This window comes from Varroa jacobsoni, unplaced genomic scaffold (genome assembly GCF_002532875.2).
Source record: "Varroa jacobsoni isolate VJ856 unplaced genomic scaffold, vjacob_1.0 scaffold_1428, whole genome shotgun sequence".
In the NCBI taxonomy this organism is placed as follows: domain Eukaryota; kingdom Metazoa; phylum Arthropoda; class Arachnida; order Mesostigmata; family Varroidae; genus Varroa; species Varroa jacobsoni.
In genome coordinates this window covers 480,691-552,779 of record NW_019214330.1, presented here as the reverse complement: position 1 = coordinate 552,779, position 72,089 = coordinate 480,691, and the positions used below count along the sequence as shown (strand labels likewise).

Sequence of the window (72,089 nt, the reverse complement as noted above, 5' to 3'; positions counted from 1 at the left end):
CTGCTCTGCTTGAACGTTCGAAAGCAATCACTATCCGTTTTCCTGAGGGAGTATATTACATTGTCGCTCGGTCCGAACCCCCGCTACTTTTTGCTTTAGGAGCCGCTCACTATTGCTGTTAGTTCTATGACTACCTCGATTGTCGCTCTGCTTCTATTACCAACGGCAGCACTTGCCTTCCGCACTCGTCTACTTTTGGCTGTTCGCGCTCTAAGCGAAAATCGCGACTGCTCACTCGCTATAGCAAGTTAGTGGCCGAGTCGGTAGAATCCTGTTTTTGCCCCCTTGCGCACCGTTGCTGACCCTCTTAGTTCTCGTATGAGCAATATAGGTCCCTTTCTCACAAAGTTTTTAAGTTCTCAAGCTAAACCGAGCTGGCCAGTGGTATCTAACAAAATCATTCAATCTAATGGAAACGTCGTCGGGCCTTTGGCAGACAACTGGTCAAAAGAGATGGTCGGTGGCCGTGAAGGCCGCTAGAGTAGTGGCTGAGGGTCACCTATCGGCGAAAAACGGACAGCAATTGAGCATTGAGCCAGCTAGCAACTGCCGGCTAAGCAAGCACTCGTCGTTTCAATAGTATACATCGGTAGTGTGCTACGCAGACGAACAGCTCAGCGCTACCAGTTATTGGGTCAATGCAGCCCATAGACGAGCCGCGATCTAACAGTCTAGCTGATTTATCGACGTCACTCACTGAGGTTTTCCACCTGCGTCTTCTGAGTCATAATGCTAAAAACTGGTATTGTTTATCTTATATTTGACATACGAGGAGAAATAGAGGAACGCTTGCTCGATAGACCATTGGTTAACGGTAAACAGTAGGGGCAAGAAAAGAAGGCAAAAGGAAGTAGATAGGGGCGGCAAGGACTACGGGTTAAAACTTAGCGCACGTCACACCTCATCGCGCTGTTGCTACTGCTGAGTGCGTGGTCTAAGAAGGCAAGCAAATCGCTAAGATTGTGTCCAACCCCGACAAAGCCTTCTAAAGCCGACTACATACGAAGAATTGAGCCTTCGCCGGTAAACGCGGAATGGTTAGTTCTTTCTCGCCGTTCCCGTACTTGGTTTTTCCAGCTATTCGCGACCATTGGTCTGTACTCGAGTCATTTAGCTCATGCTGTTAGATCGTGTCACGTAGCTGGTAGTAGCTACACTTATTTTCGTAGTTACCGTCGGAGATATTCCGATAGATGGTTTGTTTTAGGTGCTTGTGTCGCACGCCCAGAACTGATTGGCGATACAGCTCGAGACCCGCTGACAGACAGATACACAGATGTACGTTTTAAGTAATAAAAACGACTACAGTGGGTCCTTGCCCGCCGAGGACATCAACAGTATTTGCAAGTGGATCGGGCAGGCAAACATAGCAACATCGCTGATTGGTCATAAGAAGACGGAGGTCGAGGGCCTGATAACGACTGCCAGGGCCAAACAGCTGTGGAACTCAAACAAGAAGAAATTTCTAGTAGAAAAATTACGTGGGTCGACGTTCATTACAGTGAAGATTTGTGGTAGCTAATGGCTATCTAATAATAGATTATTTTGCAGGTTGATCTGCTAATGTTTTGTGGGTATACGTAAAGACGCTCTAACAACATGTAGGAAAGATGCTACAATTTGTTTTTCCGGTTTCAATTTTACTTTGCGATCTAATGGATTCATATCTGTTACAGAGGCTAGAAAACACCACTAACGTTTGCCATTGCCTGGCTTAAACCTTGAAAGGCAAGGCAACATCCACGGCACTATAGTCGAGCTACGTAACTTGTATAGAAGACCGTAAACCGGTTCGTTAATATCCTAGTTCCAGAACGATGTATCTCTGACTTCTTGATGTTTAAATGAGTTACTTATTTTGATAATGTGTGGTAGTTAAAAAAAAAAAAGGAGTCCAAGACAAATTCTCACTTTTCGGTGGCCGCCGACTATCGTGTGCTACTTTAACCTACTTTAACATAAACATGAGCTGCTTCAGTTATTTACTCTTTTAGGTATCTATTTAAAAGTGACAAACAGAGTAACCCCGTATCCAAACAACCACTCTAAAAACTTGTGTAAGTTCGAATCAGGAGAAAATTAAGTTCGCTGTACCATAACGATTCCTCTAAATAATTACGTCCTTCTATACATTATACTTTTTTATACTGTAAATTAGAGATAAATAGCAAATATATACATTACTGAATCACGCACATTCGTTCTTGACTCTATATAGCCAAGATTGCATTTCTAGGAAAGCCGTTATTTTTTCTAAATTTTGGATAACTAGCGGAATAATGATGGCCCTAGTCAGTGTAACGTAAACATGACGTTATGCGTTATTTATTAAGTGAATTGTATGAAAGAATTATACGTGGTCTTCGTAAATCTCTATTGTTGGCCCATTTTACATAGATACATTTTAAACACTAAGAAAACTGCTGAAAACCGGCAAGGAATAAGGAGCAACTAGAATGATGAGATTTTTTTTGCAGGTTTTCCGAGCAGTTGTGGATGCAACTGTCGAGACGTTAATAGTCATTAGTATTATTTTTAGGTTATGCATAAATATTGTCCATATTTTTCAAATATTGCCTTTTTCTTTGCATCTCTGTAGTTCAGTTGTTTCTATGCGCTATTCAAAACCGCTTTCTTCGATCTTTAAATTTTAGTATAGTTTGAATATCTTTTAATAGTTTGAAATCGTTGCGTGCTACACGGAACTTTATCTCGAGCTCAGCCTCTAACGAGGTACGTGAAAAAAAAAAGTGTCTTTTTGACGCCTACTTTAATTCGACTTTTGCAGAAAAAAAAACACCTCTTCAAGTGCCTGGGTATATTTGTGTATTGTACGACGAAGGCGCTGTAACTCTGTAGGCTCTGAAGGACGTTAAAAAATGGTTTGCAAAGTTTAAGAGAGTCTAAAGTTAGTACCTGGAAAATGCACCCCTTTGTTGGTCATTCAATGTCGATAAGAGGGCATATTTTATTAAAACTTTACCGGAAAAATTGACAAAAGAAATTATCTGCAGGTACTCGACTATTTGTCAGACGTTTTGAGTGCAGCATTTTATAAAAAAAAAATAGAAGCTTGACCACCCCAAAAATTGAGCATTGTCTTTCGACATCTTTACCGATATCAAGGAGCACGCAGCCAGAACGACACACTCCTACATGAAACTGCTATGCATGAAAGGAAGTGTGTTTCTAGGTGGATCGACGTCAGACTAGAAGCGTCCTATCAATTGGTAGAGGCTAAGAAAGCTCAATGACCGATGAGTATCTGTATATGTTGCAGTAGTATCGCGTACACCAGGTTACCATACCGAATAGCCCCGACTGACAGCATAAAGTCACCCTTCTTTAGCACAATCACAAGCTAGGCATGGCAAAGATTGTTAGAGCCACCCTTCAAAAGACTGAGTGGAAGATCTTTTGCGCCCACCGTATTCTCGAGACCTCTCGGACGGATTACGGCCAAACGAAATTTGCAATCGTACATTTGACAACTGAGGATTTAAATTATGCAAGCTTTGAAGTCGCTAATTCGATAATGCAGTATTTCCAACTTTATCTCCTGAGTAAAATACATATATTTAACATAATTTAGCTTAGCTTTCCGGTTATTTCGTGAATATCAACAATGCTAGGGGTTTTGCCGGAAATCTTGTATTATTTTTCCTTTTGACACAATTCGTATGGTTCGTCCTGGTTTTCAGACCTGGACTAGGACTTGTTTAATTTTATGCATAAATTTATTAAAACATTTCTTGCCATGTTTACTTCTTGGCAATGACGTGCGGGCATCGATCTCAAGACTGTAAAATAACTTAATCGCTAATCAATAGTGAAGAAATAATTTTAAGTTTACTGATACCGTGCCTGTATGCAACTATATTATATACTAATGCCAAAACTATTCCAGCTCTTAATTCTGTAACGCTTTAACAGAAGGCCATTTTGGTACTTCAAAAATTCGACCTTTACCTTGACAGTAATATTATGGTTCATTATTTCACTCTGCTAGCTATGATAGAAATATATACATAGTATCTCAAAAATACTCCAAAAACGCTTTACTTTATAGAAGAAGTCATGGCGTATATATGGTTTATGATTGATATTAGGATTCATATAATCAGTGACTTAGTAAAGCCTGCGTTAATACGAACCTGCGCTCTTTCGTACTTAGCTGTTACCTTAACAATGCTTTTCAACAACGAGGCATGTAGTTGAAGCAGGATAAATAACTATAGCTATGGAAATTTGCATGTGAATACGGCAGAAAAATATTAACTAATTATTTTTTTTAAATTAAACGTTTTTATTAAAGTAAATCAGTACCTCTTTCAGAGATTCCCACATATGCTCCCATGGGCCATAAGTCGGGGCCTTAATTGTTGATGATAACTGACTAGACATGATAAATACGTTCATAGGATCTGTTTACGAACCTGAACTTTGTCGAAAAATCATACGGTAAAGTAGTTTCTTAATAGTGGCAGCAAGCAAAAAATGGAACACACGTTCGACATTCATTATTAAAAACACAAACTATTATATTAATGGAATCAAAAAAATTAACAAATACATAGACTGAATGTGTTTTTCCTCTCAGCGTATTGTCTACTTAGACGCATAGTACGTAACGAGAATGCACATATATTAACTTGAAAAGTTTAGCTTATATTTGCTACAAACCCCGCTTATCTACCGGCTGGCACAAAATCCAAGCCGAACGTTGCTTACTGAAGTTGGCAGCCCATTATACTTAACCAAGCAACTGGTAGTACACCGGTCAATCAATCAATAAGCAAAAACTTTTTGGGCGTCGGCTCCGCTTAAATTCATTATACTACTGGCCAATTAGGAACTTCTTAGCATCGCATTTTTTTTCAATCACCACCACCTACGACTACGCACCATGCCCGGTATCGCTTTTCAGCGTTGCCTCGAACGTGGACTATCCAGTCTTAAACATCTTCTTCAAGATTTTTTACGGGTTGCAGGTCAATACAACGATGTATGCCATGTGGGCTAAATTTCAAACACACATTGTGTGGATTATTGACATGTCTACTGACCCGATCTCGAACCTTGCTTGCTACAAGTACTTCTAAATTTACTACGCAAACATGTCACTTATACCACCACTAAGACTAACTTGACGCGATCAGTGCCGCCTGATAAAATACAGGGAAAAGCAGGGCAATGTCTTTGAAGCTGATCGTAGAATTTTCATTCCTTTGCACTACAAAAGCTTCACGTTCGGCAAAATTCCCTCAAGTTGTCTTAGTGCTTTTTCTATTCACAGGAGTATCTGCTCGTTCGTGAGGCAATCAATCAAATGACCATTTTGGTGACTCTGTCCATGTGGTGCGTGTAACGAACCCTGAGGATGTCATGTTCAGGAGCCCCTTTTAAGAATAGATCTTTAGCCCAGTGGCCACGTACTTCTATTGATCTCGAGGTCAATTTACGATTATCATGAAATATGTGAATTCTATTGTCGAATTTTAGTTTGTACACGTTTCTGGTGTACAGTATTGTATCTTCGTTGTTGAGCCAACCGTACGAGGTGTTGTTTATTTGACAAAGCTCATGTCCTTCTTGGCTGAGCCCAAAGCGAGTAAAACTTTATGAATTTTACTTCGATTACTTCGATACACTTCGATTACTGATGAAGGAAACAACGAAATTTTTGCAGTGAAACTGCTCGTGAAGGGCGCTTGCGGCGAAAACAGGTCTATCAAGATGTACACGTGGCAAGTCGCCTTGGTCGAGATGCGAGCTCACACTAACGATACGGCAAGAACGTGTGGTAAATGGATAGCATTGGTAGTCGACCAATACTGTTGCAGATTGCCGAAATCTTATAAGATCCAGGTACTGCAAATTATTTATTAAATAATTACATCGAATACAGAGAATATAAGAACATCGAATATAGGAAAATAAATGTTAACCCGACGTAGAGAGAAATACTGCATGCTTTTCAACAACAGCTGTAATTCAGGCTACTGTTCCATTGTTTCCTCCAAAATCAACTTCCTCGCTGTTATTCCCTTATTCTCTGTCGTAGCGGTCGCTTATATGTGAAATTATACCGCTAAGAGGCTCGACTTTATGAATCGTTGTATGAAGATCGTACTTCTAAATTTCCTCGACACAGAAATTATATGCTCGACACGTCAGCATAACGAAGGCCTAGCGCTAAAATATATACACGCACTATTGACCAACTGTAAAGCGAATGCACCCTATTTACGCAAAGTGTATACGTGTATGTCAAAATATATGAGACTGTATCAAACATGTAGCGCTATTAGTTCGAAAATATCCTAATTGTGCAACTAATCGGTAGTGCAGTAATTTCCATTAACTTCAGGCATACGCGACAACCCCCATTACCTACATACACCGTCTAACAAAAACAAGAAATGTCGTCAGACAGGTGTCAACATCTGTCACATGTTCGAGGTTTGATGCCACACCGAGCGTGCAGTTTCTACTGTACCTCGGCTCCCGCCAATGGGTCTTGCGCCCTGCTGCTATCTGAATTACAATTAGCCCATGCGACTGTGTCAGATGTACATGTCTAGGTTCGCGCCTAACAACGACACAACTATTAGAGTTCCACCCTCGTTCATCCCAAGACTTCAGACCCTAGATCTTAACTGTGAGCGAACATCTATCTTTCTCATGCAGAAGGGCGGACGATGACGGGTACCAACAAAAGCGGCAGTAACACGAACAATACTTTCACCACACGGCTATAACCACGAGAAGCAAGAGACTAAGGGGCCTATGCAGAGAGAGCACCGCTATCGCCCTTACCGCTACCCTGGAATGCCCCATCCTCCGACCTCTTTTCGCCTTACTTCTCTATGGGCTCAATCGTTCATCGTAAGCTAAAGCTTTCCCCTTTATAGGTTTCCACCGCAATGGTGGTTGCGGTAACCAGGGCAGAGTCGGTCTTTTCTGGCGATAGGCCAGACCATTACCATCTCAAATGACATGACCACTGCCACAACTTGAGCCAGCTACCCCTAGCATTAAGCTTCGTCTCACGTGCTTCTACAACTTGCTCATCCGCTGTTTCTTTTAGCAGCTCGTGCACCATTGTATCCACGATGGGGTGTGGAACTATACCAATGCGACTGCGCAGGCGATCTTTTACCTGCAATGATATGCGACAGCCCCACTACTCTATACCACCACCTCACAACGAGGTTGAACTCTTTGACGTCGTCGTCACTTATTCCATGGGCGAGCTAAACGCTAGTCCATTTGCAAGTCAGAGATCTATGTGTGTATATATATATATATATATAGAGAGAGGAGAGAGAGATCCGCTAGGGCAGTGACGAAAATGAGTTCGTGGGGTGTGTCGGTGAAAAAACTAGAGTTTTTGTCGTCGTGTGGACACGAAGTTGTAAATAAAGCGACATGATAAACATGAACGGGACGGCGGCAGTGCGTAACGATTTGCGGCTTAAGCATTTTATATCCCATGATGTGTTTTTCTAAGTATACGGACCAAAGTGAAGTACTCAACCAACCGAGTTTAGCTAAATTCGTGGAGCTACATCTGCAAACAAACGAGCTCGATAAAATGTACTACGATAGACGTAATCGTTTCTTCTTCTCCAATACGGGGCGACATATTTTATTCAACGATGAGGTCAGTTAAGATTTATTCAAATAGAAAGTTAGAGAAACGTATACAACGGAGGACTTTTACAGGCTATTTATTTCAAACGGTACAATCCTCAGCTCCTAGCCCCTTTGAACTTTTTCGACACTGTTTGTGGGCGAATTTAGCCTTCGCTGAATTGCTTGAGATCCCCGTCTCCTGTCTCCTGCAAGTTATGCGGTGTTCCTAATTCAAGCCCTACTTTAGTCTTACTGACGCGTAGTCAATGCTAGAGCCACTCCCTGTACGATTCCCGAATTATAATTGTTGTGTAAAACGCGGTGAAAACCATCTGCTCCTTTAAACCATATCCGAATGCCTATCTGTTAGTCTTTTTCATCCTCATCCGTTTCGGCTGTATTGGACACACTGTGTACCATCCGTCTGTCGCTTAGCAACGATAACTTTCTAACGATAAGCTGTATTATATATATCTAATATGGCTATCAGTACTAGTGAACCTGTCAATCGATCTTGTGGCGGACAGATAAATAATAAAGGTTTTGAACGGCCCAGTTGATTTAACTAGAAATGAAATAACGATATCCTAACTGATGCAACCGCAACGCACGGATCGCGCAAAGTACGCGTTGTGTCTAATAGCAATGAACGAACGAATGGTCCTGGCAGGAAGAACAACCGAAAAAAAAATGGCACAGCGAAAAACAATCTTCGTTTGAAACCTCCCACATCCTTAACGCAGGACGGATGATCAGTCGGTTATTAGTGTCACTGTTGTTAATTCTGTCGTCGAATGTCACCTGCATTGACGGATGAAGAAAGGTCCAGAACTGACCCTATTACTTAAGAGCGGAGCATTACTAAAAACGGACAATAAAACGAGGCATAAATTTAAGATATGGAAGATCTACTGGAATTGGGGGTAAGCTGGCAGTCAGCCCCCACAATGACCTAGATAGTGAGCGAGTAGATGGCAGTTGCGAAAATCGTTTTTTTTTTTTTTACTTCGTACTTCTTTGTCACTATAAAATAAGCCAGCAGTTATCGCAGCACACGTTATTATTAAAAGCTTTGTGTTTGTGGTATCATTTCTATGGCTGGTGCCGGATTGGCCACTGGCAAAGCATCTGTCCGTGGAAGTTAAGAGAATGCTACCGTATAATAACACTATCATAGAACTTGAGGGTCCACTGTTTAAACAAATAACCAACTCTACCTCTTGATTGTGCGAATATACATGGTATATTCAAACGTAATACAGATCTAGCATGATTAGAGCATTGGCTTAGATTATACCGTTACAAGATTTAACCTGTATACGAAGCTAATGGCAGTTCATTTCGAACCCTTCATATTTTAACTAATGGTTACCCTATGTCCGACTTGTTAAGCAATGCACATATTGGAATGTCACATTGACTATAAACGCAAGTCCTTAAAATGTCAAGCACCGATCTGAAACGTTTCACAAGCAAAGCTAGGTGTATCCGTCCTTCTGAGCATTTTCTCAGCAGAGTCGTCATGTAGCATCGATGCGGAACTCAATTTCAAGCTAGGCAAAATATTTCTTCAGTGAAAATCTTATGCCGTTTTTTCTTTGCTTCAGTTTTTGTTGTTGGCAAGTTGATGCGGTTCGTGGTCCTGTTTTCCCTTCGTTCACTTCCTCAGCTCGTCCATACCGGACCCACGCTATGCGCTTCTGCCGACGTAACGACCGCCGTTATCAGGATGTCCATACACGTGCCTTATAGATAGGTCAATGTTGGCTCTTCTTTATTTGGCCAGTAGATCGAGCAGTTTATAGCCGAGCTGGCTACAATCCAAATAGCAGTAGCAGTAGCAGTAGCAGCAGCATTAACAAAACCTTCTCATCTCTGCGTTTCCCTAACCCTCTTTTCTCTTACCTTTTTCAACCCCTCTCGCTTATTCGATCTGCTATGTGCCTCGCTTTTAGCGACGGGTTGTAATGGCTCCGCTAGTAAACATTTGCTCGGGGGGTCTCTGCTCTTGCTCAGCTGGCACGATGACGCCATCGCCAGATACCAGCATCCGTACTGGCTCTCTCTTGCTCGAATAGAGTAAACTAACACTCTGGATCTCTTTCATCTCGTTTGATCACCGCCCCAGCAGCAGACTAAATGTTGCGTAGTAGTGGGTGTTGGTTCTGGCCGAAAGCTACCGGTCGGCCATTGCTTGACGACCGAAAGACCTCGGAAGACCGATGGAAAATTGAGAGACGAAGAGGGAGATTTCCGAACTGAACCAGCAGCCGCAATAGCAGCTGCTACTATTACTGCCACCCTCGTTGTTGCTGCTGCTGCTGCTTTACCTTTCGCGGGATTATCATTGCTTAATTTACTACTTGTTAGTGTGAGATGCCCGCGCACCTTGATAACGACGTTAACGCCTTCTGGAAGGAGACAGACAAGTAGCATAACGACACACAGACATAAAAGGGGTATGTGTGTATCCGAACGGAAAAGGCCGAGAAGGGACCCACAAGATATTTATCTTCGAATACTCTTCGCGGCGGATCTTTGTATTTCTTCCACATAGCAGCATCTAATATCAGTACTGTAATAATGCTATTGTTCAAGTGAAACAATGGATTTGGGGGAAGGTTTATATAGTGAAAGCGTATTTCCTGCCAGCATGCGACAGTATCGCAGAGACTGACATTGCTGAAGCTGTTTTCACCAATGTATTTTGTACGTACGGTAGCCCAAGCAATCGCTTGATCAAACTGAGCGGAGGATTCAATCAGCTTTGTCTAACAACATATATATATATATATATAGCGTTACGGTAGAGCCCTCGTAGTCAATCGGCGGCGACCGCGACAACTTCGAACCTGAGCAACGAACTTACTGTAAACGATAAGTTTTTTTTTGGTTTTGAACAACTTATGATTCGTTTAATGTATGCATGCGTATTATGTCAGATTATTATTCTGAACTAGCGAGAAACTAGTTCTATCGAAAACACTAAAATACATATATATATATATATAGATCTGGGGCAATGGTGGGCCTAACAACAGACATAAATCCATCTTTGTGCTTGTTGCTGTGCAACTGACTATATTGGATACTATAAATGGACTCCAAATCACGCTCGTATTGCAGCTATGACACGACTATTGTGGAACTGCGATCGTCTTACGCGTACACCTCGATGAAGACAAATACCCTCTAATGAAGACACAGTTCAGGGTATCCTTTCGTTAATAGTAGAATTCAATTGTAACGACCGTTTTAGTTTCGGATAAAAAATGAACACATTTATATAGGTAATTTGTGTAGAGCACGTTCTTGAATGTATACGTATGTAGAAGCCAAAATTTACGTGTAATCAGCACTCCAGATGTTCAATATACCCATATGAGACTTTTATCTTGCTACACGTATAGATGTCAATCCTTGCCCGCGATATTGTGGATGTTTGTGACAATACTAGATATAGATAGATATCGTAATGAGGTACCCAGAACAAAAACTATGTGATTTTAACAACAATTTTAATTTACAGTTACCTTCTTTCACGCTTTTCATCTAACAAATTACCGTAAATTAGTTCACTCATAAAGACATCATGGTAATTTAGAAAGTATAGTTTGCTCACTACGTATCTCCTCCAAAAAAAAAAAAAAAAAAAAAAGGATTTTTAAGAAGTTTCAGGTGTACGATAGTTACAAAAGAATATGAGCTTCGCTATAATCGCAACTAGGAATCGAACCTGGATTACACAAAGTGAAAAGAGGAACACCTCGTCGTCCTGCAGGAACTAGAAAAATTCATTAAAGTTGATTATTCTCATTTATATTCGTTTGCCAACCTATATAATACATATATATGTATGTATGTATATATATAGATTGCGTGTAGCCGTATAAGCACTTCAGCACAACCTTTCTATGGAGATACAGTAAGCATATGCTGCGCACCCTTTATAAAACAGGGTGATCGGGGTGCTCTTTTTAGTCAGCTTTTAACAGTTTTCGTTGCAGAAACTGTAGAGAATTAATTATGGGAGGAAAGAAAATGTTTTTGTTTCTCGCAGAACACCCATAGGACAATTTCCCTGCTAATGTGACTTAACAAGCTGGGTTTTTGTCCGAGATTTCTCGAATATTGAAGTCGGTAGGATTACATGTCTCACGGATAAAGCAGAATATTTAGCTAGACATTTAAGTAAGCACGGCGAGTTTTAGTTAAGAAGTGTGTAAAAATTGTGAATATCGTTTATGAACCCGTGTAGAAAATTTGGGACAGTCACCTGAGGTACATGAAGTTTTGATATATTAACGGCAAGCCATGCCGTTTGCATTGCTGTTGGATTGTATAAACTGTACTTCTATCAGTATTTAACTACTACCCCTTGAAATATAAGTGGATGAAGCAAATCATCAAATCGACGACCCCTACAACGATATAGCGAAATCAAGCAACATAACAGACACGATGAAGTGAGTAGGGAAGAACCGGGGTAGCAACAGCAATGGCAACGGGCAGGAATAAGCTCGTGCCTAGCTATGCTTTGTAGCGGGGACAAAAGCGAGTTGTGGTGCCGCCAACAGCAGCAGCACCAGCAGGCCACTAACCTATATGAGGTGACAGTGTGGCCGGGCATCCTGAGTACCAAACGCCGTCGGAGGCTTTTGGGATAACAGTGACTGTCAGACGTTCGTGGACAAAGCTTTACAGATGAGCGCACTCGATTACGTTAGCAGTGGCAGCCTTTTCGCTGGAGGTTTGCTTGCGCACTCGTTGATGGCTAGCCAAAAACACACAACTACTGGGGCCAACAGGAGCAGTAGCAATCCAATCGCAGCAGGAGCTGCAGGCATAATATCAGCGACAACGACGACAGTATGATGAGGACTCTTCCGCTCAGGTGGGTCTTATCCTCTTCGTTCATTCCATCCCACATCGCAGGACAAAGACGGACGCATACGCTTAGAGGAGGCGTAGCGGGAGTCCTTGCAAATCTTGGCATGAGCTCGCTGGCGCATTGACTGCCCTCGAAGGAGCTCTGCCTGCCGCCCTTTCAGGAGCACAACACAACGCCTGTAGACGACATGGATGACGACAAAAACGATAGTACAGCTCAGACCCGACAGAAGCACTACCAGTTAGAATGGCGGACACTGAGCACATTGTATACGGGACTGTAGAAGGGTAAACGTAAGAACAAAGCGGGGCGAAGAGGGAACAGCAGCAGCGGCGGCGGCGAGGCAATCGAATCATTCGTTTCGAATTTACATCTCCTTCAGCATCGTCGCTGTGGCTCGACCAGCCACCCCACCGCTGTAAATCGTTTATCGGTGTAGTCAGTGCCACGGCTAACATCGACTTCATCTCGCCTTCGTAGAGGATCGCCTGTCAGCAAAATCGATGATGTATGTATGGATGAGACGATTGCTGGAGATGGTTCCATTTCGTCGCCTTTACCTGAACTTTGAAAGCGACTATTCAATTCATGATTCGGCTTGTGGGAACTGAGTTTGCGAGCGTGTCTAGGATGTTTCATTCGGCCGTTTTTACTGTTGTTATCTGCGAACGGAGACTAGCAGAAGCGAGCGCGTATTACCAAGCATCTATATGCAATCAATCATTAAAGATTACGTAGTTCTCAATGGAATCTATTGTTTCCTTACAATTATTCTCCTGGTTGATTTAATACTTTCGATATCGATAAGTTTTACGAGTATAGCATGTCAGTATATGACCGGCAGTGAAAGTAGATAAGGTATACCTGGGTTTATCCTATCTAATAATAGAGCACAGATGACGCCACAAATAAGCAGGGCCAACGCAAATCTAACGACCCGCATCGATATGCATAAGCATTAGCGAGAGTTAGGGATTGCTCTACTAGTATAGCAGAATTTTCAATAGTACTTATCTGCGCGTTAGTTCATAACCTCACAAATGATCCTTCCCTTTCCCTTTGCCTTTGAACCTACACTGCTCACTATTTTCTTTGCTTATTTATTTACTGTTTACGATCGAACCTATTTCCTTACCGTCATTTTCCTTTCCCCTCAATGCCGCTGGTATTTGCAAGTATATTGTATGTAGACGCTTCGTGATACTTAGCGTACACGTGTTCCAACCAGATTTGCTATGCCATTCTTATGGACCGCACAGCTCTGCACGTGGACAGTTCTACGTGCTTGACTTATTTGCCGTCAGATTGAGTCAGTCATCAGGCCACGTACGTTTACTATCGTACGCATTATCGTGCGTGCTTATACAAGCAAGCTGAGTGCATTCATCCTCATCTGCCAAACGGAAATCGTTTTTATCTAGGGGGTAGCAGGTGCCTCCGTCGCGGGACCGGAAAATGCACTGGTCCAAACGCCAGTTTTGGCAGCTTGTCTGCCGTGTTCGCGTTATGTGTCTTCAATGAAAAGGAGATGCCGCGCATAGAATGCCGTTATCTCTTTTCTCTTTGGTCCCATTCATCTACCGGCTTTCCTTTTGGTGCATAACTTTTGCGAGACGAAACTGAAAGAATACGGAGACCAACGTTGCTGTTAACAATGCACACCGCGCACTTGTCGTACAAAAATGCTCTGATCGGGTCCAACCACGACGAAAACGGGAAATAGTGGACGGGACGGTCCCACGATGTACTCTCGAATGTTTCAGAGGAGTTTATGGGGACAGAGGCAAGGCAGTGAAGTTGACGAGAGCTGACACGTACTAGGGATAGAATAAGAAAAGTAGGTACGAAAAAGGATGTAGATGAAAAGGCGTTGCTTGGATGGACGTAGTTCTCGAAGTGGATTGCTGATGATCGCTGACATCAAACTTGTTCACAGACAGGCGCCTATTCACGTAGGCAGAAATGGAGAACGGGGGACGAAGCAGTAGTAACATGGGGTTTTGTAAGGGTGTTACGGCCCAAGGACAAACAAATATGAAAGGGAATATTTTATGCGTGTTTGAGGAGCGAGTCAACTCGAAAAAAAGTGATGGAAATCGACGTTTTGAAGCTTCCAAACACGTTGCTTCCATTCAGTCTGCACGAAATGTTAGAAACTATATAGTGACATAACGTAACATGGTGTGTGGCGGACTAGGAACCGTAACATCACACGTTCGAAAGATGCTAAATGTAGTACGTTGTCGTCTAACAAGCTACCATTAACTATTGCATGCCTTATAATATTAAGTTCCATAGCTCCTTATTGTCAACGGTACCAGTAGATTTGGTACACAAAAAAAAAGGATATTTGTGTCAGATACATTTAGCATTCATTGCCATTGGCAGCAAAATGAATTGTAGATTAGGTGTATAATTTTTAAAATTATGGTAATGTAGTGCTCACTCGATCGAATCCACCGCGCGCGCAGGACCATTGAACTGGCCTAGTTTTATATTTAGTTGATGGGGATAGGCCTTAGGAGACAGATAGAGTGGGTTTCAACTCATATTGACAGATACAAGTTTCGTCATCTCTGACGATAGACTAGTCCCTAGGAGAGAAATCGTTGCTAATGATAGGGATGTATACTAATTTGCATGTTAGGGAGATTTATTACGCTAGGAACGTTCACTCGGTGGCGAAAGAGGGGCGTAATTTGTGTGGTTCACTATTCGTACGATGGCGCCGCGTGAAATTAGCATATACCTTTACAAATATGATTCACTTAATTGTTTGGCCAGAATAAGTTCAATACACGAATAGCAATTGTACACACTATGGCTATTCGGTCTACGTACGATGTACGTGTTTATGGTGCTTCGATTGTCATTGTAGAAACCATGCGCCCGTAATTAAGCCAAAGAGCGAAAGGAAGTTATAGTATGTATAGTAAATACAGTAAAGAGGTACCTTTTTTTTTTTTTCTGTTAAATGAATATGAATGCTAACATTTATGGCGCTGGAAATTTGCTTATACTCATAAATGCTTTAATGACGTCTATTAACTTACCGCATTAACTATATGAGATTTTAGGCTATTGCTCTTTTGCTTCTCAAGCATAGTTTTACTTGAGAAAAACCCTCACAAAGCAATGTCCAAGGAGGGATTTCCATAAAACGGTATCGATTAGCACCGCGAATACCCGCTATAAAATAAATCTCTGTAACAAGTATCAACAACGAGATCCAGACTCAAGAATAATTGTGTCCCTTCTAGAATTGCCGACCCAAAGCTTTTTCGGTAAACTTCAGGCGTATACACCGAACGGCCACCATACTCAACATGGTATTGACTATAGCCCTTCCGTCAAATAAATTTGTTAGCTCCGAACTTAAACACGAGTGCACACCTTAGACACGCCAACGGAGCAAAGTCATCTTCAGAATGTCACGTATAATTTCGGCCAAGTTGTAGTGTATAGACATGAAATGACTACGTTATTATTAGTATTCCCAATGTACCGTGGAAAATATCCACGCGATGCCCTCTAGAACCACTTTGGGATATAGGCCGCACTCGCAGCATGCATAGCTATAACTTTCGGTATAGTAACGTGTGTTGATAGATCCTGCCATATCAGCGTCGGGCCTTCCATTTGTCCAAAAACCATTTTGTTTAACAACTTTCAGAGGCCGTTACTGTCACGGGGGCTGACCACCTAAATGTTCTCTTGTACCCTGTGAAATTCTACGCCCTTTTAGTTTTCGATCAGAATGTTATAAATACAGTTATCTACAATAAGTTAGTATTAATCAGCTAGTTTTAAATTAAGAGCTTTTGGCCAAGTTTCAATCATTAGACGTCCTTCAGTCGTGTCATAGTATCATACATAAAGTATATATAGAAACATACAGTATAGCTTAGACGAAAACCATACATGAACATGGATAACCTATACATCATAGAACAATGGAGGTTTTTCCGATTGGAATTAGAATGTCGCGAAGAGCCCCTGCGAAATAGACCTTTCCGCCATCCGGAGCTGCGGTGGTGAATTATACAATGTCATAAAACTTGTCTTCGAGAACTTAATTTTATTTTACCGTTAGGGAAAAGATCGTCCGTTGTACTAAACAACTCCCAGCTTCCCCATAGGTTCGTATTAGGTTTTTTGATTGGCACTTGTCCCGTTTTCAAATCCACAACACAGACTGTATTCGGTATGGACACGCTTCTTCTATAGCGCAATAAGCGTCTATTACTCGGTATTTGGAACTCTGTTCTAGATAGAATACCATGAGGGACGTTCTAAGTAAAAGCTTAGATCGATGATTTACGGATTGCTCGTTCAGACCCGTATCAAGTCAATACAATATCAAATAGTTGAATAATGATTATGACAAATAGATACGATGAAGATCAAGTAATGCTAGTCGCCTACTTTAATAGTTGTTGCGTAAAAACGTCATTCATTGTACGTACATGATCTTCGTCACCAGGTTTCGTGATAGGCAAACTCTTCTTAAAGAGCAACCAGATATGCAAATCGACGCGTAAACCTATTTAGACGACCAAAATTAGGCTAGACTTTAGACATTATCTCAGTGAGCAAGTGAGAATTTCCATCTAGCAATCAGAGCATTGAGTAAATTCACGGAACTTTTTTTTTTATTCGATAACCAAGCCAGCTTCAAAATAGAGCTACATATTTCAAGCTGATTTTTAACGACGATGCAATTTCGGATGGCGCCGCGGATGGTTGCTAAACGAATTACTTTCTAAGCGGAATTATATGTGGCAAATCTTTACCTACAGTTGTCCGCTGCCGGGAGGTCTCCAACTTCTCTGGTCGTGACACGCTTGATAGCCAAACAGAATTGTACGGTCAGAGCCTTCGTTATTAATTGTTATTCTCTCACGAAATTCTTTTTCTCCCAGCAGGCCGAATGGCGTCACTGGAAGGCCTTAACATATTCAAAGGTGAACTTTCTCGATAGCACTGCCTATGCAATTACGTTTTCTAATCTACGTTGGTCTGTAGAAGCCCATGTTTGACCGCTAGTCTCCTTATTAGACCGTTCTTATGTTAAGTCTATTTATCACAGCTGTAGCTCCCTGTAGCGGAGAAACTGGACGCGAACGTCAAGCAAACACAGTAGCCGAATTTCGTCTGTCGACACACTGGTCCAACCTGACCGAATTAGAAAAACGTCTCTTATAAAAACATAGAGATGAAGAAATTTATTGAGCAATTAGTGCTCTTAAAACAATAGCATCTCGTACAATGTAAATTATAAACATAGCCGGTATCGTTGCACAGCTGATTTCTTAACTGCGCAGAAATCGCTTGAGGTTAAGCTGCGTAGCGTGACACTCGAAGCACTGACAACTGCAGTTGCCTCGGGCGCGGTATGGCAAAATGAAACTCTCATGTCTTCCAAGCCTCCTAAAGATACGTAAAGTAACTATTACTATGTCATTCACCTTCATCCCTTATAAATTTGTTGCTTTTATATGGCGTGCTTCGGGCGGTCTATGGCGGGCAATCTGTGCACCTTGACGCAACGTCAATGACTGTCCGCGAGGATCTCGTCCACCCTTGGATCCAGGTGAGGTTTGTCCAGGACCGCTGGCAGAAGTCGGAGTCGGAGTCGGTGATGGGGTGTCTCGGGATGCTCTCAAATTGTTATCTGGCCCAACGGTCGACGCTGTAGAAGCCTGAGGTTTGCGCACTGCCAGATGGACTTGCCGTTCCGCCTCTTCAAATGAATCCTGCAACAACACCAAATATATACAAACATATTTAACAAGTATATTATATGAGCAGGCATAATTTGGAGTATGTTAGAATCTGTTATGGGATTAACGTTTAACAGCATTGGAAGTGAGTGTAAGCAGAGGTAAAGAAGGTGGGCATTACCTAATCATGTGTATAATTGCGTCCCATCGGGGTTTGCCATAGGTGAAGATTTTCCAATCATTTAGAGTTTTTAAACCTTAAAAGCTTGATTGTTTCGAGCAAATTAACGAATTTTGCAATATTCACCTTGTAATTTTTGTACTTTGGGGCCAAGTTGACGTAGAGGACTGTATTGAACTTGCAATGACAAGGCTTTATCCAGGGGTTCTGGAAACCAGAACAACGTAAGGTTTTTAGTGAACAGAATAGAGGTTTTGGCCATCAGACTATACGATAATACAACTGCAAAAGCCGTTTCAACTTTACGACGAGTTAGCATACTCTGCTCTGATGCAAAAAGCTTTTGGTGTTGGAGATACTGTTTTCACCCGATCAAAATTTGATCGAGTAACGGTAAAATTTACCTTTACTACTTTTTTCCGTATTAATTTTTGAACACAACATAGATCTACTATCAATGTTGCCGTTTTATTGCCGTATCTTTCCCTTCTAGTCTATACTATCTAGACATGTTATAGGAACAGAGGATTAATCCTTAGGCGTTCGTCAAACAAGCAAGGGTTATTTCTTTTAAATATTCTTATTTTCTTTCCCATATTCCTCCTAATAACAATACCTAACGTTAGCGCTTGCATGTATATTTCTATTCGAATATGCGGGTGGGATACATCCGTAGGACAATAGGTGTCCCTTAATGTTAAATGATAATGAAAAGTTCCTTAATAAATGTACGATAAAAATGTATTTCGATTGGTTTGAAACGCTCTTCACTACGGCAAGAAAGGCTTGCCACAACAGCGATAAAATAGCAAAGTTAAAAGCTTAATTTTCTCCAAGTTACTGGTTTCGAAAATTAATCCGAATCTAAATAAGAAAAGAAAAGAAAAGAAAAGAAAGATAGTTCTTATAAGAAACTCGGCACCATTTAACGGACCGGTCCTATACGGAACGATACTATATTTCAAGGCACACAATTACGACACATAAAAGCTACTTACCTTTCTAAAGAAAAACGACTTTAATCTGACGAAGCCATATGCTTATATATAATAGACAAAAATTCACAACATACTACTCCAACCATACCTGAGAAGTAAGCGTCCGCTGACGCTCATGAGTATAGGTTAGGATCTAAAGACATTACTATGTATAAATCTTACCAACACATGTATATATCTATAAATCTAATAGAATTTTTATATAATCAAACACGTGCAGATGTAGTTAACGGATTACGATGCATAGCGGCGGCATGATGGTGCCACTAACATTTACCTTTCTGTGCGTTGTTAGATCCATTCCACAGCAAACTGCTTTATTGCAACTGTCCGAATGAGGTTGTTCGGTTAAAAATGGGGTTCGTCGAATACGAGACCATGGCGCCAACAGCGACCAAACAGCGCCAAAAACACTGGCGACGATTGTAACTATTGTAGTCGCTCCCCAGCGAACAGCCTTCCAGGCGCGTTCACCAATGGCCATTTTTTCCTATCTTTGTTAAGCAATGGATTTGAAGTAAGTTCCACCTTTCGGATGATTTTTCAAACAGAATTTCTGACTGGCAGCTTAGCAATAAGACGTTTGGCGAAATGAGCACAAAGCTCTCACGGAATGGCTAAAAAGGGAACTCTCTCATTCAGTTCTCGAACCCTTCATGAACTCCGGCGCACTCCCGTAATCAGAGCACCCTCGAATTTGTTCACTATTGCACGCAGCACTTCAGCTTAATTTACGCACAACAGCTAATCCAGTATTACGTGTGTCTAATGACATATATGATTCTGTTTTTTGACTCAATCTGAACTAGAAGAAGATGGTGATGTCCGTAGCCAGTGAAGATCGCGCGCCATATTGAGTTTGTAATCTTCGCGTTTCACTTCACTGCACAGTTCTAGCGGTAAGGGTAGGACGGGTCGCAGTGCCCAACTCACCGTACATAACGATCAGAAACTTATAATGAGTAACCATCAGAAGAAGCCCTAAAAAAGGCTAGATAGTGATTCTGTAAAGAAATGTCAGCAAGTCTTGGCCTTTGGCTAATCGGCGCATGCGAGGGTAAGAGGTGAACAAGCTGAACAGGTCGTGCCATCGGGTCCACAAACGAAGGCTGAAAGGAAGTGAGCACTTGAGCTTGCTTCTTCGCTGGTCTCGGCCGATTTCAACGGGCCGTTGCAACTGACTAAGCATTGAAATTTTGGTGGAAGGCGTTGGCGTGGCAGCAACGCTGATCCGGACTCACGGACACTTAGGTTTATTTTGCGTGTACTAGTAGGCCCGGACAGGGAACAGGGCCACTCCGCCGTTCGTATAGTATATGTTGTCGACGGCCTCAAGTGGATTAATGATGTTATTACGTTGAAGAGGTCGGTAATGCGTCGGTAGCAGCGTTAAGAACTAGCCCTACTCAGTATGGCGATCCCGCAACCTTCAATGCTGTTTAAGGTCAAGCTAAATAAATACCTATGTCTATAGTAGTTGCACAATTAAATAGCGGTCGACAGGGACTTGAAATAATCAGCGCACATTGAAATTGATAATAATATAAGTGATTTTATTACGCAGTTCTCTGAGCTAATAAGGGATAGGCGTTACCTGAGCCTGAAATTGATGTCGGAGAAGTGCTGCCACAATAGGCATTTGCATGTAACCAAAGCTCAGTCATCTTCGAAAACAAAATATGCGTTCACGGCTATTGTATAGCCAACATTGTATGTTCCGATGCAAAACATCTGTTCAGTAGCATCTGAAGACTCTGTAACAGTGACGAAGTGTCAGCGTGAACTAAATCAGAAGACGAATAAACAACGACCGTAATGTATTGAGAAATAATGGCAATAACTATTAACAAAATAGATTATACAGTATCGTATAATATACGTAATTTAATTTAAGATGGGAACGTTTACTAAATTTCTTTATTGGCATCTAAGAAATGACCTCTGTATTTCATGATAGTTCTTAGTTGTTAAACATTACTTCAGACGGCTGGCCTTTGTCACGGAACAGAGTCACTCTAACATAAATTATCCTGTGTTTCCAAACTTGGTAAGCACACTCGCAATCCACCGCGCTATCATCACAATCACGGGGACTCATGCTGCTACCTAAACGACTGAAAATTCGCCAGTTTCTCGTTTGTCACCAATGGGTCTGCTGCTAAAGCAAAAAAAGCAACGACATTTTATTATGCCATTGTTACCGAATAGACCAACTACCCATTCCAGATAATTTATTAGTGAGAGACGATAAACCTGCATAGATAGCTAACTTTACATACACCAAGCGTACAACTTCCATACGTGAGTATAATTAGCTAGCATTGGAAAGCGTCCCGGACAAGACGAACGGATTTTACTATCACAACCTCTCTAAGAGCGAGCCATTGTTGGATGTCATATTATAGGCTATACACACGCATACGGTACCGTTCGCAAGCTTATTTTTCATTGCTGAGCTAAACGCTCTCATGTAGCGAATGATTTAGCTCTCACTCGGTCGTTCACTCCCCGTTCCTCTTTTCTTCACCCGGATATCGCAGCTGGAGCAATTCGAGCAACGAGGATACTCACACTGAATCTGTGCTTTTCGGCGACCAACCGATTTTCTGTTGATTGCAAAGAAATGACATCGTCACCTTCCCAGCTGTCGCTGTGCATTTATGTAATGCACAGATTGCAGACCGCCCCAGCTGCCTACGACCTAAAGCCTATCGAGTGTTCCCGCTACAGCCGTTATCGTCAGAAATAGCTTGACACACGGTATGAACCACGACTTGCTACTTTACGAATCTTTGCTGTCAGATGGCACTAATAGTAGCTTGTCGACCCTTCGACCATATAGAAGGTTCACATTGAAGTGTGGCCTTCAACGGACCTGAGTACAGTCTAGGGCGTTCCGACAGTGCTAAACTTGACAGTCACGCTGAAACAAAGCTGGTTCTCTTTCGACATCGAAATTTTAGTTTCCATTATTATATCAGTATTAATTAACTCCGAGAAACTGCACAAAACTAATAATAAATATACAATATATATATATATATATATATATAAGGTTAAAGAAAAACAGTTATTTTTAATATGAATAAATATTATATGAAGGAAATACAGAAATTCAATAAAAATACAAGCCTCATTAGATATCAAGAACATATACGCAACACGACGAATCGAACAACAGCGAAGTGAACGATGGCTTAACCTCACATTAGACAACTTCGTTTATCGCTATGGACATCAACTGTTCCATTGAGCTCGATCGACCTGTACTGATCGGTAGCCGTAGAACATCGATGCCCTCACCATCAAGACATTTAGACGTCGGAAAATTCCTTTTTGTTGTAACAACGTATTTCCGTTCGCTGGGCCGAATTTAAGTACGCGTACATACACGAACGCAATCGAGAATCTAGCTAACCGTAGAGACTGGCTAACGGCGCACTTGGAACAAATGCGGCCTTTCTTGCTTGAATTTGCTTGAAATGAAGGGTGCTACTCATCGATAGTTCGTGTTTGCGTCAGATAGGGAAGGATGCTGGCACTTGTTTTTCGAAGCAGCAGAATCGGCTGTAGCCCTAACGACTAATTTTAATTAGATGTTAAAAGAATCGAACGATGTATGTTGACGTTACAGCAGGGAAGCGTTATAGAATAGGAAACGCCGTAGGCAAAATCAGTCCTACTTGGCTTAAGAATGTTCTACCTCTGATCACCGAAAAATTAACTTATGATAACTTTGGACACTGGACAATTTCACGTTCTACAAAGATAGCTAACCATTTTATATATGGGTATTGATATGGAATATTCAGTGATAAATTTCAATTCCAAACGATCGATAAATTTTCAGCTTTTATATAGTTGAAGAGATTTAGTTTAACTTCCGATTTTCCTCTCTCTCTCTCGCTCTATATATATATAGGTTGATGAAAGGCTTAACCAAACCGAAAACACTAGTCCGCTTGTTTCGGAGCGGCTTCGTTTCATCCGTTCGCAAAAGGTAGATCCGAAACTACTAGATATCTATATTATGTATACAATAAAGACAAAAAAATAAGTTGCTCAAAACAAAAACAAGACAAAAAAAAAATGCTCTTCGATAGTTACAGAAAGTTTACAAAATATGCTGTTCATTGAAAGCGTACAGCAAAAGGATTAAGCCTGTTTTGTTCACACTAGTTATAAAAACGATGGCCAAAATCCAAATGACTGATTCGAAATATAATTGTATGTGTTATATAATGGGGTAGTTACACTTCGTCCTGTTTGCTTTTAATACTTCGAAGTAATACGTTTAACAAAACCGATTTGTGTCCCACCAGTCACGTCTCTGTAAATTGTAAAATGTAAAAAAAAAGTAAAGAAATTTTGAATGAACAACAAAGTATGTTTTTCTAATATATATATATATATATATATTTGTATATTTTTGTGCCGATATCCTTAGTGTTAATAATTTGTTAGGAACACTTCCAGATCGAAATAATGCATCTGAATAAAATCACTGTAAACTTCTACTTTAAGCTCAAGGATGGGGTATTCAATTGTTTGGAGATGTGCGAATTATATTTCCCTAGACAATACGCCACTTAACACTGAAGAATAAAGCACAAAGTATTTTATAGGCATCTCAGCAGTTCTTCTTGAAGCATACTTTCAGTATGTTATATGTATGTATATATTTCTACGTTTAACAAACGAACGAATTATATGGACTATATATGCAACCCATAAAGCTGAAAAGGCTCCGCAAAGGCACAAATCGGTTAATAATAACTATCGTTGTGTAGCGCCCTATGCCCCACCATAAAAAAGACCAAGACAGCGTAGATGATATCGTATTGATCGGTATTTTTGAATAGCGACGTTTGGTGGCGGCGTTGTAAAGTTATAGTTACTATGAGGGTTCATTTTTTATTAATTTTTTATCGACACGACTAACATAATTTCAATGCATTAAGTTCCCGCGTTTTGCACGGTGTGCGTATAACGATAGTATTACTATCGTCAATAATGAAAAACTTCGATTAAGTTGGTAAATGTTACCTTTATATAAGTTTCTCAATGGATCTTAGAGGAAATACATTTTGGGGCCATATGCAATTTATAGCCGCGTACGTCAAACTGAGCAGCACGTCTGTTAAGATGTCCATTATTAGCAGCTCGTAACAAGCCTCTCGTCTGCGGTCAACAAGAACCTCGGCATATGCGCTAGACTTCATTAGAAGGTCACCGTCATAATTGTTGCAAGCAAACATATGGCATGAACTAGGATTCTCACAATTATGCCATTTCAACAGGTTATAATGACCTTAAGGTGTATTCACCATAGAACTTTGACCACGACCACATTTGATTAATATTTGTATTTGATGCTCAGCTATCGCAAGTAAAAAATATCACATGTTCCCTTTACTTTGTATATACTTCTTGTTACAGACGAAAGCAAATCACATGTATTTTTCGTCTTACCGGTTCTTCGCCTTTTAAAGAATCACGATACACGGATCTTCCTAAGGTCATCTACGCTAGATATACAGTTCGCTAGCAAGAGAACCTGTTTTGTTCTATTGCTATTCAATCTCAATATCAATTTGCTGATGTCAGTGTACCAGTTGCCAAGCTTTTTCCCCAATTTCTTTAATTATCCTCTGTTCTGCTCTTGTCATATACATTTCACTTCTCCTTGGGGGTTTGGTCTGGATGACTACACGTAGACAGGTAGAAAGTGAGTGGCGTTTCCGGAAGCGACCAGCCGTTACGAATAGCAAGTCTGCAAAGTATTACCCCATTACAGGCTCATAACAGCAGCGGTCATCGTTCCGAGTTACTGGAACCTGCCAAAGTGGCAATCGTCGACGGTACAGAACTTTTTCAACAACGAAATCGTCCGGGCTATTGAGTTTCGTCATGATGAGTTTCAGTCGACTATATTGATTGGCTCCCTTCTTCTGGTTACTAGGTGCTTCTTTACCTGCCGACGCTTAGCATGATCTGCGAATCATGCGAAAAAACCATTGCACTTCTGCTGGTACACGGCTTATCTAGAAGGAGCTGGTTTTGGGTGGATGAATCGTTTAGATGCATTTGGTGGGGGCAATTACTGCGGGTGGTTGACTAATCGAAATCACTCACAGGATCTCAGCTGGGTTTTGTTTTCTCATTTCCGCCCACCCCACCCCACCCCACCCCACCCAATTGAACCCGATATGCCTTAACGCCCGAATTCAACCACCACGCTTCCAGCTAACCGAAGTAAACGAGACAAGAACCAAATGAGAACGACAGGCATGCAAGGTGGCCGACTAGACACAGACGTGCAGGGTGAGCTTCTCGGACAGCTTTGACATGATATTGGCGTTGGGATACAGTTTCAATTTTAAGCCTCATAAATTATTAGTAACGCAACATAGTACTACACTAACAGCAGAGAAAGAAAAAGGTATTTGACACAAATGAAAGTATTTTTTTTGGAAAATCTTCTTTTGGCTAGCCCTAAGTGGCCGTGTAGTTTTTTTTTTTCTAAGGAATTTTGATAGGTACACACGTATAGTGCGTCCGAGGTGATAGATTTGGTCAAATCTCTCTGCTTTGACGTTCTATATTTGATTCATGACCCAATGGCCATATGATAAATGCTGACGGAAGCCGTGATTTCTCGGTCCAAAATACCTCCATAGCATTTAGTCAAACAAACTCAAAGAAAAACACAGAATCTTCGATAACTTTTTATATAAGGCGAACATGATTGTCTATTTTCATTATCAAATACACCTGCTTAGTTCTTCGGTTGTACAGTGCCTAGTTATATCGACTCTGTTCCTCCACAGAAAAATGTCCAGGGGTGCTAAATCACATGGGTATATTATGCAGGTCGAGAAATTATTTGCTCTACCGATGTAAAGTAAACCGCCAAAATCTCTTGCCTAGCGTACCTTAGCTAAATGATACAGGGGCTCTAGTATGCATATATAAGTATATACCCGCAAGATAGCGTGATGAAAATCATACATATATTTGAATTACACACAAACAAACAGATAAGGCGCAAAAGCGCAAGCACCGCAAAAAAAAACCATAGATTTGGGACCCAGTTTTTGGGTTGCCCAGATGAACAGAAAAGTTGTCAAGCATAAACAAAGGACCACTTCTTTTCTATTACTATACATTTCTATAATTCAAACGAGAATGGAATAAATTAAATCAACTTAGGCTATATGTTTTTGAAATTCCTCTAGATGGCCACAGAATCTGTACGACGAGAGAAACATATTACAAATATAACCTAGATAATTATATAATCCCTGAGTTCACGTTGGCATCGCCGTCTTTGGGATACTGTCTCTGGGCTCTGACACGGATGATCTCGAGCGTGGCGGGTGACTGCTGCTTCGGCTGGCTTGGTTTCATTTGAGTTTTCATAATGAGCTGGCGACGATCCAGAATATGGCAATAGCTCAGATGGTACCAAGGCCACTAGGCAAGGATGAGGCGGGATCAGCAAAAATTAGTAAAAGCAGACGGTCGGTTACCAGCTGAACGGCACAGATGCGTAATGTAACCAGCTAGGTCAAGCGAAATTCCTTCCCAACAGTTAGGCACCCTCCGTGTCCTTGCTTATTGCCCGCTTGTCGCATAGTGCGCCGCCGTATTCGGTAACAAAATTCAAGAACAAGACTAGATTCCGCGCCGCGTTATGACGCTGATAACGCAATGTCTCTAACAGACTTTTATACCCTAAGGGCCCAACAAAGCATTGAAAATGAGGGAGTGCGTACAATCGGGCTTTAGCGCAAGAGAGAAAAAGTGAGCGGATCATATGCGCTAAGGGAGAGGTGGCTCACGCCGGAGTGAAGGAAAATCAAGCATAACTGGAGGCCAGGGGATGACCCGAGCTTGTCGTGTGTATGATGGCAGCAAAAAAGAAAAGCTCTAAGAAGGCCAAGCAAGCGTCTTTTTTGAAAATTTGAAAGCGGGTGGCGGCTATACGCGTGCCCCAACTATAATACGATTAAAAGTCGCACGGAACGGCCAGGGTGAGGCCACCAAGGCGGGCAAGGAGCCTGCTGAAATGCTTAATATCGACAAAGGCTGGCCGGAGCTGGATGAAGCTTTAGCTTATATATATATATATGACAGGGAATATCTATTTGGTGTATGTGTATGTTTATATCACGCGGAAGGATTGATGATGCGACACAATGGCTCATTATATAAGCCCTATAAAGCGGCGGTCAGGCAGCTTACCTTGGTCGGTTGGATGGAAGAGACCTAGGTTGTCTCGAGCCATGCTGCACACTATAAAAAAATTTACCTCCCACAACCATTGCAACTACTCATGCAACGTGCTAAAATCAATCACCAATATTGAAAACTCTCGTCATTAAATTCGTCTCATAGAAAAAAAAAGCCGACACTACCATATAATTATGAGCTCAAGAAGAACATACATAAACACTAAACCTTTATAAGCATATATACAGTAAACATATATACTCTATATCTTTAAAATTAAATATGATAATCTGTCTCCATAATTCATACGTACGACGAGCGAGCGTTAAGACATCAATCATTGATGGGTCGATAAATGGTCAAAGTTTTCAATTCGTGCTACGCCAACTGATTACCTGTTGTCGTAATGCCGTTTTATGAGTGAGATAGATGTAAAAAGCGAGACACCACTCAGGCGAGACAGCGTGTACGATTAAGGAAACACGAACGGAAGGAATCCCGACGCTAACCCATCTAGCAGTCGATGCTTACCAATGCCTTCTTCTTGCCCTTTCTCCTAACTTTGTCAACCCCTGACTGGAGCCTTTTGCCACCTTGAAAGCCTGGTGAGTTTGGCTTCGGAAGGGGTAAGCAAGGCTATAGGTGACGAGGGCGATAATTGGTGAGTGCAAGAAAAGGGCTGCTGCAGAAGAAGAAAAAGTTTAGGAATGGTATTGTGGTTATCCACCGTTGATCCCTTTTCGTGATTCTGATACGCTTCTGGTCGCTTCGCCCCAATGGCGCGGAGGACATTTCCCCTGTCTGCTATGCCTTCCTGTTTCAGCAGCCCTGCCTGCCTGCCTGCCTTACACACTTGCATGCAGATTTTCCTGTCTTCCTCGACGAAGTGCCCACTTTTTTCTGTTTTCGCAGGCCTTTCTTCTTTCTTTGATTTGCTCTGAACTAGCGCGAACCGGTGCGACGGTGACAATCGGCTTTTCCTAGTACAGATGAAAGAAAACGTTCGTCTGCCGACTTTGGGGCAGGCGCTTGGCCTCTCGATATTATAACCCGTCAGATCAGAGAATGATTAACAAACAGAGTGGAAGCTTAGGTAATGCGCAAGACAGATCAGTGCGAGACCAGTATAGTAGTTGGGGACACGAAGGTGAGTAAACGGAGGCTTTCAGCAGAAGTGGCGATGGCTACTGAGAATGTTCCGGTTCGTAACACTGTGGAGAAGAGTCTTCGGGATGAAACACATTATTACCTTCCGATTTTGCCAGCCCTCTGTTTTGAACTTGCCCGTGATTAGTAGCAGGGACACACTGCCACTTCAGCTCTATCAGTGTAAATTTTGTGTAAAGATTCTGCCGGTGAAGTGATGGAAACTGAAGCAGGAGCGCTACCGGGGTGCGCCGTGGCCTACTGGGTACCCCTTACTCGGGTTCTCTACGTTATTCGTCAGATTATTTTCCAGCAGTTCCCAATTTCGAAAAGTGAACGAAAAAGCGCATTGGGTCAACTTCTAACCGCAGCCTTCACGGTCCGTTCACAGTTAGGCCGACCCCTAACCTACAGAGCCGCAAGCATCGCTTGCATGGCCAGAGACCAAAGTATCGTTACTACACACCTAAACCGAACGCTAACGCGTTTCAACGGTAAGCTCTCACACTGGCACCCTGCGAGTAATTGGCACTCTCAATTGCTTGGAGCCTTTATCAGCGGGTCATCCGTCATGCTGACGAAATCCTACCCAGTCGTCACTTAACAGCAACGCAGGGATTAGGCGCGCAAACCGGCGAAGAACGAAAAGATGCACAGTTATGAAAGGAGGGAGAAAATGTCTCCGAAGCTTGTGGCGAAAGACTTGCACCGGATGGCAGTGCTCCGGTGCGGATGTGTCGATCGAGTCCGGAAAACGACAATAACAACAGCAAGAACCGCAGCAACGATAACAACAACGTATTCGGCCGCTTTGTTTCACGTAACGTCGTACGCCGCATGGGTGTCATGGGAGTTGTGGGAATTCGAGGCTTGCCCGTAAAACTTCTAAAGGCTCGGTTCCCAAGACCATTAACGAGGGTAGTGCTTGGAGGGGGTAGGGAACGTCGCGAAGGTGGGAAACAGATGACAACGTCGTCGGGAAGCGTCGAAACGTACTGCGATGCTACTTTTCATATGACTGGGGGGTACGAAGAAGAAAAGCAGCAGAAAATAGTGGTGGAATATTTTAGAAAAAGAATAAGGGTATCGAACAGGAAAAGAGCGAAAACGACAAGCGCTCCGCTATGAGGAGCGTGTTCTTTCGCAACGGACTAGTTTGCTTGTTTTAGGCAGATAAATGATAATCGGACGCTTTTATGAAACTTGACTGTAGTTTGACTTCGCTGGCCATACATAGACGAAAAATTCTAGCTTCTCCTAGTTGTTTTTTATGCTGGTGCTACTACGTCGTGTGTCTGTCGCCACATTGGCCCATAGAAACGGCTGTGTATACGTTATGCATAGATTTTTTCGTACATGCATTGCATGCTGGCTGGCGCCTAGAAGAGAAAAGGATTGTTTTTTGCCTTCGCCATGTAGTCATCAACGAATCATAGTTAAACATGTAACAATTCTCCGACTCAAAAAGTAAGCATATATGATTAGCTTTACCAAAGTATAATATGGAAATATTCCATACGAGGACTAACAGTTGTACTTTGTAACAAAAACCCTGTTTGCAACGCTTTATGTTATGCTTATGTTTAGGACATAAGAGATCATATTCTTTAAGGAATTCGACATCCTTCGGCGTGGATTACCTGTGCATGACCAAGTAAATAAACTAGGTCAAATGGGTTTTTATAATAAATCGCCTGAGGTCTACAAATACTCCGAGTATGTACACGGACTAAAATTTAAGACGAAGGGCACTTTTATCCGTTTTATTGCCTTTGTAAACGTGAGTCTGTAGGCTGGTTTACGCAATATGAAAGGAACACGCAAGGTCATATGCGGACATGATGTGAACGTATTGAAGAAGGCTGATAGCTTCAAAGTTTTTTTTAACGACTATTTTACAGTCGTCACCGCGTTCAACAATTAATCACATTGAAATTTTATAATTCGAGTTGTTCTCTCCACATTAATTCCTCCATGGGCGTTGTGACATCTTCTGTTGCCACATTAAGAAGAGCAATAATATATCGATAGCTAGGGCAAAGTAATATAAATAGCTAACTGTTTGGTTTAGCTAAAAGACCGAAATTATTGCTTTATCGAGCTTCCAAGTGTGCCTATTAGGTAATTGGCTAATTTGTAAATAAACGTTTATTCGATTACCTTAGATCGATGTCTAAAAAGGTTGTTTTTTTTGAAAAATATTTTTATTCTCTTATCTTTCTGGACCCATTACATATGCGACGTTGTATAGGATCAGACGTTTTATACCTTGGGCACCATAGAGCCAGCCCTCAGCTTCTTCAGTCCTCGTTCTCAATTGTAGTATTTAATCAAATGACTTTAAATAAAGGTTCGCTAATTGCTTTTTACTTTTTTTTTCGTTTCTCGTTCTTCACGATATTACTTTTCGTCTGAACCAAGAAGCAACAAGCCCAAAGTCTTTGTTCTTATACACGACCGCGTTCTGGGATATCGAGTTCAAACCTACCTCATCGAATAGATTAATATTGATTTTTCGTCGTAGCCAATCTTGGCTAGAAACAACGGGAGTACATGAAACTGACCCAAACGTCGATCTTTTCTATAAATGACTTTAAAATTGAAGAAACATGCTAGTGCAGCATTATAGTAAATTAATCCAGGCAGACAAATAGAATAACACGTATGTAATAATAGCAATTTTTAGGTCCATCTATGAGCATTTGCGTACCGATTTCTCGGCAACTTTGCACAAACTCATTCCGTTCTCGCGTCCTGCTCCGCCCAGCCTTTACAATGTGACCCTTTATGCATCACCTTGTCCATTATTTAAACGCCGTTATCGTCGTAATCGCGCTCGACCCTTCCATCATCACCATCCCTCCCGAAGCACAGCAGCCGCAGTCGAAGTGCCTGACAGGATAGGTGGTTTGTGCTACCGGGTGCTGGCCGATGCTTGCGAGGTTATCCGATCTAATGTTTGCATTGTTATTACAAATACAATATAGTTGGAGCTTTCTTTTCGAAGATGTCGCCACCACCCTTCTGGTACCCAATCTCTATGCAGCCATAAATTTCAGTGCTATCTCTGCTTCCAGCTTTATCGCTTCCGATCACTATATGCTGCTGACACAGGGTCGCTCCTAATAAAACAATCGGACGGGTCTGTTCGGTCGGATAAAAGCTCCTGGGTCAGCAACGGCATGCGCCTACTCTAGCTGTTTCGTGTGTGTCGCAAACTCTCAATGCCGACGCAGATGTCAACACACGAGCGGAGTTTGAGAATTCCAATTCACAACGGGAGCAGCGGTTCGAGGCCATGTAATCTTTTTTGATTCAGTCGGCCCGTATCGACCGAATTCTTGCGTCCCACGCCCTTCATAGTCATCTATTCATCCGTCTGCTGTCCTGATCTTGACGGACGTCGAGTCGTTGTCATATTTCCGTTGACAACGAAAAAAATATGCTGTTTCTCATGCTGTTGTTCTAGCAGCCTTTAATGGCGATTTTGCAAAAGTGGAAGTCGCTTGGCGGAGAGTGGGCTAGGGGGTGACACTTGTCGCGAAATCTCACTGACTCTTGTAGATTTGTTTGTGTTGATACGATTTTTCATCTTGAGTTTCTGCGTGCCACGTCCTTATGATACCAGCAGGAGCCTGGCTGCTTGGCTTTCAGCTTCGCTGATTCGACAGGCCCATTGTGGTGTCGCGCATGGGCTGTACACCCTTCCTTTCGATTCCATTCATTCCCTTTATCCACAGGAGGAATCCACTGGCATCTACCTGTATTGGATAACATTCGCTTGTCGAAAGAGAAACATGGTCTTAGATTTGTGCGTCGGAAAGAACCGCAACTGGAGTTGGCTCCGCCGGTTGTTGCTACTAACTTCTCCACGATGGCAGGTTAACTTGTGCAGCTGATGCGTCCGGAGATGAAGTAAACATATTTCACTGCCTCTGTAGCTGGCAGTTGAGCCGGCTTTAGTGATGATTAGTATGTAATTTTACCATACGACAATTGCTTATCGCTATCAGAGTAAAAGCAATTGCGTAAAATCGATATATTAGCGAGTTGGTCATCGAGTGAGAACGCGACTTGAGCGGCGCACCTCATACGCATCGATATAGAACGCTAGAACAGGACGGTACGTCCGATATGCGCCGTATCTCGCGGGCCGAACTGGCCATTTTGTTCATTTCATTAAAGTGGAAGTTCAATATTAGAAATCGTCGTTTGTTGCAATATTTGCAGGGCCATTCCCATACTGTTCGCCACTGAATATTCCAACGCATATTCGCGATTTGTCTAAGCATTAGTTAGCGAAGTTCTATTAAATTTTGACATTTGTGATCCATCTAACTTAGATTGTATTGAATTGAAAGCCTGAATTTGAAGCGGAAAAACTATCTGAAATACTTCAGTACCCACCGACTTAGTCTGCACCATATCTAAATCAATATTTCGACCGCTGTTAGTCAGCTAGGGGTTGGCCGTCCTCAGTGATTTCCTGTACACCACACTATATGTATATATATATACATACGCAAATCAAGCCAGTAGATGCTTCTCAATACCAATTCAATGCGAAACTAGATATTTAGAACGCCCTCCTCTAGCCCCTCCTTCAATCAGCACCTCATGTAAATACACGTTTTTTTGAAAATAGCCATGTTAATTTCGTGTAAAATCTTCCTTGGTCTAGGCATCTTTTAACCAATATCTATTTTATCATTCAATGCATCCAATATGTATATTTAGTAGTGATATTGTTTTAGACAACTGCCCTCTTTTCAGTTCAGTACCATTTGTTAAAGGCTTAACTCAGCGGTATCATAATAAAAAAAGACCTCAAAAAAGTTAGTGTTTTGCCTGAGATACACTTCTTCGAACAGACCCACCACTCTTTGAACGTTTATGGTATGTGTGAATATTTGAGCGATTTTACAGCATACGTCTGTATTAACTAAGTTACCCATTTTAGTATATTGCGAATGATTAGGATCAAAATCTAGCGAATCATAGATAATCACCAAAGCTTAAACACGCAACATTTCCAACCGCCCTGCACATGTGGACTGTTTGGTCTTGTTACCCATCAAAGATACATTTGGTCTCCTCTACTTTGGCCTACTTCTTCTAAAGACGGCCATGTCTTTCTATGTGAGAGAGTCCTCGTTTTCTTCCTTTTCTTCTTAAGATTTCTCGCTATCTATCAGATGTCGCTGTCTACCATTTCATGGCACGGCACGTCCCGTTGCCTTGGGCGACTCAACGAAAAAAAGCACGACCCGCCAGAATTGGAGCGCTCGCACTACACGGGGGCAATGGAACCGACGTCAGGGGAGGTTGCAGCGGAAGCCAACACACTGGCAGCAGTTCTCGTGAACAGGAACGGAGACGCCAAACGGTTAGGAACAAACGGAAGAGAGAAACTTGTAGCTGTCCCGAGAGCCCTTTGAATCACCAAAGCGCTGCGTATCCTGCTGCCTCCTGCATTCTGTTCCTGCTCGGTATCTGTCTATTTTTCCGTGGGCGCCTATCTATCGTTCTCACAGCGTCGTTCTTCCTCACTTCTGTTCGCTATCCCTGCCTGCCCTGCTCCCTCCAAAACGTTTTCGGCAGATCCCACTTGCCACAACAGTTGGACTTCTGCCACGCAGAACCAAGTTGAAATGAAGCACTTCAAAAACCGTATCTCTTATAGCCTGTCCCCACATCTAGGAAAAACTAAGAAATCTAGGTTAAGTATTCAATGGTTTTTATTTTGCCTCCTGGATAAAAACAGCAACGCGGTGTAGTATTAGCAGTATTTGCCTTATGGGATTCTATGTCTGTGTCATTTTACCACTCACAGCTTTGCTTGCTACTTTAAAAACGTCTCTCGCCCAGCTCTATACCCTCAGTCTGTACTCATCATTCACTAACACACACATCTCAAAACGGCGTCTCTAAATTGCTGTCGTCTAGTGCATCAAAGTGCCAAGATCGTCGTGAAGCATGTTGTCGTCCCAGTCATTGTCTCGACTACCATTCCGATTTCCGCACTGTTGCGGCATACTGCTGCTAGACAGGTTACCTCTGCGCTACCGCTTGGTTAGAGTTCAAGTACCACCATCCTCTTCCGTTCGATTCGTAGAAGGCAACAAGGGTACTGGTCACCGGAGGGTACAGAGACGTTCTAGAAGATCTGTGCTTGTCTGCTCGCTGGGTCCAACAATCGTAGTAAAATTCTCTTCAGGAAAGCCCCGATCGAAATGTCATTCGGCAAGAACAGCAAAATTTTACGAAGCGAAAAAAGAAACTGGTTGTTGAAGAAAGTGGCGGTATATGGCAGCAGCGATTCGGGTCTAAAGTTTTTGCTTTAGCTCTTTCTTACACTTGCCGTACCCCTAGTCCTGTCATAATACCTCTGGTTCCTTTTTGTTAGGCTACGAACTTGAGCAGAAGCAAAACCTTGGCCAAAGGGACGGTTAAGCGGACGCAAGATAAATCGAGTGAAGGTAGAGTTTATGTAGGACAAGAATCGCATTCGGTTTGGGGATGAAGAACCCTCTCTGGATGGTGGAGTCACTTGGAAACATCTGACCTTTAGAGGAGTGATCTCATTTTTCCTGTTTTTCCATCATCTGATTCATGGTTACCAATCTAGAGACAGAGGCAACAGAAAGTCGGAAATGATGCAGGAGACAGTTTACCTTAGTGCGGATATATTTTAAGAATGTCTTTCTTACAAAGTGAATATAATGCCATCAAGTTTCGATTGATTATGGACCATTTGTAGGTCAAATGTAAAATATGCACAAAACTAGGCCCTATCTAGTATATTAATATTTAGGTACGCCCAGTACTCGCAACATTCAAGTTAAATAGCTGGAAAAAAAGTAAAGATAATAGGCTTTATGTGCTAACCGAAAGTACGATTGTTGTCTTCAGGTTGTGATAATGAGTAACCTAAGGCGAGCTTAATGGAATCGATAGAATTAAATAAATGTCATTTGCCTTTTTTGTGCCTTATATTTTTGCCAAATTAATTATTGCAACATGATGGTTTTTCAACAAACAACTGTGATGCTGAATGCCATTAGTAATATATCTATTAAACGAATAGTGGCCTAATAAAAGTTTTTTGGCTGATTTAAAAAAAAAGGCAACCCCGAACACGATATAGATTTTAGTCTGATTCTAGGGTAACATTTTTTTCAGGACGTTCGCGGCAAACAAACTGCGTGTGTCACCCCTTAATGCTTTGATGCGGACTCTACCAAGTTCAAAAAAAAGTTCACAAAATGTAACTTTAGCCGTCTAACAACAATGCTGTAGTAGTCCAAAACGCTGCGACATCTTCGCTGATCTGCTTCTCAGAAGCACCACTCACGGGGTAAATTGTATACCTACACGCTTAAAGCAGCACGACAATGTAATGCACAGGCAAAATATATCTAAGAACACTGGATAACTCAAGCGAGAAATCGACACTTTAATGAACCTAATAACGGCTCCGCATTCGAGAACTTCATAATTTTAAGTAAGTTATTTAAGCACTATAAGCAACCAAATAAGTTACCTAGATTGCGTATGCTAAAATTGGAAACTAACAAAGAAATTTGTTTGAACTATGTAAAATGTCATTCCAGTCTTCAACAAGAAACCTAACATCTATATATGTATAATAAAGTGATATTTGATTAAAAACAAGCATTTGTTTCTTTTTGAAAATCTAAAGTGCATCAAATAATCACTTTCCTTTCATCTAGATACATTGTATAATTTTGAAATGCAGCTTGACTAGTATGAATTATGTAATAAAATTACCATTTTTTTTCTTTGAAGCATCGATTGTTGTCGGTTATAACGACTACAAGGTGACATTTTAACATGCTGAACTAGCAACATTACGTACAACAGCATATATCGAGCCCTCTTACAATTCAATGTAATGATAGCGCCCCTATAATGGTTCACCTTAGCAGAGTAGTTTTCTTCGATGCTGTGCTTCTATTGAATCTCATTTGTGGTCTGTTCATAGCGGCGATATTCAGCGACTTCGATCGCAAATCGCCGCACAGGTGTCCGGAGCCTGGCTTTATGTCTCCTTCTGCTTTCTCGCCTCCTACGCCAATTGCTGTAAAATAGCAGGCCCACAAGGTGGCCCATAGCAAGCTCGAATATGGGCTGACTTGTGGGAATATAGAACTGAGGATGGTCTTCAAGCTTTGCTCTATGCGGCGCTCTTTCTAACTGCCGCGTTGAGTGAATAACATTCATTTTGCTAGCTGCTGTTGCTGGCGGCTTCGGCCGCTGCGGCGGCGGTCCTGGTAAGCGAAGGCAAGAGCAACTGCACTCCATCATGCTCCCGAATTTTCCTACGTGCTTCGCACGCCCACTGCTTCAATGGACGAAGCCAGGTCATGCCGAGCTAGAAGCACTTAAATCCGCTTTAGCTTTCTCCTTGCTCTGGCTGACTTTTTGAGCGTTTGCCAGCTTCCATCCCTAAGCTGCTTCTGCTACAGCTTCTGTTTCTTCTACTTTTTCTGTTGAAAATTTCGGAGTTTATCTCGCGGATTAAAAGGAAACGTTGCTACAGACCGAGGGTCGCCAAAGAGCCTGCAACGGCGGGCTCAGGCCACGCCCATCCCTTCTTTTGGCCTCGATCTTACTTGAATTGGGGCTGTGACGAATGATGAGAACACCTGAGGGGTTAACCAGGTTAGGCGCAAGGGACTCTTCCACGTGTAATTTCCATATTTACCCAAACTCAGCCGCTTATTAAATTTTAAAATCCTCTTTAACCCCCTATGTAAACATTGAGTTCTTGAGCATCGCTGAGGTATAGTCGTTTGGAACAAGAAAAGTATTGAGTGGCTTGATCTGGCTTTCTTGTGAGATTTAAATTCCTGGTTAAAACGTACGTTTAGTTGAATAAGGGTGATTGGATAGTTTGGTAGGTGACGACTGGAGAAAAATATACTGTGAGACTTAAGTCTCTGAACTGAGTCAAAGTGTGAATTGAAAAAAAGGGGTACATCTTTTACTCATAAGTAAACGTAAGTCGTTTATAAAAAGGAAGCTTTCTTTTTTGTTTAATTCTTTCTGACTACCTTTACTTGTGTTGTTGATTCCAATACTTCTGTAGTATAAGAATCAACGAATTGTCAAGTATTGCTTAACAGAGGAAAAAGAACAAGCTAATATTTTGGTTTAAAAGAACATATCTTTTCAACATAGGTGACCGTAGATCCTTCTGCATATTCAAGATTTTGATCCAAAACACAAGTGATTGTGCTAAACGTGACCTCTAGATGTTGAAACGATACGTTTTGACTCCATTTCAACAAACAATTCAATCAACCAGTTCAGAAACAAAACAATCTAGGCGAAAAGGTAAAACGTCAGTTTACATTATAGGGCCAATTCGGCAACGAAATGGCTACCAGTTACAATGGATTTTTCTTTTACAACAGTTCTTCTTGACGCATTTTCTCCGCACAAAATTGCTCTATGCTGCATAAATCGTGTCGACCTATAATCTTCTTACTATTAAATTGGCCGAAACAGCGACCGCCACGGCATTTCGATGAGCAACGAAGGATTTTCGTGCAATGGACGACCCAGAAAAAATTTGCGGGTGTTCTCTCGCACGACTTACAAAGAAATATATTGTCTGATTGCGACTCGTAATAAACGAACGGTCTTTGTTCGGACAGTCGCAGTCTCAAAAGTTATTTTATATCTGGAAGAGAAACGGGACTACTTTAATAGGAATAAAATGTGCCAACGAACAGCGGCCGAAGACAATGTACTGAAATACAAAAACACTACGACAACCAAAAGTATGATATTTTTCCGAGGCTAAGAGAAATGTGTTTTACCCGATTGAAGTTAATTTATGCATATATATATATGTGTGTGTGTGTAGCGCCCGGGAACTAACTGTAGATAAAAAGAAAGTTACACTTCGATTGATAAGTTTGCAAAAACTTACGGCGAACTGAAAGAGGTAGTTTCGACCAGATGTGTGTTCTTGAAATTTAGTGCAAAGGTTGTTGCATAGTTTCAAGGGCGCAAACAACCAGTGTTGATAGGACGGCAGTTGAAGGTGGTCGACGTTCTGATCCGTGTGCTGCCACTCCAACAATTTCGCCTTAGGCCGGATAGGCGTGAGTAGGGGTAGTATCCGCCTACAACCGACTATTCTAGCTAAGAAGACCAGGGGTCCGACTAGCTACGGCCTAGCTGACTGGCAGCTTCATTCTCGGCAGTCTCCTGCTCAGTAGCGAAGGTAACAGAGACACATATGGAAGGTGACGAAGACGGCAACGAGGAATACCACAACGGGAACACATAGAAGGAAAAAAATATAATATGATGATATTACAATTGGAGCTGGTCGAGGGTATTCCGGGTGCAGAAAAAATAAGGAACGCATGCTCGTTCAGCCAGCAGTCCAGCTTTAAGCAAGCTGTCGTCGAAAACTTCTACTGCTGCTTTGTCAGTCATTGACGCTGTGGGAGCTTACTGTAGAAAGCTCCTCAGGGGAGAGTTCCAGAAAAAAAGACCTGTCGCTGCATGTCAGAGTGGCCGGTGAAGCATTATTCCTTCGCAGCCGTACACGAGTGGACTCACGTTGGTAACATTAATCAAGGGCTGGATGCTCGTGGTGGAAATGCGTATGGACGTGGAACCGTACGAGGTCAAGAGTCAGACTAGGGAAGCAACATCTGGGAGGAAGAAAGCTCGAAAAGGCTGATAAGGCTGATGGAGATGATTACAACGAACACCGCGGCTCAGCGACCTGTCTTTTCACTGATCCGAGAGTCGAAGGTGAGCAACGGCGCCTAAAAGTTATCGTCCAGAAGACCCGGGGGAGGGACTCAAGGTCAGGATCCAACGTCTCTAGATAAACTTTCGATTCTATTGCTATTCATAAATAACCATAGTTTCGATCGACGATCTAATCGTAGGTCTCGTTTAAAACTAATCTGTTAAGTAGACAGTATTTAGTAGAAATGATACCAGCCAGAAGGCGACTAACCCATCGGGCGACAAGCAATATTTCTAATCGCAGGAATATTAAGAAAATCACAGAAGTTTTAGCCTATGTAAAACTAAATCCATTATTTTCTTTATATGCACCTGGCATTATCGATATGCTTTTGAGGGATCGGAAAGAAGAAGCGCGTCAAACAACGCCAAATCCTCACATGTCGTCCATCTAGAAAAATGCGTTATTGACTTTAGCCAGATTCGCGGAATAAATTTCTGGTATCCGTTGCATCAACGACAACGTAGTTGTATAGATTGGCTGTTGAAATACCTACATGACAATACGAGGCACTAAGATTTAAATAGGCAGGTCTTAACAGTCTACTACTTACTTGGCTGTAAAAAAAATAGAAAAAACTGTTATATATCCCGGAATATATGTTATATATTCAAAATATCGGCATGGGTAGGTGTGCTAGCTGCTATTATCGTGTTATCTCTTGTAAATACTACAGTTCGGAAGTTCATGGTACTGACTTTCAATTAATGATCAAATTCAATAATCCTTCCTGCTCCCTATCCTTATAGCTATAAGATGATGAACAAATGTTAATGTTTTATAAGCCATCATGCCAGCTAGGCTCCAAGTGAGCTGAGTTGGTCGCTGGATCATTAGTTGTGCGGGCACGGGAAAAGACCAGGAAATCACTTCAGGTAAGTTAGCAATGACGTTGTTGCTATTTTGGCCTTTGCGCTGGCGAAACGTTTCTGCGTAGCGGGTGTTGACGGCCCACTTGATGCTGTCAATGTTCTTAGGCAGACATAGCCGCTTACCCCGGTTTAGCTTGTGAAATGAACCGATGTCCGTAAAGGGTTTGAAAGACCTTGCCTTTTAGGAAAGAAGGTCGCGTACGCTTATCTAATTATTTATCGAGAAGCGTAACCGTACAAGAAAAACAAAGTTAGATGAAAAGGAGTGCAGCCATCGACGTTTGATAAAAATGGAAAACCCATATTTAGTGAGCACCTTGTGTGCGCTTTGATGTGCCCGTGCTGTGTAACACGGAAAACGTTAACCGCAGCGGAATACCTTTGACGTAATAGTCGAAATCAAGCACAATCGTATATTGTTCTTTGTTAGACTTTCATTTAGCTGTCACAAATCTATCTGATTAGGACTTATGGTACTTTAATTTGGGCTAGCTCATCATTGTGAAGGTGGGAAATGTTTTGAAATAAAATAACTTTGATAATGATTTAACTTAGTGTAACAATTTTTAATCGTTTACTAAATACAGTTCTTACATATGTCATCATTTTCAGCGGCTTCTAATTACCTATAATCACAATCATTCATCACAGGTGTGTAAACGAACAGTTGCCAGTGTTGACAAAAAACAATCACTCGAGCTTCGTAAGTTAGCAAATTGCTAATTAAATAAAGTTGCCACTGTACGGCACGGTCGAATGCCCTAATTTAGCTGGCGTTAATTTCCAACAGTTGTTGTATCAGCCAAAAATTGTCTGAGGCTTTATCTGATCCGTCCGTACAACGTTGTTCAAAGGCTCTCAAGCTGTCTCAGAAAACTTGGCAGTCTTAGCAGACGAAATTTTGCCTTTTTTCTCAATTTGGCGGCCAGCTTCGCAAGTTGAATCTCAATTTGAATGAATCAAGAATTATAGAGCAACGAAGCGAATCTCAACCGACTTGCCTTTTGGCAGCAAAGAAGAACCTGTCTCTGGTCGGTCTTTCCACTCTTTTCCTTCTATGGACCGTGAGAATCCCCTGGATTTGTCGAGTTCAAAGAAAGGCGACTGGATCAGAATGCAGATTCTGCGCGGAAGGAAGGCTTGAGCAGGCCCACTGACAAAAACAGATATACACATACACATACAGACAGACAAACGGGTCGATAGACAGGCATATAGACAGAACTACCGCTGCAGAGGAGAATGGACTTCAGCTACTTCTTTTTTACCTTATTTTCGAAATAAAGGGAATGAAGGATGAAAACGACAGAGTTGCCGACGCTGGCGGTTACCGAATCCATCGAGTCGACCAAACGGTCTGCCGGCGACCCATCAACCAATATCGATGATACGATGGTCTCTGCAACGAAGTGGTAAGGCGGAGTGATCTACAAAACCTAGGAACTGCTTATCCCACCAAGCGATCTCCCAATGCGGCGGAATGGGATTTTCAAGCTTGCTCCCACCTTCCTCAGCCCGTCTGTCACCCCTCGCTAGCTTCCCACCACGTACCAGCTCTACGACACACTCACCTAGAATAGGTAGTACTATATACTCTTTTGGCAGAAAGCTGAAACAGTGCCTAAGCAATTTATAGCAAGATGGGCGCCGCAAACGATAGTGGAGCAGGTCCCTTCTATCCAACACATAGGCCTGCTATTGACAGTCCAAGGGGGCGCGCAGAGAATCGACGCCCGGGACGAGGCAGCCTAAGGCAATGGCAGTGCATCGCGGCTGGCACGTGCAAGTGAATTGAGAGGTGGCGATAGCCGGTCGGTGAGTAGGGTGGCTGCAGCCGGAATTGGGCAAACGACTGGATTACCTTCGATGACACTGCATGCGTTTACCAACGATTTTGCTCGAGATCATTGGCTAGATATGTGCACTAAAGCGCGACAAAAAGCGGATAAAAACGAGCCTGAGGGGGTTAGGATGAATAAGAATAAGAGAGCGAAACGTGCCTGCCTAACTGCCTTTCTGAGCTCGCCGACAGTTCTTGATCAGAACTCAAATCTGGGAAAGACAAAGAGACATTACCGTAAACGTCCTTGCTAGTGATAGTAAACAGAGTATGTTAAGAAAGAAGCAACCAATTTATTGGATGTTTTTATTCAAACTGTTCTCACATTATATCGACATCTATTGCAATAGCTAGATATAGACATAGGTCGCGTTGAAGTCCGTTCTGTTCCTCAGTGACAATAGAGAATGCAACGACAGGTTTACGTATTGGTGGATGTGCTGTCAGTATGTTACTACCCATGATGCGTGCAGTAAGCAAATAACGCTACAAAATAAAGCGAACTAATTGTACCTTTGATAAAAGTATACCATTTCCAAAGAGACCGAGCGCCAATCTAATGGCTCTCGTGGCTAGCAGAAACTCAAGAGTCTCAAAAGCTGGAAGATGTGATACACTCGTGCTTGAAGGTTGGCCAAATAAAAAAAACCTCTTTTGAAGTAAATGTCACCCGTCTATTATACGTATATAAGTTTATTAAGATTGCTATCTCTTACCTTTGGAAAAAATAAATGGCTGAATAAGTAGATAAGATGAAGGTAAAAAAGTAAACTGAATCTATATTAGTAAGACGATATGGATTATTTGTTAACCTTTAATGTATATAATGTAATAATAATGTACATAAATATATACATATTTTCATATTGCATAAATGCTATTCATTTTATTTACTTATTCAGCCATTTTTTGCTTGCAGAGATACGAGATAACAATCCTAACAAGTCTAAGATAAGTCGAGAGATAACAAGTCTACTGACTTGTGTATACGTCCACATTATATACACGTATTGAATAACGTAACCTTCACGATTTCTAGAGAGCGTAAGACCAATCACTTTCTACCTCTGCGCAAGTTGAATATTCTAGTGGACACTTCATGTTGAAGAGAAACATTTTCTATGAAGCTGGATTTTCAGACCTAGGACATTGAGAACCCGAAACACAGCGTTAAACATCACCTGGATCAAATGTAGGCGAGTGAAGATCATCATTTATACGCTATGATGATTTGAAGAAGAAAATTTATTTGAATCGGCCTCAGGCTGATTGGATTCACTCAAACAATTCTTACCATTATCTAACTACCGCTAGCACGAAGACAAACAGTAATGCTAATAGCATATCTCTCGAAAAGGTTAGTCTTCCGCGAAGAGTAATTGCTGCGCTCTGAAATAACAGAACGCATCGTTTCTATTTTGAAAGCGAGGTCCCAATTGTTACATTTAACAAATATATTTAATCCTTTTGAAAAAATCCCTTTTGTTTTGAATCCACTTTTATAGTAAAAGTCATCGGAAATAAATAATAAAATGATAATCGAATTCCCCTGACACTATATAATAGTATATTATAATTGCTTACATTCACAAGGTTATGGCAGAGTAACATTGGTAGCAGTTGCCGTTAGCATCTATAATCTGACCCAGTGATTGATCGTTGAGGCAAAATTACTGATATAATACAATACTTGTAGATATGCTTAACTCTTTCATATTGAAGGTGAAATCACACGTTCTTCGAAATTGCTCTTGCAACATCACGCCCATACACAGACACGCATACGCAAATAGCACAGTGTGTCCCAACAACGATGACGATGATGTCCATGACGCTTTTTCTTGATAGCTTTCGTAGAGCTTGCTTGATGACTTCAAGCTTCTCATTCTTTCATATTTAGAGCGGGTCTGAGGTCCAGTGGCTGGCAAGCGACCGAAGCTCCATCGAGCCCAGGGGACCCCTAATGAGCCTTTCAATGTGTCCTCTTTCTATGCTCTTTTTCGTTTTGCTCTTTTCAAAACAGACGCCCTAGCCGACCGTCGATCCGTTGTCCCAATCACCCATCCTCGAAAATTTGTTTCCTCCTCAACGACCCTGTTATTTCTCTTACCTTACCCGTGGACCGGCACCCCCCATTCGCTTTCTATCTTTTTCAAACCACTGCAAGAAGAACAGGCAAACAGAGAGGAGTGAAAGCTTCGCTTCTCTTTCAGGCTATTCTTTCTCTTGTTTTAAACCAATGTATTGTTTAACTCCTCTTCTCTCAGGAACTAACCAACCGGCCATCCCGGCCCCCTAGCCCGGCCTGTCCTGTCTGCCTGCTCCCTTCTCGTTTATGCCCTCTTCTTCAGCAGCGGAGATGGAGCTGCCTAGTAACAACAGAAACGAGATCGGGGCCTGGGTTAGTTGAGACCTCGAGGCCGACCCGAGTTCCGACCGTGCTGCCGGGCCAAGAACCCAGTCGCTGCCTCTGGAGACACAGAGAAAGAGCTCCGGACCAAAAGGGAGTGACGGACAACGGCCGTCCCGGGGGTTCAAGCCTAGCGCACGAGTAGCAGCAATGGCTGTTATTAGGCGGTATGTTTAAGGCGAGAAGGAACCTCTTTGTTTTTCCGCTGAGGGAAACACAGTGCAGCCTGAGAGAATATCGCCAGGACCACTCGACCCGCTTGGATGGCATGGCTTTCTTTAGTTCGTTTGTTGGTCCTGGTTCGTATACAGGAGGGCAGAAGAAAATAAAAAAGGGAACGGAATGAGAACGAAAAAACCTAAAAGAGGGAGCAACAGAGATAGGAAGCAAGAAAGTCTGCCAAAGGCAGGAATGATAGCAGCACTAGCGGCGGCAAGCTCACCCTTCTTCAACAATCCATAGAGGATAAGTATGCGGATTTGGTTGAGTCGAAGAGCTTTCACCTCGACCTTCTCTTTTTTCTTTTTTTCGGAAGGATCTTGATGCGCTGCAGACCGCTGCTGCTACTACCACGTTTTAGCGGAATGGCCAGAACGAAAGGACGCTTGGTCGGTCGGTGGTCATGTGTTTTAACCAGCGACTTTATAAAGAGAGCACGAATTCCGTTTTCCGCCTTCAGGATAGGTTAAGTAGGCTAGCGAAAGGTTAGAATGAGACTGAATGTACGACCGGGTAAAAGACTAGTAACGTAATAGACGTAGAAGAATACCTTGATGTAGGTTAATATTACAGAAGCGGAACAGCGTTCGGGCTCGTCGCTGCGCCTCGTTTGCCATACTTTTGTCAGTCTTTTCTTAGCAAAGGGCTTCTCTGTGCGTTTTTCATTCTCTTCTTCCATTTATCCTAACCAGCCACGTCTAGCCGTTTTCTGGGTCGGGACAGTCTAATCCTATAACAGCGATTGCCTAATATATAAATACGCATTTACGCGGCGTTCGGCTTAGCTTTGTATGAGCATTTACCAAGTGTAAAAGCGTTTTCCTGCGTAGCTTAGGAGCGCTCTATTCACCTAGGTCTCCGAATGTCTAACTGGGCTAAGCGGAGTTGCCCTGTTGATCCACCATTTTAGTTAGAGATGGAAATAGATAATAAAATTTAGGAATATTGTGATGTGATCAAATGGGCGCGCAAGTGCATGGAGCACGGTGCTCAATGGAGTGACAGTGACATGCAGCGGGGTGTAACCAGCGAATAGATTAATTATCTGCCACTGGATAAACAAAGTTAGCTCCAAAATGCGTCGTTAGTTTGAGCGTACGGTCAACGATGAGGTAAACCTCTTTAGAAGGACAACAAGAACCTAAGAGGCTTATGTAAATCTAATGGAACATACCTGTTTCGAAAGTCGACGCAGTTCTAGTACATCGTTGTGTCTATTTATTACTACGTTTGATTCCTGAAGGCTGATTTTTCCGGAACAAAACGTTGCCTTTTGCTTTTGGAAAAACAATTGGACACATCGCTAGTAAAAACATAACGTGTACAAGTAATGAAAGCTTGTATGTATTTGATACTTTTATAAATTCCTCAAATGGTTATTTACTTATCTTTAAGTGAAATATGCGAGATAATGTATATTTAGACTGCGTAACAAGGGCATAGTTCATCCAAGTCGAGCAACACTCCCTTCATAACATAGAATACCATAATTATCGTACTAAACTTCAGGGGTGTGCATGTTGGAAAGTATTTGATTGTCCTGCCTGGTGAGACTATCTGTGACAGTCGACCCTTTGATGCTTGATCGCGCCGTACCTCGTAATATTTCTCTGGCTTAGCGAATAGTTTATCATGTCGTATATATTTATGCTAACACGCTTATTTATTCAACTTTTTTTTATTCGTTAAAGTCAGACATGATGAAAGCCATCAGACTTATAAGCAAAAGCATACATTCGAGATCCACTAAGTCCAAATATTTAGTAACAAGAACTTGTCTATACGATACGTACCTGTGAGCATCGAGGTCTTCTAAGAAGATTTTGAAGGTGAAGATGGGATTTACCATTACTCAATCGCCTAATGCGTTCCTCCTTGAACTCAATTGCGCATACCGAGCACCCAGTGTGCTAAAATGACTATTAAGAGTCGAAATATCACAGCCAATTTCGCTTGTTAAGCTCAAGACTAACCGGTGCGTCGTGTCTTTCTTTAAGACGAAGTTTTTCTTGCCCAAAATCGTCCCTGTAACAAATTTACACAAATGACGGTCAATACGTTTAGACCTCTCGTCTTCTCCTAGTAATAATTTCCTAGCGTTTGTTTACCACGTGTTTGTCAATATTGGCACAGGGACTAAGTTGATTAAAGATTTGCTGTAGACCGTAACGGAGTACAATATATACATATATAGATTTGTTTTTGTTTTGGGCGCCGCTTCGTAGGTCGGCGAATGGCAGAGAAGTGGATCAAAAATAAGTAAAATAATGTAAGCTCTGTTTTTACAGTTAATTCTGAGAAATTGTTTGCATAGGTGTTCTACTCTTGAAGTATAACGCCTTTTATTTCTGGATCGAAACACTTTTAGTATAACAGTTTATATTCTTTAACAAAACTTGTTTCTGTTAATTTCACGTCCTGTTTCTAGCTTATAGGAGAGGCTTCGTATTTAAGAAATAGACCATCAGTGGCTCCTATGTGTACAGGACGTGTTTGCCTGAACGTTGTATTATGCTTTATCTAACCAATGGATCAAGACTTAAAAAGAACTAAATTATTATTACCTTAGCAATTGCCTAAACAATATACGATCTTTAGCTAGGACAATCTTGTTGAAAGATAGCTCTAGACGGTAGCAAAGTTTAAGGTATCAAACATTTCAAGGCCTCAACACCCTACTGACGCTGTCACCAAGCAAACGGCTATACGAGAAACTTTCGAAATCCGAAAATTATCAACACATATGTAAGAATTATGCAATCAAAGGGCTACATTATGAGGACTCTGTTCACCCTTTTTGGGTAAAAATGAAACGGCTCACAAAATTACACATTACGGTTCTGGAGAAGAATTGAATAAAATAGACGATAAAGTGAAGAAATTTTCTTTTCAGATTTCCCAGATTGGTTCGTTTATGGGGCAAATGTCGATTCGGACAATTACTTAGCATTGATGCAGTAAGACACTTTTCTATAATATATCACATAAACCGGCTGGTTGTCACATCTGGGTTTAATTATACCTGCTCAACGTAAAACACAACTCGAATCGCAATGAATACACCTAAACCAGTAGTCAATAAAGTGACCTGAAAAGTTAATATTTTCATTGTGTGATGGATCCCACCAAATGTAGACCCATTATTTCCAATGATGTAGTTAATTATTGAAGGTTTTAAGGCAGCTGAAGCTGCAGTCAGGCTGGTATCATAAGTTAGCGAGGCTGGAAACACGCCCGAGAGGATTTTTAGAAGGCAGCCTTGATAGATGGATAAAATGGAGATGGAAAAAATTGTTATCAACATCGCCGAAGGAATAAACGAAGGCTGCGCTGGTACTGGACTGAGCACATACCTTATGGCTTACCGTAAGGCCTTTTAAAAGACTCTAGAGCCGATAAGCCGCCCCAGGCCGTGGGTCAACCAAAGAGCCCTTAAACTACCGGAGAATGGCTCATTTATAGCAGAACGTTTCTGCTCGAGCTAGTGATGATGGGCAGTTGACTTATATCAAATACCGGGTTAATATGGGGAACAATAACTTCCCAGGTATGCTTAAAACAGACGCTAAGCCATATGGCCCCTTCCTAAAAATCACGTAACCACGAACTTCGGCTACCTTCTCATGTGCCCAATGTCTGATTCAGATATAACCTTGATAGCTTGTTTGAATAAGAAGGCTTAATACTATTGTAATACACGTATTTTGCCCCCTAATAAAAGTTCAGCCATCGCCCGATAATTTCCGGAGATTTTCATGACTAGAAATTTTTTATGGGCATTGCACAACTTTAAGATTGCTTATTGTTTGAAAAGGTGGTGAAAAGTTTTATTGTTCAAGTTGCCCAGTGATAAGCTATTCCGTCGGAAATGGTCACCCTATAATTGTCATGATAATGTACCTTGATCACATAGAAGCAATATGAACTTGTTCCACAATTTGGGCCGTGTACGACACAAAATAAAACGAAAGTGCAGTAGCCTGCTGGTCCATATATTTGTTCGACTCCATTGCTTGTGCCTCGTAATCAATGGGATGTATCATCGTACTACATAAAATGGTCGGCATGTGGGCCGGTATACATAAGAATATTGTTGGCGCTTTTAAAAACATTGTTTTTAAGTTTTATCTAGAATTACTAATTGTGTTAGTTAAATTTTGTTCGCAGGATCGTAATGTGTGATGATTGCCGTTTTGATGCATATGTTTTTCATTTGAATCAATCGTATTCTGTCCTAACAACTTCGTTGAAAGACGGGAACAATTACTTTTACTCTATGCAATCAATCGATGAATTGAAAAATACAGCCTGTAAACGTACACCGTTGTATGACGTATAGGTCGAGTTCATATGTACATAAAGGCTCTCATTATTCAGAAGAATACACCTTTTCGCTCCATTCAGCAGGTACATCTAATGATTAACTGTTACCATCGATTCTCGTACTATTTTCACAATCAGCGATGCTTATACCTATTAAAATGTAATTTGTACATACTTTTTATTCTTTATAGTCACTTCATTGATAACATATTCTTCAGACAAATTGTACCAACATACCCTAAACGGCACTCGGCCAGATTGGACGAACCCATCCACTATTATACGGAAAATCGGTGGAATTGAAGATAGTTAACGCGGAAGTAATTGTATCAACAAATGCAAAACATGCAACGAACGTACGCGAAAAAATGACGACTACTTATTACTTAACGTCACACGCCTCATTGCCAGTCACTGTCACATTGGCGTTGCGTAAATATAACTGGTACGCGTTTTTTCTTCTATTATGGGTCGCTTGGTATGGCCGGCTTGTGTATACTTGCATTTTGTCGAACACTGATATAGAAGCCATTGTTAATTCTACTATGCACAAACTGAAAACGATTCTAAAACAATGCAAAATCTGACATCCTTGTCAGGTTGGGTCGATTTATGCTCGCATATATCTTCTCTAGCCGTACATTCGTAACCGTCAGTACTCCCGTGATGAATGCGAGTATGATGAAGCGCTCTCAGCTCATAGTAGAGTGACGTCCGCTGAAACCAGACCTCACCTTAGTGAATTTATTCTTTAGGGCCATTACGGAGAACGAAATCTCTACACAGACCGCCAGGTCGGTCGCCGGAATGAAGACGTGCATTGCAAATGCATGTGAGAAGGTCAATAGGGAAAAGAATCTTCTTTTAGCACTTGCTTTTGAGTAGGCGGTAAGTGCTGTGACGCCGTCATTATACATTTTTATTAATGATAGTTATTATTGGTGAATTAAAAACAAATTTAGCATACCTCACTTCACCTGCCTTCCAACTGTAAGTCTACTCTTAAAAAAAAAAAGGTATAAACCTATTCTTTCAAAGGGTGAAAGTCAAAATGTGCAAAGCCTACTTTTTCTTAAACCCTTTGTACATGTATCATACATCTCAGTGAACCCATTTCTCTATATCTTTAAAATTAATTCAGTTTTGCTGTTATAATATTAAATTACCGTCAAGCTAAGTTGCAGCGCAATTCACTTACATGGCTCCTCTTGCTTCCGAACTCCTATTAGGACTACTACAGCTGCCACTTCGGCTTGTCGTGAGCCCAATGCTCGTTGCATCTTCAGCATTAGAAGAACCCATCTTAAAGCTGTGGCAATGGCTTTTCTCGGGTTACCTTAGCAAGCCTTGTTTCGTTCCTGCGGGGTGCCACCCATCATCTCCACTATCTAAAAAGTGGCAGCAGATCAGCCACCACGAAATTCACTCACGTCATCAGCTCGCCCTGTTCCCCCATATGGGCTTCTAGGTAACCTCCGACGTCGTGCCATTTTCGTTCCGATGAGATGAAAGCCGTTATAGCATCCGCATTATGCACCCACACTCAAGCTTCCAACCAGCCCTGTCACTATTTTTCACAGCGGGCATCTTTTAACCCCTCCAAATCTCCTTCACTTGTCGGCGTTCTTTATATCATAAGCAATCACTCAGCACTCTTCGTTCCTTCATGGTTCCCTGCTTCTTGTTGGCCGCTTGTCATCGGCCAATGTTCCTCACCGTTTTCACCCCACAGCGTTTTGTGTGTCCGTGGAACGAAACACAAAAAGAAACCCCCGCTAAAAAATGGCGGCTGCCTCCTCCTGGTTATTGTAAGGTGGCTATCAAACGTCGTTTCCCAGCAAAAGCGTTTAAAATAGGCCAGACGCTCATCCACTTACATTTGCGTCTGCGCTCCGGAACTTTTGAAATAAACGAGATTATTGACCAAACAAATCGATCAGAACGGTTTGAAGGAAAATTCGAGCGGCGTGACATGGTTGCCAACGCGACGCGATACGAAGCGAAAAAAGTAAAAGGTTGAGACAAATGGAGAAAAACGCTTTAGGGAAAGGGAAACGAAAAGCGCTAGAGAAATAACGCTATAGTTAATCACATGAGTGTAAAGTGACACTGGGCCAAGTTGATAAGTGTCAACTTGGCACCATGTCTAACCTTGTTCCCTAATAATTGCAATAGTTTATACAGGATGTGTCTAACAAAGAAAGATCAGAAGAAAAGGCAGGAAGATAGTTTAATTAGCGTCACACCCAAGCGGTTGACGTACGCTCTCTGCAGAAAGGGTGCCTGGCACATCAAGCTTGGCCAATACATGGTGTAAGTACGTTTTTTTTTACATCATCTAGGAGGTACCATCTAATATATCTTAGAGGTCCACTAAAATTCCACCGAGACAATACCAAACGTTTTCTTTATTCGAAAAAAGTCGTTTGTCCATTGTATCGCCAGTTTCCTCTACTTATCTCTTATTTCTGTTATTAACAGTTATTTCGCCTTAGTTTCTACCTACACCTTTTAGCCTTTCTACATTTTACCACTAAAAAAATTCATGTTAGTCCTTTTCAGCCCATTGTGTGATATCCATGTTCCTGGACGACAAAGCGTAGCGCTCTATAATTGGCTATCGGGGACCTCGTTCGCAACTGAACCTGACTCTAAAAGATATTGCCGGCCAGACTGCAAAGCTTTGTGGTTCATCTTTATCCTAAATTGAAAAGAGGACAGTTGTAGCGGCGGCTTATCTATCCATCTTCTAGTAAGGCTGTGCCACAAGCCTGATACAGTCTACTTAACAAACTCGCGTCCATGTTTCTGTGGTGCAGCCTCGTTTACAATCTCCGTTACTTGAGTCGTGGCAGCGTGTAGCGGCTCACTGTTTCCAAGGTCTTCCATCGTACGAATTGCGTTCCGGGTTTGGCCACTCGCATGGTGAAGTCGTGTGGCTGTCCGTGTGTCTGAGTCCTGGTTGTCTGCAAAATGGCCGTCAACGGTGCGAACATAAAAGGAAAAATAATTTTTTTTCATTGAGTAGGAACTATTATTATCGTTGATACTGCCGCTTCTTTCAACTACGGTGTGAAGACAGTGGCTAGCAGATATATAAAATGGACAAACTAAATTTAGAGAGAGATCCAAGGTCATACAGCTATAGAGAGGAAGAGTCGGAAGATCATCAAGGCAAGGCAGTAGAAGCGACGTGACTGAGCAGCGAAAGCAGACTTTGACCGTAACAGAACACTTTCCCCTAGCTTCTCCGTCATCCATATAGCAAGCAAGCAATGCGAAGCTGGGCCGGCCCTCGTGCTGCGTGACACGTGCTGACTTTCGCTTCCTGCCCTCCACCAGCCCGTCGCCCAACATCTTCTCATTTTCTTTTTATCATAACTGAGCCGAATGTGGCTACTCAGTAACAGACAGCCTGGCACCCTAGCAACGAGATATCTATCCGGGCTATAGCACTGCATCACATACGGCACGCATTCTGCTTTAATCTAGCCACAGACATATATTACTAAAACAATCCCTCCTTTACCCCTTTTTTTATTCTCCCTATCGAACCTCCTTTCCATCCAGGAGCTTGACGAAGCGCCAAAAGCCGAACGCACTTTTGCGTTACGCTCTTCAAAACACAAACACACGGGAGCTAACACACCACCAGCGGAAAACGATCATAACGGCTAATTAATATCGTCATAGTCACCATTAAGCAATAATGGAGCCCTCGTTAAAATGGTGCTAGTCTTTTTACTACAATAGTTGCCTCTATCATTAACGTGCGGCAGTCATTGGCAATCAGCTCCGTGCAGAGGTTCTGCCACGCCGCTGTGAGTAGAGCTTTAAGCAGTCACTCATATCACGGATACAGTGTTCGTGTTCATATAAAGAAAGCATAAGAACCAGAATCACACCGGGGCACGTGCCAAAAATTGCAAAGCGAGCTGCTTCTGCAATGAAGCTCGAGAATCGTTGTTATCCTGTCACATTTGTCAATTGCGCCAAATCATTGCTCGTTCTTTTTTCGCAATACATTACGTTGAAGGGTAGATCATACATTTTTTTAAAGTTTGTATCAGTTTGGTAGCTATACGATTCGAGCATTTTACCATACTTCTTTTTCTCCGGCCTTGATGCAGTGGGTATTGCTTGATATGCTTCCATAGATTCGTCTACCGCGGTTTGGCTCGTCGTGGATCGTGCTGAAGCAAGCAGTTAGGAAACGGATCAAAATAGCCCAGACAGACTTCACTATCAGACCCTATTACACTAGCGAGGAATATACCCGATTATACCCGAAAAGCAACACCTTCACTCCAATTAACATACATCAATTTTATGGTTTTCTCATTTTAAACGTATTTTGCACATCTAAGGTATTTGACGTACGGCTATTGATATGTTGTGGCCTTCTATTTACCATCAATAATCAGAAACCATTTTTTCATTAGCAAGCGATGTCAACAATAAGGTACATAGGCATGTAAAATCTGTAGCGTAACAGTCTTTTCAACAGGGGACATCCGAATTGAAGAACAATCAACAAAGCTTACCTATTTTTCTTTTTAGGGCAATTGGGGTTTGTTATCCGCGGCTAACCAGACCAGCATTGCGTCATCCGATTTATCTAGTAGGACTCGCGTTTAGTTCGTCATCTTCCACGGAAAAGGGCCGCGAACTTGAGTGATCCGTTCTCTTAGCAGTCACTACCGAACAACTTTAGAAATCGAGAAGGTTGCCATTTACTCACCGGAACAACGATCACAGCATAAACGAAATATTTGTTTATGTTGTTTACTAGATTTATTGCCAAAACAAGTTCTCATAACTGTTCTAATTCCTGAATTACGATTAGATTGATTAAGTGTATGAACTTTTACGTAGATTACATGCACTGTGTTTGCCTGTGCATTTGAAGTATTTGGTATAAAATGAAGGGGTGCACAAGGGTCCGTTTTCACGGCATCTTCTTTACCCAATTATATTTAATGGCGAAGCATTGTTTTCGGACTCCTATTGGTAAACATTACAGTTATTATGTCCGGCTGTTTTGATTTTTTTTCTTTTTTTGATTCAGCAAAATTTCATACTTTTTAGGAAGTTACTTCACTCCATCGCTCTTCTTGTTTGGATTCTGCCGGGTGTGTGTACACTGTCGTATCGCACAACAAGAATTAGCTTCTGCATTTCTTTTACGTGTCGGATTGAAAGAATAATCACGTAAAGGACCAATCAGCAGCTTTTCAGACGGTAATCCGAAGATGCCAGTTACTGCTCTGAACTGGAAATTTCGACCGTAATTAGTGCGCTAAATGCTATCAAACTGACTCTACGCACTAGATTTTTTGTGGAAAATAAAGGACGTTTTCGAGTTACGATAAATTGCATATGTAGTTCGGGCTTGAAATCAAAGAACTTTTAAAGCTACCCTTTTGTGAAGTGCAACTGAACTACTGAAAATGAAGAACAAAACTATCTGTCCGTAATACTTCAGGTCAATTACTACGGTAACGGATAGTTCCCCCACATCCCGCCCGTCAGAGACTGTTTAACCTACTATGGTCAACTGGTGGCGTCCATTAACGTGCAACACGTGCTTTCTATTCTGACAATTTTTCGATAAGCAGAAACCTGCTCTGTTATGACGTATTTTGCGACTTCCATATATATATACATATATATATACACACACACACACACACACACATATATATATATGCGATCTAAAATTGAAGGCCATAGCACGTTCGAGTGCACGCTACCTAGACTCGATTTGCATCGTATAAAAATTGCTACGATCTTTGAGTATCGAGCGATCTGCCTGTCTTTACAAGTTGTCGAGCTGCCCTGGAATCCAAGGGGTAAACGGGCTTATGGTTCATATCAAATGAAAATATTTGACCTCCTTCATTATTTTTTTCCATGTTCAGGACCTGTAATGGGCCCCATTCTGTAGTTCTGTTTAATTGATCTATTTGCTAAGGCACTAAAATTAAAAAAGGGAAACACTATCACAGATTGTGACCGAAGACGATTTCAATGATTTTATCAGAGCTACTACGCTATCGCATGCCGCTTCTCTCGCCACACGTTTGTTGTCGCTTTCTTGTAATAATTTCACCTTTCAACCTTCTCCAGTGAAACCTTGCCCGTCTATGCTTGACTGTCCTATCTCTTTCGCAGACTCGATTCATTTTGACAGGTAGGAAAGTGAATTTTATTCGCCGCTATTTCCGTTACCGCTGATTCTAAGAGATTGTTAGGCTAATTAGTGACCACGAAAAAAAAATGTCCACCTCTCATTACAATAGTCACAACTTCTTTTTCGTCTCCCGAAAATAAAAGCTGCCCCATACGCATACTGCTAGAGCCGTATACACGTGTATGTTTACTATCGCAAATTGCGGCTTTTTCTCTCTCATTTTCTTCGGTAGCTACAGCACAATATCCACAGCTTCGTTCATAAGCACATACGTTTATTTTTACGAGATCTCTAATGGGGAGAAAGACGTTCTCATGTGGCTCGACAGGGCCGCCTCTCCAACAATAAGAAAACTAAGCACAATGCTGGGAGCCATATGGGACAGGAAAAAGAAGAAGGAGTTGACGACGACAGCTGCGTCAGCAATGGGCAAGCTAACGATGACCGGGCACGGTGTAAAGGAGGCTATGGAAAAAATTGGGGAATGGCACAAGGTCGTCGAGCTTGCATTAGCGATACACGGACTTGTCCCTCGCGAAACGAAGACGCTTTCGCCGCTCGAGATGGCAGCACGGTCGCGGAAGAATCGCAATACAAACAAAGGCAAGGAGATCAGAGGTTCTGAGATGGGTTGGTCTAGTCTCTCTTTGCATAGACCGAAATAGTTCAGCTCCACTTTGCTCACTTTTCGATGCTCCGAGTGTTGTTCTTCGCCCTATATCTTCCGCTTCATTTCTATATTTCTCATATGCCAGCCACTCGAGTCTTTACTCCCCGTCGGTGTCTGCTGTCTCCATTTCCTTGACCAGCTTAGCGTCGTTTAGCCGCCACTTACTTCTACTGTCTCGCATCAGCAATCCTCACCATAGACACCAACGTTTGTCCATTTCGACTTCCAACAGCGGCTGGAGCTGCTTCTCCCTCCTGTCACAATTCTTCCACAAAAATAATGAGTTTTCAGATTTTCTTTCAGGGTTTTACTACTCACTCTCTTGCCGCTTCCAGCCCCTTTCGTTCTGCCTCATTCACTTTAGTTTGCCCCATATTCCGCAACGTACTTTGCCATATCTTCGTCTTCTCTGTTTTGCTCACTTACTTGCTTTTCCAGTAAGATCTTCCCTGTTTGAGTAGCAGTCGAAGTTGGCCGCGACACCATTGCGTCTATCTTGGTGCAGCTACGAAGTAGCCACTGTGGCTCCCACAGTATAAGAGCTCGTGGTCGGTAAATGGCGACTGAGATCCTTTCTGTCACAGTAACCGCTTTCGTGTTTAGTGCATCAACATGGACGACGTCGAATGTCGGAGAGCCGTGCTTTTCCGACAACCCCGACAGAGCAATCAGCGACGAAGAAAAAGCGCACGCTGGCGTCTTTGCTATAGCCACCTTGCTCATCAGAGCTGCCACTATTCACGGTCTCAACCGCTACAACAGGAGTCTGTCACTGACACCCAGCAGCCCACCGTAGTTCACCGTAGAAGCCGCCGTAACTTCTCCTAATGCTAGCGAAGCTTTCCGTTCAGTTCTGAATGATGCTATGCGGCGGCTGGGCAGAGAGTCCGTTCACTTGCATCTTACTAACGTTGAACGGGTAGGAAGGAAGCAGACTCCTTTCTGCACAAGCTCAAGCTATTGGAATAAGATGAGGAAAGGATCTCGATGCTGCGTTACTTTTTTGCGGCTTGCAGTCGTAGGAAAAGTCTGCTTTTTAACGTCTGAGATTACGGGTGCGCCCCCCTGTATCCTTTATTCTATCTTCTCCGCTGAGGACGAAAGCGTTCTTCGTCTTTTGCTTGAGGCAAAAATGCTTCCTCACCGCCTTGTCGTCTATTTCCTGGCTGTCGTCTTGCACGAAAGAGAACGAACCTCTACCAATCGGAACGCACTGTACGAGCTCCGCGAGCCAGCCCCGAAAGCCGACTGCTCTTTCTCGCGGGCCTTTTCGTTCGTCTGACGATCTTTTTACCACCGCAGTGGCGCTTGTGAATATGGGCATAAAAGGGCAACGGAGATGGGACTTACGATGTCTTGCCAAGAAAGCTAAAAAACTAGAAGACGATGAAAATGAAAAAGTACAAGCAAATGAACAGCGCTACTGCCATCGTATAGTAAATGGTTGGCCCGCGATCCACCTAAATGATACTTCTGCTTGACAATTTTGAGGCAAAATTGTTTCTACGAAATCGCGTTGCAGCCGCTATTGTTGCCCGCTGAGCAAAAGGACGAAGCAGATAAAATAAGGAAAGAGTCGGATCCCTTCGCATTTCCTTGCAATTAAGTTTAATATGCGCAACGCTCGCGTAAGTAACCTAAAGCCTGGTTTAGTGGTGATGCTGCGGGCGCTGATGCTGAGAAGAATTGCTTCGTCGCCCCAATTATGCCCACTAAAAAATATGAAAGGTGCCGCCCATGTTTTCGGTATATGGTGTCGTGCTCGTATTCAGCGGTAACTGTTCGAATACGATGAAGTTTGTTCATGTCTGTTATGCCGCTGACTCGGTAGCACTGTATTTACTGCTCGAGGAAGAGAAAAAGCAGCTATATAAGACGATTCTATTTGTCGATTAGTCATCTCGTCAGTATAACGTCATTCCCGTCTTATCACCAATGTACGTGGACGTGAGGAGATGAGCATAACGCGTCCAGCTTTAATATACGTACCCAGATGGTCCGGGTAATTTTTTGGATACCGAAGCATTATCATATTTAGGTTTGTTGTGTATGCTTACCGTGTACCGTTTACCAATAAGTCTGAGGCTCTCCGCATTACTGAGTCGCCTATGGATTCTATTAGATACGTTTTTTAGAGTCCTCCCTGCACCTGGGGCTACTTGTTGTATCCACACACCAGAGTACGTTAATTAGTTGAAAATATACAATATTACTGAAACTTTTTATAACGCAATTTGTGGCTGGGTAGCATTAAGGATCCTTTTTGAGCGTTAGTTATTCGAACTGCCCAACTAACAAAGAAGCTCGGTAGAAATAATGCAAAAACGCAGTTGATTTTTATTATAGGCTTTAGATATCGTCTACCGAAGGATCAGCCAAAAGCTCACAAGCAAAATGCACTTACGATGCAGTCTAAGATGATGGAAAAGTAGCTGGCTTCTAAGTGGGCAAATTATACAAGCCCGTTTTACTATTACTTTTTATTTGTATTTTTACAGAGTGAATGATCTGATTGGTGCTTGGAAAGCCCGAATAAGTTATCTGTAGCTCACGACTCGTACTAGTTAGATCAGGACCGTCCTACCGCTGTATTATACAACCTTTACGCCTACAGTACCATTGACAAAACAATAATAATTCCAAGCAGAGCTTTAGCAGCCCTTACTCTGCGATTCTGGTGTGTATCTTAAGGGCGTTGCCCTTGAACGCCACTAGCTTCATAGTCAATGTCAAATTTGCCCTTTAATATTTGAACTGCAACTCGCTCTTACATTGCTGATTAGTTCCTTGCCGACATTTGCATTCGTATGATACTTAATTACCGATATCTTACCGGCACGATTGTCTTAATTACCGGCACGATTTTAGACTCCATTTCAACGTAATCTTATTCTGTAATGGGAAAGCATGACTCGACTGGTCAATTTTAATATGACAAACGAATCACGAGTTAGCGTCCTCTCTGTCCGCACGGATCGTTGCGTAATTTACGTCTTATGACCGCTTAATAATTTAATAGATTATCAAGCACTCAAAACACGGAGAAGAAGAAATCAAATAAAATTATTATAGCAGCTGCAAGTGAACTGGCATCAAGCCTATCACTAGTTCTTATGTCTTATGCAACAAAATACGTGGTGTAAACGTGTTTTGTCTTTAATGGAGGTACAGCCTAATTATGATTGAGTAAGTGCCCAGAGGAGAAAAGCCTGCGTAGTTGTGCTAATTTGTTGAACTAGGGTACTGAAGAATCTATTTGTTCAAAAGTACAACTTGATGCTGGTCACCCTTCTAAAGAAATCTGCGACCTTCCACGATAGATTAAAAATGCTTGATTTTTTCAGCTGCTGAAAGCCGCCGAGCTCCGGACTCACAGCATTTTCTTGTTAACGTAAATGCCTTTCTAAGTATCGGTAGCTTTTGGTGTCGGCAACGTTCAGCAGTATTGCTACTCGTTGAAAGAAAGAAGCGATTTTACATTATGGTCTTTGCATATCGTAAGCACTACCATATGTTTCTCACCACGTTACAAGTAACCAGTCTTTACTGGACGTATCAATACGGAGATGTTTCGGCTAGACTAACCACCGCTGAGTAGGGTGTTTTTTATTGAAGCTTACATTGCTCTTATTATTGTCCCTCTTGTCATTCTTCGCCAACACGTTCTCTTTTACGTTAGTGGCTTTAATTCGCTTCGCGAGGGAAACAAGATCGAAATTAAGGTTCAGGGACACCGATTTCGAATGACCTGTCCATTGTTATGATTTCATATATTAAACCTTTAACTATTAGACGTTCGTAACCCAAGTGTTTTAAAATGCCACGACTTGTCAGAACTAAGCTCAGCCATTTTACTGACCCCTTATAAATATTCATTACGATACTAAAATAAATTCGATATGGTACCGTTTCAACATTCTGTGCACTGACAGAGTATACGCATTGCTTCGCACGCAAACGTAATTCCATGTGACAGAACATCAGAGCTGATCGGCAGAGACGACAGAAATCTAGACAGAAGATCGAGTCTATGCAGGGTTTTCTCTCCTGGGGCAAACGCGTTTTCACCTCCCACCCTTCATGGGTTGAAATTCTACCATTCGGTCTTTCCAGCTTGACGTCAGAGTCACCCAGTTGAATTCCCTCGTCCACGATGGCCCGTTCCTTTCTGCCGTTACATGTAAACTGCTTCATCTGTTTAGTTCGTTTGGCCCGCTCGGCTCACATCCCGTCGCTGTGGGGCTGTATCCCTCTCTAGCTGCAGTGTGTAAGAGAGAAACTGGGTTAAAGGCGGAGCCGTAGAGAAGCTGTCGTTGTCAACATGATCCTAGATGAAGTAAACTTCTCAGTTCGGTCGTCCGCCTTCGTTTGTCAAGCACGTTTCCAAGGGATACATATCGGTACGATTCGCACCTTTTCAATTCACGGGTTCCGGCCCTGCGAGCCCTTTTCCGGTTTACCCGTAGACCGAGAGGCCCTCGAACCCTTGAAAATCCCATGTTGCCTTGCAGAAATTTTTTTACGTGCTGCAAGTGTATTTCGGTTTCATTGGTTGCCTTCGCAATTTTCGGTCTCTCTGCTCCTTATCTGTAAATTCCAAGTTTTGTAGTTAACCACCTCACGCTGACGCAAGGGTCGACCACATATTCATGCTACCAGCTTGGAAGTCTTCTCCCTTTTATCCAGTTTCTTTGTTCCTTTTTCCCGAGGCGCTCTTCTTTCTTCTTAAACATAGACGTTCGGAAAAGTTCTCCCATTTAAATGTTTCAGCATTTTTCAGCACTGCAGGTCTGGCGATTCACCTCCGACGCTGCTTTCACAATTCTTTCTTCAAGAGTAATCGATATCAGCAGTCGATATGCTATTTTGATAAATAAGCACGTGGTTCCTACATGCGTGAATTCTCGCTCGGCCATAATCTTATTCCGGAGGCCCTCTCCCAACTATTCATCGTTTTTGTTAGAGCTGCTAAGTGCTCTTTTTCCGAGCGCAACTAGTACCTATTATTATTATTATTATCATCATTTTTTTACGCTCTTTTTTTTACCCTGAGAGTTGCCTCGCCACACGGATGCTCTTCGCGGAGAGCGGACACGTAGGCACTAGCAACGTACATGAGCACCACCATCTCTCAAGCTCTGTCTTTTACGGGCTTCGACTACCGTGCCCACCCCAGCTGCTTGAATTAGAAAAACGTCATTTTCATGATATCGATATTCCCTCTTCGCTGTGAGTAGCAGATTTGACACCTGCCATTTCTTCCACTGCCGCAGTCTCTGAGCTCTACCCAAGTCTCACGAACCACGCGCAAAACCTACGGCAATGTGGCGACTATCCCTTTCTTTCATACTCGCTCGATCTGAATCTCAGACCGACTATACGTAGTAAGTGTCGCATCGTTGCTGAAGAATGGAGAAGACTCGGTCCACAGTGAATATAATGTATGGATTTTTATGTTGATCCTTATTCCTCTATGCTCATCCATGCCTATCCATCCGAGCATGCAAGGATGAAGCAAATATCAATATGGCCTCGGTGTAAGCTCGGCTTGTCTCTCGCAGGTCCGTATCGTCGTGTCACGGCTGTCGAGTGGCTCCGATTTGAATGAGTGTGAGTATGTGAGTTTTCCTTTCTAAGCTTTTGAAGTCGCTTTCACTAACCTGGGCAACAGCAGAGAATTGGAACGCGCTTGTGTTCTCGTGTTCCGTCCATGTATTTCACTTCTTTCGTTTCGACATGATAGACGCAAGGGCGAACACGTTCGAGTGGCTGCAACAGGCCTCGCAGTGAAAAAAATAGTGCCGGACGTTTTGGGTTGCCGGTTGATGTAACCCTAATGATATCTGGGGCAGGCCGCGCTAAGTCAATAGCAGCGACGCCCAGCAAAAGTCGATTGGAGATAAGAATTTAAAAAGCAAAATTAAAAAACTTTGAAAGGATGATCGAGGCGAGACCAAGAGCTTAGAACTGTGGTTGGCAGAAATTCGAAAAAAACGTCCTTAAATTGTCGAACGGCAGTGAGTGAGCGACAAGCGAGAAGCCGTTCTTTATCAGGGGTCCGGTATCCGAAGAGTCGCGATCCATCAAATTGCGTATTCGTGGGCGTGTCTTGCTAGTACTGCCCGAAGCGTGAACGGACGGAAAACAGAAGAAAAAAAAATGAAGACTCGCGTGCAATACCATGATTCTTCCATTCGACATGAACCGAATATGAAGATAAAGGATCACGATAGCCAAACGAAAAGTCATAGTAACATTTCGAAGTGAAATCGCCTCGCCAGCAGCCCGTCAATTTTACTGACGCGCTAGATCATGTTAGAGCATGAAGAGAAAAAGGAACAGGCCGTCCTGAACAGAAAATCTTATTTTGATGAGATCTCATTGTACTGTTCAGCTGAACGAAGCATTGTCACGTCTCAAAAAAGTAAAGTCGAGATTTCGGTTGCTTAAAAAATTTATGGCGCGTATAGTATTGGCAATAAAGTTAACTTTAGCATTTTATTTTAGATGTAACGTTCGAATAGATATTTTTTTGATTCGATCTCGGGTCGAGGGTAACAAATTATGTCAAATGTCTGTAGGAGCAATCAACTTGCTTTTGGCTTATCGCAGATATATCACCTTAGCTGTTCTGAAAATAGGCCTTGTGACCTGCGGGAGTCCAGCACAACACAGGCCAAAGGTTAATGATCTCATATTATGATAAACATTTAAGATATAGAAGAATACTTTCATAATAGAAGCGCTGTAATATTCTAGTGCAAATTAAAATGAATATATAGGCAAGATAGGTACCCCGCAAACTTTTACCTTTATACAACTGATCATAATGCTGAAAGATGTTCTTGTATTCTACACAGAACCCTTTTTAGATCGCCTTTTAGCACTAAATCATCGCAAAATGAAACAAGCTCGTAACAAATTACAGCTACAAATTTAATCAATCGCGTTGACTTCGTTTTGCATAGAGACCTATAGATATGTGCATTTCTCGAGTGTCGCACACTTCTAGCTTCAATCGAAGTTCCGATCTACACGAAAAAGTTTAATCACAATTCGAGACGTCTGGCGGATGGACGTTGTACCGTCCACTTCGACGCAGCGACTCAAGTTACGCAATGCAAACAGGATACATTTTAAGTCTTTGATCTCCTCACCTATACCGATAGAAGCGAATATCTTGATCTAGATATGCAGTGAATTTACCACTTTGATCCCACAGTGACGGGTTTTCTTCAGACGAACAAGATAATCGCTTGCATAACGCTAATTAAGAATCAGATCTGAACACTGGCTACCTTCGTATCAACAATATTTGTACATACGAACCGTACCACCCAATGACAGACACGATTTCGTGACCCGTTATAACGTTTCTGAATGAGTTCCGACTGTGCAAACGTTTATGTTGTTATTAACAATGATTAGAAGCACGGTAAATAATACAATCGGATACAAGCAGAAACAACCATTCAGCTAACATGCTGACACTGGGAGTTGTTCTGATGATGGGACTGTAGTGAGTATTTTGACGCACAAATAACGCAGATGCTTCGTAAAAGCAAAGCCTTTCCAAAAACTTTGCTTCTCGACATCGAACTCATGTAACCACCTAGGGGGCGACCAGTATCCCAGCAGGTTCCTGTGGAGGATTTCAACCTGCCATATTCGTGTCAGAAAGTCGAGCTGAAGGCTGAAAGCGGAAGTGTGCGTCGTGACAATACGGTCGTCGCAGGAGGGCGCTAGCAGCAAAGTGACGCGTTGCCAATACGTGAACGGCGGCTTTTGATCACACTAGCCAGCTGTCAGAAGCTGAACTTCTCGGCTGTAAAGAAAGGATATTGGACAGCTATGAGACGTACACTAATGGCAGGCCCAGAAGAAATTGCAAATGCCCGCCAAAACACACGTTGTAGTAAGGCAATAGACCCACCAATGTGGGCTGGTACACTTGAGTCGCTAAATAACTATTAGGTGTCTAATTTGCCTCAAGTAACAATTTTAGTTTCCAGTTTGGACGCACTAAATACAATAAATTATCAAATAAACAATACGAAAATCAGATTTCTATTTTAGGCTCAGCCGATGTCAATTACCGATTTTTTCGTTCATGTGCAGACTGGAAACTCAGAGCGTAGCCACCCGGCTGTAGTGGCCTATCCGCCATAAAACTCCACCTGCTACTAACGATTGTGCCTTTCAAAGTTTTCTTTGGTACCGATTTTGCTCGATACTAAAATTAGCCCAATTGAACTAACTAGAGAATCCAAGCAAACAACAAAAATTCACCCTTTACATAATGTATAGAAAATTATGGATTACAATACAATCAAATAATCTCTCAGAGACTATAATAATTAATTATATATATTTATTTCCATAAGTTTTGCAACGACAGCTTGGCAATGTTCGTAAAGCTCTGGCGGCTTTAGCGAAGTACAGCATCGTGCTTTTTTGTTTAGAGGGAACTGCCGTGTTTTTGGTTCATTGTCATTTAAATTGTCTGAGGTATCTCGATTTTCTCACAGATTATGCAACCTATATAGTTTTTCTTTATTACAAAACTTTATGCCTTAAATACTTTACTTAAGTACACCGCTAATAGCGTAAGTTTTTTTACGAGTGCTTTTTGCTTCGCCCAGTTTTTGGCCGTTTTTTCACGTACATCTAGCCCTGTCCCTTAAAAGGGTGCTTTCCTTAAAGCTGTCCAGCACATTCTCACATGGGCCAGCGTTTGTCGTCTATTGATAAGCGAGAATCTCTGAAAGACTCTACGACAAAAGATTAAAAAACGAAAAAAATATTATCCGAGAACGTCATTGGCCTTTTCCTTTCGATGAAACTGTTAACTCTGTTAGCTACCTGAGGACGATTTTAAGCTTTCTTGTACCGCAAATCGTCGAAAAAAGCTTTGCAAGACCTGTTTCAGCAGGATAATCCACCCTTCCACGTAACTAATAATGTAATCGCATTACAAGGGATCACTTCAGTGAGCGTCTGATGTTCGGCCGGAGTAACGTCGAATATCTCCAGATCATTTGACGTAACTTCTTTTTATGGGAGTACCTAAAAAGAAACGTGTATTAGGACAATCCACGGACAGTGGACAAGCTTAAGTAAAATATCCGTGCCAACATTTTAGAAGTAAAATTAAATAAGAGCGTAACGATGGTTGAAAACTAAGCACAGAGATCAACAAAAACAATGAGTTCATTCTATGTAAAATCTCAGCTGTAGCTCGCAATGCAAAAAATCATGCAAATACATCAATTGTTTTTTGTGGGCATCATTTTGAAATCGTTCCCGATTAGATGGCCGCTCCTGTATTTGTGTGTATATTCGGTTATGTGTTCAGAAATCGCGAAGTGAAACACGCTAACTTAGATATTCGATGGAGGAACAAAAATGCCTCTGGACTTATGGCAATCGCCGAGTCCAGTGGATAGTAAGTATTGATTCAGTTCTATCGTATTTCAGGACGAACTTCGTGAAAAATCAATGCGCAAATAACGTATGAAAGGAAACCGTACAAAACGTACCCTTAATATTGCCGAAGAGCAACGAAGCCTCGTAAGATCTAATGAATTCAGCCTACTTCAATTGAACTATGTATTGTTGAACTACAAACAAGCATCCGCTTTTGAGAATTCATCATACGGTTGGAGATACGATGTGTGTTTATACTTATCGAATTCGCACGTTCTCAAGCCGCGATCCATTTAAACACGCATTTCAAACAGATACTTCTAAGTTCAACGAGCCGCTTGACAGGCTGCGACGTCTCAACTGTGAGGTACAGTCCATAAATTCTATATTCCGCGTTACGCGCTGAGGAATAGAGATATGAAAGACATTGATTTTCTGTTAAATTTACCTTCGTAGACGAGCAAGAACGTGCCAAGGACCAAGCCTAGAAAATAAGGCCAATAAATTTACCGATTTTTACGTTAGGCAGGAAAAAATACGTTACCCTTAAGGATATTTGCAAGGCAAACGGCTACACAGAGTAATACTACAAACGCGGTCAGACCTATGCTTTTTATGTAGAATCAGCATCGTTGAGCCTTTCAAGCGAACACTTTTGGATGTAAGGAAATGGTGGAGTTCTGATCAGTGACAACACTATGACCTTTGTCAACAGTGATCCTTCAAATAACTTACCAGGTGTCATCCTCAATAGGAACGTACAGGTAAAAGATCTCGCAAATCAAGGAATTGCGAGGAAAACTGTCAGAGATCCCTGGCTCAGGTGCAAACGTTCAGATAACCTCGGCTAGACGAACTCTTGAAAACAACGCTTGTCTGCTAATGCTGGATAAAGGAACGGTCGATATTCCGCTTTTTGGCGCTCGTGTCAACTATCAACTGCAGTTGGACTTGTACATTTGCTATTATACGAACGGATTATACCAACGGCGAGCTGAATAGTAATCGAAAGAGGCGCGCAATTTTTTCCATTGAAGCAAAGGTTGGATATATGGCTTCTGAAAATCAAAAGTATACCTTTACCGAATGACAATCATAATACATATATCGATACAGGGAATAAAGAAAAAAAAAAGTTCTCTAGAAAGTCTTCGTTTAAGTAGCAAGAAATACTGAAATCGTTGCAGTAAGGAGTAGATTTAACAGTGTAACACCTAGAACCATGTCCTCTACAATCGTTTAACACTCTATAGTGATATCTGTCTACAATGATTACGTTGAAAATCCCCTAATCATGTTATAATATTTCAGAAATAAAGAAAATACTCTCTCTCTCTTTAATCGATGTGTTTCAGAGTAAAACCCGTTCTTTATTACGATTTTTTAATCTAGTTAGTAAATATGTATATATATATATATACTGACCGTTAGTCTACTACTGGGGTATATTTTAACCAGGGTTAATGAAGTTCACGAAGAGGTTATTCAGTGTTCTTAGCGTGGACCCGAGTGTGCCGAGACTTACCGCTCAAAAACAGTATTTTCGGGTGCAGACAAATCTACAAAAAAAAAAAAAGGCCGCTAGAGGCGTTTCCTAAACTAACCGGGCCGATGAAAAGATTACCTCGAACCCCATGTTAGCGTTTTCATATTCCAGGAGACAGTTTATCCTGACCATAATAATCCTATTTATTTACTTATATAAAGCGCGAAATCAGATAGTTTGCACAACTTCTGGAAGAGATGGTGTCTAAGAGATGCGCCGAAAGACAGATTTGTCCCTTCTTTGATAGTATGGCAGCAGACGTTAGGGCCCATAACTCCAGGCCAAAGTTGGACGCCCTGTATTTTCGCTCCAATGTCATATTATATGCGCGTACGGCACACGTGGATTTCGTAAAGTTCTTAATAGAACATTCAAGTCCAGTACGGATTCAGTGATAATATTACTTTGAACGTAAAGCCGTAAACAATTTTGGGTTATACTACCGTAAGAGAAAGAAATAATGCCATTAGGTTTAATATAAGGGAATTAGGCTGTAGGTCAAGAGCTTACAGGCAAAAATCTGGTGCATCGCATAATTCTAGCATGAGAGCCTTTAAAAAACTGCCGTATCTAATAGTGAAACCATAATGAAAAGTCTTGAAACAGCCGTGACACGCCACAGTCCATTTGTCGTTGGGCTTTCTACCCGGCTTGCCCTGGGAGTCTGTCGGCACAACTGTCGGAGAACGATCAATTAGAAACACAATATTATTATTACAGTAAAAATAATTGCTAATTTCATTAAGCTCGAAGTATTATGAGGACTATAGAAATAACAAAAGATTATGCTAGGTGATTGTTTGCGTTGAATTAGCTATAACTATCTAATACATATCTATATATACATGTGTATATACATTTGCATTTTGAGAAGATGCGTTTGGTTTATTGGTTTGGGGTAATTAGAACCGCTATGTCTATTTGGGTTTATTAACTTTTTCCAAAACTGTAAAATGGGCATAACACCGGGGCGAACACTGATTGTGTATTACGTCCCAACTGATCAATAGGGCATTGAACGAATTCATCCACTGTGAACAAAATGGATCATCGGTACATATTGATTGTTCGCACAAATCACATTATATTACTATCACTAAATAGTTTTCATATTTTATAAGGTAGGAGAGGTGAAGTACCTTGATAGACTCTCATTATAACCTCGAAGTTCGAAACTTGAAGCCATGGAGAGCCTTCTATGCGAACTTTCCTGTGTTAGAGTGATACCGAAAACTCCGAATTTAGCGTAAGCTACCTGGCATCCAAACATTCAGGGTATTCGTTGACATCCACGCGAAACTTATGTTACGGCCGAACTTCATTAAGGATTGGGTATACACACACACGAAGATGCTAAAAAATATGATGAGATACAACGAATACTTCGATAGTACGAGAACAATTGAAATGCGTCGTCGTTTCTACAGGTTTTTCCCAGAAGGAAACATTGATAACTTAGTCGATAGCAGTAATCGCCAGTATTCTTTTGAGCCCTAATGTTTATAGTTTGTGTCTACACGATTTTATATATGTTGCACTCTTTTCTATATTGAGTCCTAAATTTGAAAAACAGATATTTTCTCCCAATAATATACAAAGTAATAAAACCTACAAACAGTGAGATAGGTTAGAAAGGTGTAATTCCGTAATTATTCTGGAAGCTGGAATCAAACTAGTCTCATTCACTTTACTTTGACCTGACATGAAAATGAAAATTACGGTTTTTAGTGAGCAACGAAGTTCGCTTCCATTGTTTCTTATCTTTATTATAAATATATAGTATTTTGCGCAAGCTTTCATTAAATATATCGTTATTCCCTATGGAAAATTATATTTAGTCAGTCTCAGTCGGATGTGGCAATTCAGCTCTATGCAACGAACTTTGCAAGGCGTTCTCGAAGACATTTTTATCGCAGGCAGATTATTTTTTTGGGCACCTTCAGTGTGAAACACAGTCGTCACACAAATCACTTGGAAAAAATAAACAATCGATCTAGGGTGTTGGATCTTCCTAAAAATACTGCTGTGTGTATATATATATGATGTAACGTAATTACGTGTCTCTATAGAAACGAAGAAGGCCTGACAAAGTGAATACGCAACGCTCAATATGAAAACCAAGTCAATAGCCTTTCACGTGTCCGATTCGGCCTGCGAAATGTTATTGCTAATTTAGAAATCTCACCAGCTACTCTAAATACAACTGTTAATTTTTTTCCTTAACACATGAGCCTACTGGCGAACCTAAATCGAGCTCTCACGCCTCATCAGTACCACATACTAGCTTTAATTAGTCCTTCGTGCTAGTGTATAATTAGACATCCTCATTTATTTTATGCATGGTTAGCATTAACGCGTCTTGTACCTTCAGATGGAGTATCTGAAGCTTTCAGACTACCAAGTACAAACTTGTGAAAAGTTCCATGTCCATACGCTAAGTGTTTAAGTACCATTAAAATCAGGCAAAGTACACTCAATACAAAATATGCAATAAGGCGAAATGCTTGTTGAAAACTTTCAACACAACAATTTTTGGAACTTTCACTCTAGTGATGATGAATGATATTATTATTAATAGATTCCGTTGTACGAAGGTAATGCATCAAGTTCGGTTTCTTTCAAACCAAACGTGATACCGAAAACTATTGAACTCCATCTTCCAATACTAGTAACGATTATTTTTAACCATATCAGCTTCTCAATATCCGCCCTTTTACACGAATCTGTTTCCACTATATAAATTTTCACATAACCCTAGAACGGGTATTCCAGAAACTCTCAACATCTCGTAAAAGGGCGACTATATATAGTCCCATAAAAGCTATGAGCTTTTCTCTCCCTGTTTTTCTTCATTTTACGCTCCGTGTTGTTTGTGTTCGTTCCTAACCGAATGACTTCAGAACTAATAAAGTGCGCCGACGACAGGTTCACCGAGTGCCTTCGTCAAACCAGCTTCCAAATTCAACCTGTCGTTTCAATCCAGTCCAATCCAACGATCCCGGCCGTCTCTCACTTTCACCATGTAACTGTTACTACTAGCATGTATAGCGAATTAGGCGGCAGGGTGCCTCTAACTACCTCAGTTATACGCTCGTATTCTCCTCCCCATCGTCTTGGTCGTGACCCATGTTGACGACGACGACGACGACGCCGGCAGTAGGGATCTATTGGCATCGAGTGGTAGGGTAAGCAAGGGCTCGACCTGCAAAGGCACTAGTGGGAGTAGCCACAGTCCTGTCGTGTCATTCCGTTCGGCGTTTTTGAGCTTTTCGCGACATCTCTCGTCGCCACCCCCGACGATTGGTGTGGCGTCGCCACTAGGGACGCCCCAGCAGCACATTCGCACCTGCTACATATTGCTAAGAAAGAAGTTCCCCCCGAACAGCATCACAGCGCCACAAAAACTCACGGACGAACAGATACAGATAGACGCGCTTAAGGCGTTTGTTTGCGTCGGGCCACTCCGCCACAGCAGTATCTGGCTTGGCCACGGCCAACTCTTTCCCGCCGCCAACGTCTCGCTGTTGCTGCTGCCGCCAGCTTTGCCGTGACCGCCATGTCTCCTCCTGCTATAGTTCTAATCAGTATTATGATTGCTGTAAACGTTGGTGTCTAGTGAGTAACGCCACGGCTCATACTGCGGCCGTGGCGGACCCTGCCGCCGCCGGCTTAGCTGCCGAAAGGGACAGCAGTAGTTTCGTCAAGGCGGTCGTTGTTTAATGTTCGTTCAACGTTGGACGTTCGTCGTTAGATTGGAGCAGCAGATAGCGCTAGCGGCTCTCGCTGTCATTTACGGCTTTTTCTGCTGTTATAGTGGTTCACAGTTAAGCAAAAGCAGACGAACAAGCGGCGTCACTGCCAACGTCGGAATGAGAAGCGTTGCAGGAGCCTGTGGCCTCCCCCTTTCTATTTAGTTCACCATTGAACTGTGGCGTTTTGCAGTAGCGTTAGGGCCGGTTCTGTTAGCGCAGCTCGACTCATTCGCTTTTCGTTACCGCAGGCAGCAGCTGTAGCTATAATAGAGCACAAGCGACTCTACTACTGAGTTGTCCAAGTTGCCCGAGTCCGTTGTCAGACGCGGAAAACTTAATCGCTAGCGCAGCGCCGATAACAGCCTGAACAGGCACCGCTGTAGGCGTATCGCCTGAGCTTCTATCACTGATCAAATCAACGGGCTGGGAATAAGGAGTCAATACCGACGACGGCTGATCATAGGCCTGCTTCTCATAGCTATTCATTAAGACATGCAGGCGAATTTATAGGCTGGCCGGGTTGGGCTCTATGCGGTAATAGTGAGTTTCTAGGTTTCAGGTCATGTTGGGTCAGTTTGACACAAGCCGATAACAGGTCGTAGCAGCAGCGGCGGCATGTAGTCGGCGGCTAGTCAATTTTGACGCTGTTGTTGCTGCTGTTCATACGGCCGGCTGGCGCCGTTGCGTATGGCGGATGACTTCTGTTTTCATTACGCTAAAACTATCGAATCATCGCCGCCAATGGTTGATGACGCACTATTTGGTCTCCGATAGGCGCGGTTGGAAGGCAGTGTCAGTAGACTCGTGTAGTGGGCTCTATAAGTGTGGTTCCATTCATTGGTGACTTGATTCAGCGTGTGAATCTACAGTGGTGTTGCTATCATGCTCTGTCTATAATGTTCCAAAGTGGCTAGTAAATAGGGAATAGGATCAGTTTACTGTTTGCTTTACGTGTGTACGCTGAACGCTCATCAAGCGCAGTTATTACGTGGATGACAACGACGGCGACAGCAGCGCATCTTCATGATCGGCTGGTAGGAAGACTGCAGAAGCGAGAAGATTGCCAGATCTTGCGAATGGATTCCAGTTGTGCAGCCGTGACGACCGAAATTAGCTTTTTTCGGGTGGAGCTTCGGCGATGACACAGTGTAATAGAAATGACCTTAATTAAATTTATAGTGGTCGTAGTGCGAATGGTAGTACGTATGTAAATCCTATTCGACAA

The 72,089-nt window shown here is 42.0% G+C and overlaps 2 protein-coding genes and 2 long non-coding RNA genes across 7 annotated transcripts in view; 1 reads left to right on the top strand and 3 right to left on the bottom strand.

Annotated features, from left to right (window-relative positions):
* Nucleotides 1-17,728: 17,728 nt before the first annotated feature.
* Nucleotides 17,729-22,879, bottom strand: LOC111269988 (uncharacterized). 3 transcript variants are annotated; one of them, XM_022849956.2, is made up of 4 exons: nucleotides 22,564-22,869; nucleotides 19,709-19,921; nucleotides 18,560-18,640; nucleotides 17,729-18,285 (listed from the first exon to the last, which is right to left on the bottom strand). In XM_022849956.2, the coding sequence occupies exons 1-4, from the start codon at nucleotides 22,582-22,584 to the stop codon at nucleotides 18,007-18,009; spliced, it is 594 nt and encodes a 197-aa protein (XP_022705691.1). In that variant the 5' UTR covers nucleotides 22,585-22,869; the 3' UTR covers nucleotides 17,729-18,006. The 3 variants fall into 3 exon arrangements, with proteins under 3 accessions (XP_022705691.1, XP_022705693.1, XP_022705692.1); XM_022849958.2 differs by lacking the exon at nucleotides 18,560-18,640 and having other exon boundaries at nucleotides 22,564-22,879; XM_022849957.2 differs by lacking the exon at nucleotides 22,564-22,869 and having other exon boundaries at nucleotides 19,709-22,406.
* Nucleotides 22,880-42,584: 19,705 nt separating this feature from the next.
* Nucleotides 42,585-51,264, bottom strand: LOC147752184 (uncharacterized). The gene is made up of 4 exons (XR_015314771.1): nucleotides 50,476-51,264; nucleotides 49,515-49,994; nucleotides 46,748-46,979; nucleotides 42,585-44,485 (listed from the first exon to the last, which is right to left on the bottom strand). It is a non-coding gene; the product is annotated as an uncharacterized LOC147752184 (long non-coding RNA).
* A 15,632-nt stretch (nucleotides 51,265-66,896) lies between these two features.
* LOC111269972 (uncharacterized) lies at nucleotides 66,897-70,852 on the bottom strand. Its single transcript, XR_002686034.1, has 3 exons — nucleotides 70,191-70,852; nucleotides 68,252-68,465; nucleotides 66,897-67,788 (listed from the first exon to the last, which is right to left on the bottom strand). It is a non-coding gene; the product is annotated as an uncharacterized LOC111269972 (long non-coding RNA).
* A 743-nt stretch (nucleotides 70,853-71,595) lies between these two features.
* The window catches only part of LOC111269970 (myotrophin homolog), a 29,480-nt gene continuing 28,986 nt past the window's right edge, over nucleotides 71,596-72,089 (top strand). For both annotated transcript variants that reach the window (XM_022849932.2, XM_022849933.2), the window contains exon 1: nucleotides 71,596-72,012. The gene's annotated coding sequence lies outside the window, so the exon portion shown is untranslated. The remainder of the gene's footprint in view (nucleotides 72,013-72,089) is intronic.

Coding starts and splice junctions, on each gene's coding strand:
- LOC111269988 (XM_022849956.2), bottom strand. CDS start 22,584: ATGTTCTTGATATCTAATGAG. Junction 19,922..22,563: donor TGTTCTTGATATCTAATGAG/GCTTGTATTTTT, acceptor TAACAAAGATAG/GAAAAAATGGCCATTGGTGA. Junction 18,286..18,559: donor CAAAGTACAAAAATTACAAG/GTGAATATTGCA, acceptor GTGTTGTTGCAG/GATTCATTTGAAGAGGCGGA.